Source organism: Martes martes (assembly GCF_963455335.1).
Source record: "Martes martes genome assembly, chromosome: 11".
NCBI classification, from domain to species: Eukaryota; Metazoa; Chordata; class Mammalia; order Carnivora; family Mustelidae; genus Martes; species Martes martes.
The window spans coordinates 10186331-10257735 of NC_137899.1; the positions used below are offsets into that span (position 1 = coordinate 10186331).

Genomic DNA, 71405 nt, shown 5'->3' on the forward strand with positions numbered 1-71405 from the left:
CACTTAGCTCATTTATACACTCTCTCCCCAGACAGTGACAGGAGCGCACTTCCAGGCCCACGTGGATTTTGCCTTGGCCAATCCAGTGTGAGTGGAAGAGTTATGCCTCACCTCTGTGTGCAGTTGTTGCAAGGCAGTGTGCGACTGGACTTTTTTCCTTTCCTTCTGCTGAGCCCACACAGTGTTCCAGATGGCAGGTGCTCCTTCGGCTTGGGTCCCAAAGTCAGGATGGCTGTGACACAAAACAGCGCTCCTAGCTGATTGGCAAGGGGCACGTTAACATGAGTGAGACACAGACTTTCGCTGCATAAAAGCCACTGAGATTTTGCGTCAGTTTGTTGCTGTATCTTAACACAATATCTTAGCAGATACATAAAATTGTAACCAGAGGTAGGGAGCAGTGGTTAAAAGAAAAAAAAAAAAAAAGTGGGATGGGATATTGTCTAAGGCCCAGCCGTAGGGGGTTTGGAAACTTAGTGGAAGCTGGAAGGATGGTGATCCCTGCTCTGCAGTGGTAAGACATCTGGTTACATTTGATCAAAGAGGATAATGGGTAGAGAAGGACCTTCCTGAGGTCCAGAGAGTCATAAAAAGAATGGCCTGGGAGCCCCTGCAGAGAGAGAGCCGTCCTGCTCAAGAAACAGCTCCTCTGTAGAGGATCTTCATGACTGCTGCACAGTTGGATCTCAGAGCTGCTACAGAGATTGCTATGCGCCCCCCATTGGTCCACTTTCCAAATGGGGATGTCCACCATGACAGTCTTCCCCCAGCCCTTCAGAGTATGTTGGTGGGGGTATGAGTGTGAGTGATGGGTGGATGTTCAGATAACTTGTCCTTTTGGCTTGTAAGTCTCTGGATCCAGGAATCATATCAAATGTGAATAGATACAACCATCTTAGAGAACTATTTAATAGGTAAATATAAATATGGTATGAATTACTACAAATAAAATATATTTCTATCCCATAGCCCAGCAATTTTATTTCTAGATAAAAACCCAAGAATGTATATAACCACCAAAAGACGATATGGCATCTTTATTCAAGATAATCCAAAATAAGAAACCGTTGAAAAGTCCATCAATAGTAGAATGAATAAATAAATTGTCATATTTTTACACTGGAATAGAATTGAACAATATACAGGAATGAACACTTCCTACATAACAACATCTCATGGATATGATGTTGCATGAAAAGAGTCAAACATAAAAGAGTATATACTCTATGATTCTATTTATACGAAATTCAAGAACAGGCAAACTATATTGGTAGAAATCAGCATAGTAGCTATCTCTGTGTTGGGAAAAGGGCACCAAGAAACCTTCCAGGGCACTAGAGGTGTTCTGTTAATACCTCAGCAACAACATGTCAAATAAAATAAAATAGAAACAAAATAAGAAAAGCCAGGTCTGGATCCAGTGTAGACACATACACCTGGAGGGGGTCCCACCAATCATCTGAAGAGTCCGGACTTGGAGACTAACGCCAGGAACGTGCTAGCATCCTGCGGTTAGACAAGTGTATTTGTATGCAGGAAAGAATTTGAAGCAAGTATTTACTGCCAAGAAAAGTGGGCTGTGATAGTTACTGTGGCTGTTCACAGGTGGGCTGGCTTTCTCTCTTCCCAAGCATATAATAAAGTTGCACTTCTCAAAAATAGCTATGGCCATACTTTCTACAGCCAGTGAAATGGGAGTGAAACATGGTGAGTCCCTTGGAAAGCGGAGCAGGCCATGCCACATTCCCTTCCCTCTGCAACGCACCGGGTAGAGCTGTTCCCTCTGCTCCGGGCTAGAGGGAGCACAACGGTGGCAGCAAACCCCCAGCCCCCCTGAGAGGGACATGGACTCTGAGATGACAAGTGGACTCGTGTTTCAAACCACTGAGGTCTCGGTGTTGGAGGCAAACAGTACACACACAGGCAGATGCCAGCCTGTCCTGATAGCTAGCGATCCTTAAGTAGAAAAGGCGAGTGGTAAGAAAACTATATTTTTTAATGCATCCTTTTATGAAAGGGGGAGGAGTATGAATAGATATGTATATTTGCTGGAAGAAACAGTGGAGGAAAGAAATAGAGGAAGAACGGGGCTCCTGGGTGGCTCAGTGGATTAAGCCTCTGCCTTCGGCTCGGGTCATGATCCCAGGGTCCTGGGATCGAGCCCCACATCGAGCCCCACATTGGGCTCTCTGCTCAGCGGGGAGCCTGCTTCCCCCTCTCTCTCTGTCTGTTGCTCTGCCTACTTGTGGTCTCTCTCTCTGTCAAATAAATAAATAAAATATTTTAAAAAAAAGATAGTGGAAGAACACCACAAAGACTCATTTTTAAAAAATTACTGATGAGGGACAAGAAGAAAGAGTTAAGAGGACACAGAGAGAAGCCAGACTCCTCTGACTACATCTTAACATATGGTTCTCACTTTTGAATCATGTAATGATCTCCCATAGTCAAAATATGGAAGTAAATCAAAAGAGGGGTCCTTGTGGGGATGGAGCTGTTCAGTATCTTGACGGTGACAAAAGTATTTAGAGCTACACACACACACACACACACACACACACACACACACACACGAGTCTAACTAGGACCCGCAGAATCTGAACAAGATCAGTGGATTGAACAACGTTGATATCCTGGCTGTGATATTATACCACAGTTTTACAGATGTTACTGTTGGGGGAAACTGAGTGAGGGATGTGCATAATCTCTCTGTACTATTTCTTATAACTGGATGCAAATCTATGACTATTTCATTAAATATCAAAGTAAGTCAAGAAGAATAAAAATCATTCCCTAAGTATGAAAGCAAACTGTATAAAATGATTCAATTGTATTTCAAGTTAGTGACATAATCATATGAAGAACAAAATTATTTTTTTTTTTAAGATTTTATTTATTTATTTTTGAGAGAGAGAGAGAGAGAGACCATGAGAGGGGAGAGGTCAGAGGGAGAAGCAGACTACCCGCTGAGCAGGGAGCCTGATGTGGGACTCGATCCTGGGACTCCAGGATCATGACCTGAGACAAAGGCAGTTGCTTAACCAACTGACCCACCCAGGTGCCCCAAGAACAAAATTATTTCAAATAACTTTAGAACAAATATTTTGATTGCACATCCTTAGTGAAATATATTATAGAAGCAATGAAGAAATCTTTTTTTTTTTTTTTGGTAAGATTTTGCTTTTCAGTAATCTCTACACTCAATGTGGGGCTCAAACTTATAACCCTGAGATCAAGAGTTACATGCTCTACTGACTGAGCCAGCCAGTTGCTCTAGCTATGAAGAAATCTTAAACAGTATTCCTTACCATCCATAGGAATAGTGGTATGGTTATATAATACATTTTTCTAAATTGTAAGTTAATGCAAATAAATGCTTATGTTAATACTGTTAGGAACTAAAATTCTCAGCATTCTGCAACAAAGCTGCACATGTAAAATCAAAGAAATGAAAGTCCCACAACACAGCATTTAAAATGAAAATAACAGTATAAAGTTGTTATTTTCCTTTTAAAAACAGTATATTTCTTATTTTTTTTTTCCATTTAAAAATCCGGAAGGCAGTGACAACCTGAGAGCACCCAGCACTCCAAGCAAAAAGATCAGAAGCTCTAAGTATTACCCTGGGGACAGATAGCTTGCAGTAACGGTCACAACCATTCCCCTGGTGTTCATACGCTCAGGTGTTTCCGTTGGAGGCTAGAGCTGGCCATGTGACTGGCTTTGGCCAATAGGACATTAGCAAATGTGACGCAAGCAGAGACTTGAAAGCACTTTCTCCTTGAGATTTATTCTCATGGCTGCTCCTGGCGACTTTGTGACCGTCAACGCATGAAGAACTCCCATAAACTGACTGGATAAAAGAAATATAGCCTATTTGCCCCTGGTATCCTAGCCTACTGCCCACCAAAGTTTTGCCATGTGAGCAAGACCATCTACATAAGTCAGAGAAAGACAATTATCACATGATCTCAGTGATATGCAGAATTTAAGTAACAAGGCAGAGGACCATAGGGGAAGAGTGGAAAAAATTGAAACAAGACAAAACCAGAGAGGGAGTCAGACCATCAGAGACTCTTAATCTCAGGAAACAAACTGAGGGTTGCTGGAGTGGAGGGGGTTGGGAGGATAGGGTGGCTGGGGGATGGACACTGGGGAGGAGGGTATGTGCTATGGTGAGCGCTGTGCATTGTGTAAGACTGATGAATCCCAGACCTGTACCCCTGGAACAAATAATACATAATATGTTATTAAAATTAATAAAAAATACAAATTAAAAAAATTTAAAAAATCTTCATAAATTTCAGGGTTAGTACAAAGTGAAAATGTGGGGCCCTTTGTTTGAAACAGTATGGAGAGCATTTGTTATAATGAACACTGGGTGTTGTATGTAAGTGATGAGTCACCGAATCCTACTCTAGAAACCAATATTGCACCGTATGTTAACTACCTAAAATTTAAATTAAAAAGAAAGAAAGAAAGAAAGAAACAACAACAACAAAACCAGCAACAGCAGAGCCCTACGGCCAAGTATAAGGCCCTTCAGAGCATGGGGCTCTGTGTGCCTGAAATGGTGACAGACCTGCCCTGCATGCAAATAAGACTATCTTGGATCATCTCGGTACCTGCATTGTTTATGACAGATGTGTAAGTGAGCTCACAGAGACAAGGTGAGCAGTCTCCAACAACCCACAGAATCATGAGCTAACCAGTTCGTTGGTTTCAGCCACTAGGTTTTGGGACAGTTGCAGGAGAAGCTACCTGACCTAAAGCACCAATGTCTAAAATATTGTGAACTACTGTCTAAAGAACATAAGAAAAAAATTATAAATAAATATTGAAATCCAGTTAATAATATCCACAATGAAGTATTTAAGGGGAAGTGTACCGATTTCTGCAACTTACTTTGAAATTCACTAGAAAAATAGCCAGGATTAGTGGATCAGTACAGCATGGATAGAGGGATACATGTGAGAAAACAAGTATATTGAAATGTTAATGGCTGAATCTAGTAGACAAGCACTGTGAATTGTGTAAGACTGATGAAACACAGACCTGTACCCCTGAAACAAATAATACATTATATGTTAATTAAAAAAAAAAGAAACCCATCATTTTCCAAGTCCTAATAAACTAATTGATTCTGGCAAAGCTCCACCAATAGATGAAACCCTTAGATGAAAAGTTAATGGGGAACTTGACCGTGGAAGAATCAGACTGTTGACGGCTGAGCCCACTGATCACATCACTCAGAGTGGGTCAAACACACATTATGTGCCTTCTGATGTAATATATCAAGGACACAGAACTAGCTATGTATTAATTGTCTCAAATACAATTTTTTGAGGGGCGCCTGGGTGGCTCAGTTGTTAAGCATCTGCCTTCGGCTCAGGGCGTGGTCCCAGGGTCCTGGAATCGAGCCCTGCACTGGGCTCCCTGCTCAGCGGGGAGCCTGCTTCTCCCTCTCCCACCCTCCCTGCTTGTGTTCTCTCTCTCACTGTGTCTCTCTCTCTCAAATAAATAAATAAGATCTTCTTAAAAAGCACAATTGAGTTTGCATCCAATCAATCATTAAGGCTAACTTCCTGTTTACATGGAAGGGGACAGTAGAAAAAACTAAATAACATAAGGAAGTAAACATAAATTCAAAATGTGAAACATTCCACAGAACAATTAGCCAAGGCATGACAAAGATGGGGTTGGGAACCACACTAGATTAGCAACATGTAAGAGAGCTAATGATCAAATGTAGTGAGTGGGTTTCTTTGCTTCCTAACTCAAACAAACCACCTACAAAATGATGTATTTTTAAATTAATTTATTTATTCTTTTTAAGCTGGGTGCGGAGCCCGATGTGGGGCTTCAACTCATGACCCTGAGATCAAGACCGGAGCTGAAATCAAGAGTTGGACAATTAACTAAGCCACCCAGGTGCCCCTAAAACGATATCCTTAAGCAGAGAAATTTTCATTTGGTTTGGGTATTTGAGGATAACAAGGTATGTTTTGTTAAGTGTGATAACATTGTAACCATTAATAAAAATATCCATATTTGTAAGGGTAAAATGATAAAATGCCTGGGATTTGCTTGAAAGACTTTAAGAAAAAAGTTAATTGAAAAAAGGAAAAATGAAGTAGTATAGCAAAATATTGATACTTGTTGGCATATGGGGGAGTTGTTCTATTCCTTTTGAAAAAAATATTTATGTTTGAAAAACTTTTTCAAAATAAAAATAGTAGTTTCCTGGATATTCACGTAAAAAACAGCATATCATCACAAGAAATTTTTAAATATTCAAAATACAAGGAGAAAACTTCTGAAACTCAATTGTCACAGAAAGATTTAACACATTACTCCTAGCCTGTGACAACAGATTAAAAACATATTTAGATTCGACTCATTTTATTATCCTTGGATGAATGGATGTTTACAAAATAATGAAGGCAAAACTCTAATGAATTGGAGAAAAAAAAGAGGGTTAATTTTATAAATGACTAAATAAGTTGCTCCTTTTAAAGAAAACATAATAAAACAGAAACACATCTATAAAATATACTCAGGGGGCGCCTGGGTGGCTCAGTGGGTTAAAGCCTCTGCTTTTGGCTCAGCTCATGATCTCAGGTCCTGGGATCGAGCCCCGCATAGGGCTCTCTGCTCAGCAGGAAGCCTGCTTCCCTTCCTCTCTCTCTACCTGCCTCTCTGCCTACTTGTGATCTCTGTCAAATAAATAAATAAAATCTTAAAAAAAATAAATATACTCAGGGTTGGTGATGTTAACAATGAGATGGTTTTACATATAAGCCTGGGGAATTGAAAGCTAACAACTCATTTAACCGATATTGTCTCATGTATAAAATAGAGAAATGAGTACAAGATGTTTTGACCTCAACATTTTGACACTAAGAACATTTTGAAGATACTTGATAGTGTTCAGAGTAAACTCCTTTAGGTCCACTTAATTCCTTGATCAATTTGTACCCCGCAGCGCTGACCAATAGAACTTTCTAGGTGATGGAAGTATTCTGTATCTGTACTAAAATGGTAGCCCATAGCCACACATAGCTACTGAAGAATTGGAAGGTGGCTATGGCAACTGAGACCGTGAACTGTTAATCTAATTCTATTTTTAGTTATTATTTATTTATATGTAAATAGACACATGTGGCTCATTGCTACCAGTCAGATAGCAGCTACCAACCACAATCAGACCATTGCCAGTTATTCAAATATTTATTTTTATTTTACTAAAATAATTTTCACAGAGATGAACTATTTTCCATTAGTACTTTAGAAAAAGTGTTTGCTTCATTAGGCTTTATATGTTTGTTTCTAACAAATTTTACACATTATAGCTTCCACCACGGTGTCTGTCGTTTTCATTTTTGCATTCTTTCTCCCAAGCCCACTTTTCTCCAGTAAAAATGTTAAGATCTATATTTTATCAAGAAGAGTTAATTCTTCAACTAATTTTTATTCAAAACAAAGTTTACTTTTATAGTTTTGTCTGTTTTAGTGATAATCTTTAGATAGTCACTATGAATTGAATACCAGATTACCAACTTATAATTATTTCTTAGACACTAAGAAAATTGTGAAAATTTTTGTGATATATAAATGAGATAAATAAAAACACCCAGAATCTGAGAAACAGATGGGCATAGGGTGAGGGGTGACAGAGAAAGACATGATGACACGACAGATACACAGAGGAAAGCATGAGCCGTAGCATTCTAGGCCTCACATCTGCAAATAAGGTAGGAGAGGAAAGAGATCTCCCCTGCAGGATATCCCAAAGAGCTGGCCCTTCTTTCCAGAAGACTTCTGTAAACCTATCCTTACCCCTCACTGGGTGACACGCAGAATCTCTGTAACCGGGAGATTGCCATGATCTGACGGGCATTCCTGAGCCAATTTCACTTGAGGAAAATTTCACCATTGTGAAAATTTTCACAATTTTCCTCAATTTCACTTGAGGAAAACTTCAAGCTCCCAAACTTAGCAGAGCCCAGCCCTGGCATGGATGTGAACAGAACGGCTGCTCCTTCATGGGGTCTGGGTGCCAGGGAGGTTTGGAAGGTAGGGTGATACGTGGAATATAGGGTGATAGTTTGGAAGATAGGGTGATAGGGTTGGCCTGGGACAGTCCCTGTGCAGACCCGTTGTCCCAGTATAATGATTTATATATCCCTCCATCTCACTTTCGAAAGCAACTTGGTTTAGAGGACAAATGACATGGTAATTCTACTATCAGGAGAACTCCACAAGGTCTATTAAACTATTATACTTACTACTCGTTGTATAAATTGGTACTAACTCTGAGAGAAGTATTGTTACTTCCAGAAGTTAAAGTGAGAATGTGTGATTATCTCAATTTTCAGTGAATCTTGGTATTTATAACGTTAAAGAATTAACACTTAAGGGACACCTGGGTGGCTCAGTCAGTTAAGTGTCTGCCTTCAGCTCAGGTCATGATCCCAAGGTCCTGGGATCGAGTCCCACATCGCGCTCCTTGCTCAGTGGGGAGCCTGCTTCTCCCTCTGCCTCTGCCTGCCGCTCCCTGCTGCTTGTGGACTCACTCACTCTCTCTCTCTGACAAATAAATACATAAAATCTTTAAACAAAATAAACATTTAAAAAAAAATCAAGTATAGCTGGATTGTGGTATGAGCAGATAGCCCGAAACCCACCTCTAACATTCACCAGCTTTGTGATCTTGGTTAGGTCTAGGCTTAAATTTCCTGAGCTCCAAAATGAAGCCACTGGACTACATCATTTTCTTTCAAGCTCTAACAACCTATTCTACTATAAATATCCATATGCCGTCTGGGAGGCTGGCCAACATTTGTTCTATAGAATTAAAAAGTACAGCTTTTAGATTAGCACGTGCCGACACCGAGCAGGCAATGAGGCACATGGGAGAGCCCGGGCTGGCTTGAGCGACAGGCTCCCCTCCAGAAGCTCCGGGTTGGGGGTGAGTTTGCGTCCCGTTTGCCGTCCATAAATCCCTAGGCAGTCTACCATAGTGAGAGAGCCCTGAGGATTGAGGATTTAGAATCGGTTTAATCTCAAACCTTAGCCTTTTTGCTGGTCTGACAACAGCAAGGCGTTGCTTGTGTGCCTAAGTCTACCTCACAGCGTGGCTTCATTTCTATGGTGAGGCTCCATTCCACCAGGTGATAGACGCAACCACCAATTCAAGGTGAACAGATCCCACCATATACATACATGCAACCGGGAGAGTCATCCTTGGTTCCTGTCTGCCAGACCCTGTCAGGACCAGACTCCGGTCCTCCTTCCAGGAGCAGAGTTTGACAGGGGACTGGGTGGGATGGGCAGGGCCCAGAAAATGTTCTCAGAGTCCTGACCTCCTCTTCTCTGGCCCAGAGCTATTTCATCTGGTCCCTGGGGCAGGGCAGGCAACCTACTAAATAAATATGTACCTTCCCCAATCATTTTCCCGGATTTAATCCTTTGCTTTCTCCCCTAAAGACCAAGAGTTTGAAAAAGTCTTTTTTCCCCCTCTCTTTCTGCTTATCCTTCCTTGAGAAAGTCAATACAGTATTCTGGTTCCCCGAATCAGATAAAGGCCAAAAGATACAGGAAGCATCACAGAAAAAGCATTAAATTTTTACAGCAATATATGCTCTAAAATTTTAATTAGTAGTCTATATAAAACATTCAGCACCGTGCCTCGCGCACTGTACACGCTCAGCTGTAATTAGCAGTATCTGATCTGCAATGTTAAAGCATATTTATAACATATGCAAAATGCCTGACATGTTCAATAAATATCACTCACATGGAAGAAAAACGATTTTGAGCTTAATATAAAGACTAAAATTGCTTTTGGAGGAGGAAGTTAACTGGAAATAGTAATTCTTTAAAAGCTTTGAGAATTTGTCTTTCCTATTGCTCACTTTATCTCCTATAAGCCACATCCTTATGCTAACTCCAAGTGTACAATTAGATGTCCCTGGCCTTCATGTTCTGGAAAACAGTATCAGCAAAAAGACCCATTAAGCCTCCCAAATGACACCTGACTTATAACACCAGCCATTAAATCATCGATACACTGGACTGAACGGAATTATTTGCTTTACCTAAATCTAATGGCAGGAAAATGGGAAAAGCAAAAGTATAGATTAGGCTGTGGCGAGAACAGATTCGGAGACCTAGGCTTCTAAGCATATTCGAGAAAAGTATGAAAATGCATCAGGCTTCTCAGATTTCTTTCAGCTCCTGGGGCTACTTCAGTAAATAAAACGTGTCTGAGGGAGGTGAAAGCCATCTGGCTAACAAAGAGGACACACTCTCTCTCCACGGCCAATGGTTTGAATCAAGGGCACTGGGGTGGTCCTTGCAGTGAATGTGTGGGACTAGGTGAGGAAAACCAAAGAACCTTCACTAAGGCTAGGAAATAAGGTTGGAATAAATAAAGGAAAATATCACACTGTTGTGTGGAAAGACTATGTCAAATTCATTGTTTTAGGGTTAACATCTCATGCAAAGTCTCAAAGAGTACAGAACTAGAGCTCTGGCTGTCTATCATTTCATCGAGTCTCCCCTTTCACTGGAGAGTGCCCTTGAGCATAAACATGTTTGAGCTCTAGGTTTGCAGCACACACACCTGTGGGCAGACACTCACCCCCATCATGCCCTATCCTCCTCTAGCTTTTACCTCATTTCTCTGCTCCCTTGCAGAGGAAAGCTTTTGGAAAGAACCATCCAGGAACACCGCTATAGGAACACCTCTTTTTCAGTCCACTTCATTCTGGCTTCTGCCAACACTCGATGAAACAGATTTTTCGAGGTCACAAAGGAGATCTGTCGTGATCACGGGGCCTCTCCCATCCTCATTTGGGCCTCATTTGACACAATGGGAGCTCCCTCTTCTTGACATGCTCTCCTCTCTTGGGACCTGTGGCTGGACAATCTCCTGATTTCCTCCCCGGTTTAGGGTTCTCTCCTCTCTCTTGAGTGCACGCCCTGGATAGTCTCATTCACTTCCATGCCTTAAATATATGGGTTTGGTAGAAACAGACGAAATGTCTCCTGCCTTGCAGGACCTGACGGGATGTTGTTTCTCTGGAGAGGAGGCAATGCAGTTCACCTGCTGCCCCCTAGTGAGGCGGCTCGGGATGCCTGGTGAACGGTGGCACTTGCAGGGGAACATTTCTTCGGTATCCAGGCTGAAACTGTCAAGCTGGTTCTGAGCTTCAGTAACAGGGTCCGGGAGACCAGATCGTGTGGCCTCCCAGCTTTCCTCCTGACCCGGCTCCAAAGTGCATCCCTGACACTCACTAGCAACTTCACGATCACGGAGAAGGGGAAGGCGAAGGAGGTCGACGGGACAGGAGAGGAGCAGGGTGACACCGGGCATGGCCACTGCAGGAAGTGTTTCCAGTACCGGATAAATAGCCCCGGGCGCCAGAACGCGCTCTCTGTTGCCCTCTGCTGTAGAGACGGCGAAGACAGCAGCCGGGAGAGACACCACTCGGATCAGAGGCACAGACGGAAAAAGGAATGCGATATAGGCCACAGGATGACCCGGCTCCTTGCGGGCTGCAGGAAAGGCAGAGGAGGTATTTTTGTGGTTTGCCAGGGAACGAAACACTCACCATGGGTAGCAGAGGTCCTGAGCACAGATTCAGAAATTCTGAGGGACTAACCCTGTCCCTGAAACCTAACAGCTGCATACGGAAGGGCGGGGGCTGGGATGGTAAAGTTCTGTAAAAGGAGGGTTCGTGATTCCCCACGCCAGGAATGTCTCAAAGTCCCCTATTTTTGTACTTCATAAAAGAAATCTTGAATTTACAAGTCATACAAATCTTGAATTTACAAATTGTAAAAGAAAAGATTCATATTTTTAATAATTTCACAATTTCTTTAAGTGGGGGTCATCCATAGTCCACCTAAATATTTATTAAAACTCATTTTACCCACAAAAAATACATATATTACATAATGCAAAAGTCTTCACATGTATATCTGCGTGTTTCACTGGAGTTGAGCTTTTGAGTAAGGAAATCTGAGAGGAGAGCGACACTTGCCCTGTTTTTTTTTTTTTTTTTTAAAGATTTTATTTATTTATTTATTTGACAGAGAGAAATCACAAGTAGGCAGAGAGGCAGGTAGAGAGAGAGGGGGAAGCAGGCTCCCTGCTGAGCAGAGAACCCAATGTGGGGCTCGATCCCAGGACCCCGAGATCATGACCTGAGCCGAAGGCAGAGGCTTACCCCACTGAGCCACACAGGCACCCCAAGACTTGCCCCGTTTTAAAACGATTCTGGGTGCTGTGTCGGGGCCAGACTATAGGAGACCAAGGTGGCAGCAAACCCAGCAGTTAGTGGGAGACTTTGCTATTCTAGCCAAGATAATGGGGGCTCTGACTGGGGTGGCAGCAGTGCAGATGGTGGTGAGCGGTCAGATTCTAAGTATATTCTTAAATATAGAACCAGTGGGATTTGCAGATTTGCTCAAATTGAATGTGAGAGAGGAAGAGACAGACTTATCTACGGAGTCAGGGATCACTGGGGTAGGTTTTGGAACTGAGCAACTAGGAGAATGGTGTTGCCATTAGCTGGGATGGAAAGGTCCAGGGAGTAGGAGAAGTAGGACTGGGAGAGACGGGATTCCGAGCTGGAGATGCTGAGTTTAAGATATCTGCTGGGCAGGTGACGGGAGATGCCATGTGGGCAATGGAACATGAGTCTGGAGTTCAGGGGAGAGGCCCAGGCCGGAAACACCAAATTGGGAGGAGTCAAGATACTGTTATTTACGGCCATGACAGGATGAGTTCCCCAAGGATGGAGCCTTGGGCACTCTGAAGGCCAGGGAGAAGAGGAGGAACAGTAAGGGAGTCCGAAGGACACTGAGGTGGGAGAGAGACAGTGAAGCCAAGTGAAGGCACTGAGAGAGGAGTGAAGCCTGCCGAGGTGGGGTGTCAACAGACAGCTCTGGGTGGTTGATTCCAACAATCTGAGCGAGGGACGGGGTGCACACTGCCCTGCGGAGGGCGCAGGCACAAAGACTTGGACACACTATGAAGGCAAGGTGTGAGGGTTTAATGAGGAGCCTGGTTTTGACCCGCGAAGTGATACAATCATAATGTGCTTTAAACTACCTTGGGGCTGTGGGTGCCTGGGTGGCTCAGTGGGTTAAGCCTCTGCCTTCGGTTCAGGTCATGATCTCAGGGTCTTGGGATCGAGTCCCACATCGGGCTCTCTGCTCAGCAGGGAGCCTGCTTCCTCCTCTCTCTCTCTCTCTCTGCCTGTCTCTCTGCCTACTTGTGATCTCTCTCTCTCTGTCAAATGAATAAATAAAATCTTTAAAAAAAAAACTACCTTGGGGCCGTCACATCTAGAGGCCATGTATACCACGTAGTGTGATATCAGGTGTAGTGGCAGAGAAAGGATTCCTAATTTTTGCTTATATACTTTGCATTGTTTCATTAACTACAATCGTGTGTCCCTTTCGTAATTTAAAAGCTATTAAAGAAAATTAATTAGAAATATGAGAAGACTGGAAACTAGTAATTGGAAAGTGCGGAGTAACAACAGCTCAGGAGAGAGATGACGGGGTTAGAATGAGGACACTGGCAGGGAGACGGAATGGTCAGACGCCAGATTTCCAGAATCTGATGATCTGCTAGGACGTGGTTAAAGAGGAGACAGGAAGCTGGAGGGGAGAGCTAGTATGCTCAGAGGGGACAGACACCTCATCATCAGCCTCTCCCAACCGCGACATAACGCGAACCCTCCTGGAGACTCACTCTCTGAAAGTACCTGGTAAAATGTCTCCACGTCTCCAAGCAGGGAGGAGGATCATTTCCAATATTCAGAAAAATTAACCGATCAGTTACATGAGTGATTTAATTCCAGCTCATGATGCTTTTTTTCCCCTGATAGTAAAAACTGGTGGTATGAACTAGTAAAATGTATTTTGAAGAGGACTTTAAGGGGACAACCTCTTAAAAAAATAATAACTAACATTCTTTTAGGATGCAGTTTCCTAACAGAAACTAGATATCTGGTTTTGCCACCTAATTTGGGGATGTATTTTATGTAACACATAGCTGTCCAAACAAGAAGTGACCCTGGCCACATATGCTCCCCGGGTCTCCCTGCATGAAGAGCGCACTGCTGAGTCAAGACACTGTGTCAGCTGGGGCGCACCATATACCTACGCTCAGGAGGCAGTGCAAGACTTGGGGTGTGCGGACTTGGCCTCAGATTTCATGACTCACGGATCCTACCTGAAGTATAAAAAGTTCGACGCACAGCACTTCTAAAGCTCGTTCAGAGTTTAAGAAATCATCATCTGTGGATAATTCGCCTTAGTGCGAACACCCAGATAACCGGTTCCTCCAGAATCTTAATTTCAGCCTTAGATAGAGCCAAACCTTGAAGAATTATTTACCAGGATTCTAAGACTTTGGAAGTTTTAAGGGTTTGTTTTTATGACATTGTTCTTCAGCACAGTACTGGTCTATACTATACCTGATGGAACTGATTCGTTTTACTTCTAGGAATACTAACATGGGTTACTCCATCACAGAATCATCACTATGAAGTCCCACGGGAGAAATGGCCCTCAGGTTTTAGTACCAGGATTGTTGTATATTTCTGGAACATGGGTCTTACCTTGCGAAGATTTATCCGTTATAGGTTCTTTCGAAAGAAAGAAAACTTGAGTTGAAGTCACTGCCTGTTTCCAAAAAAGTATTCAGGCTAATGCGGCATGCATTTTACTTAAATCTATCTCTAGGTTTTATATTATTTTACCTAGTACTGATTTTCCATTTAACTGTAATTCCCTTACTCATTTCAGAGTGTGTGTGGTTTTTTTTTAAAGATTTATTTGTTTTAGAGAGACAGTGGGCATGCACAAGTGGGGGGGAGGGGCACAGGGAGAGAATCTTAAGCAGATGCCCCACTGAGCAGGGAGCCTGATGCGGGGCTCCATCTCAGGACCCTGAGATCCTGACCTGTGCCTAAACCAAGACTCGGACGCTTGACCGACTGTGCCACCCAGGTACCCCTCACAGTGTGTTTTAATAATTTATCTCACTTTTTTTTTTTTTTTGAATGGGGCAGGAAACTCATAAAATAGCAAACTTCGGGTTCAGGATAGATACATGAAGGGGGCAGGGAAAGGGAAATTTGAAAATTGAAATTTGAAAGGGAAAATTGAAATGAAATTTGAAATGAATTTGAAATTTAAAAAGGCCATTGCTACAAAGAGATAAGGTAACAGAATGAAAAATAAACTAAAAGGATACGTACATGTTCCGTATACCAGTGAATTTACTCACATCTCCTTCTAAAAATCTCTCCCCAAACTATAAAATACAAATCTCGTGAGCCATCTAAGGAATTCTCAAAGTCATTTTGATTTAGTGTAAAATGTGATAAGCTATTTCTAAGTAAATTAACATCACACATCCCATATAAAATGAATTTCACCAAAGGCAACTTTAATTTGCTAAAATAAAACAAAACTGAACAGAACAAACCTCCTCTTACTACCATCTTAGAAAAACAATACCCCAAATTCAAATAACCCATTTCCAGGTGTTACTTAAATGAAAGTATCTGTGTATTTTTGTGTAAGAAAAACCACTGGCAAACAAACAAAATCAGAACCAAAACACCTAGTTCTTGCTAGGAATTTCGAATCATTTGTTTTATTTTCCTGTATTGGAAATTTTACATTTACTTAAAATCTTACAGTATAACAGAAACAGACACGTTAGTCCATTGTGCCTCTGTATAAACAAATATTTTCAGAGTTTACTCTTCGTATTGTCTTCAAATTGCCCACACAAAACTAACTGCTTTGAGAGTACGTTTTAAACTAGACTGGTAATTTAAAAACAAGTGCAAACTAACGTGAAAACAAAGAATTTTCCTCTTTCAGGACAAATGTTTTATATGAAGTTCTCCTCTTCCAACACCTTTGGTCTTAATTCTGGGTGAACCAGGACGGTCGCTTCCTGTCTCGTTCAATGATTCTCTTACCACGATCTTGTTCAGATGGTACCTCTCCTGTGTACAGCACCACAGTCTCCACAGAAGGAGCCTTAAAAGGGCCCCCTTCTTGTTTCCCCATCTGTCTTCTGATTTCTGCAGTCTCCTTGCACACCTTCTCATAGCAATAGCCACAAAGGACGTGCTTCAGTTTCAGGTGACCACATTCAGGACAAACATCAATATTGTTCTTTTAAAAAAAAACAAACAACAGAAATGTATTTTAAGAAGAGGCCTAATACTGCACATGTAATCAGACTTATACTTGAACTTAATTGGACTGTTCATGTCGCATAAGGTCATATACCAGTTCAACCCCACTTTAATTTTTTTTTTTTAAGTAGGCTCATTGCACACTGCAGAGCCCAACATGGGGCTTGAACTCATGGCCCCGAGACCAAGACCTGAGATGAGATCAAGAACTGGACATGCAACTGAGCCACCCAGGTGCCCCTTAATGTCACTTTAATAGGGGAACTGAGGACAAACAAGTTTGAATTAATAGAGAAAGTGGGACTAGAACTCAGGTCTACCAACTATGAAGCTGGTACATTTTTACTTAAACACAGCAGCCATATTATGTAAAATGATACTCTATTCCCCCCACCTTCAAATACTGAACATCTAATAAGGAGTCCTTCAGCACAATGGGGGACCCAGACAGGCACCATTGTAATAAGAGACCAAGGGAAAGGGAACTCATTTTTCCCTCCCTGCGGAAAACAAGGTGACAAACATTATAGTTGACTTCCCCTAATGTATCAGTGTAACTTAAATTTCTGTATGAAGCCTCTGGTGTACTACAGTATATGGTGTAACAGTTGGTATATGGTGTAATTTTTCCTTTTATGAGTAACTCTGATTATTCCTTAATGTAAAACTCCCTTCTTATGCTACAATTTGATAATGAGTTTTTACACTCAACTTCAATAAGACAATTATAACCTCCAGAAGAAATGTTTTCAATGTGTTCTAAAGGTAGATTTGCAGTAGAAAAGAAAAATTGTTTAGGAGCATCAAAGGAATTCCAAGCACTTCATAAAATTAACATATAAACCTTTGTGAGGCAATGACAAAGAGTTTTACTTTCTGAAAGGAATAAAGAACCTTGCAAATGACTTGCCTCACCAACTTCTCATTTTCTTTGCTACACTGGATGCTGGATTGCATGTCTAACTGGAGGTATGGGAGCGATACCCAGTTGGAGCTCTCTTCCTGATCAAAGTACCAGCATAATATACGACGAGTAGCCAGAAGCAATTCAGTGAAAAAAGTGAGTCCACAGGGGGCTAGTCTTTTCCCTCAGAATAAATGCAGTGAGGGAATTCATGGAACAGCTTCCTCTCATTCCAAAACTGTAAAATCTCTCAACCAAACTGTATGTATTATTGCTTTAATGACATACTTTTCAGCCCCAGACTTTAAGTCCAGTTCCAAACGTGACTCAGTAATACTTTTTGGCTTAAGTTCTAAGGGCATGGTTTAATAGTGAATGTTGGAAGTTTATGAAAGTCAACTCTGTTCTCGAGTTTCATCTGCACTGTGCTCCGCTGTGGAATGCCATGGAGCAAACAGTAACTCAGACTGTGACTGTTAAAAGCACAAGTTAACAAATCAAAGGTAACAAACAATGTAATTCTTGTTTACTAGATCAATGAAGAGTATATCCACGGGGGCAGGGAGAACGGGGAATGGGTATGGCCACCTGGAATTGTCTGAGGACAGGAACACACCAGAAAGATTCAAGAAAAGAATGTGAGTTCAAAAAAAATCAGACTTTGGGGCACCTGAGTGGCTCAGTGGTTAAGACTCTGCCTTCGGCTCAGGTCATGATCTCAGAGTCCTGGGATTGAGCCCCACATCAGGCTCTCTGCTCATCAAGGAGCCTGCTTTCCCCTCTCTCTCTGCCTGCCTCTCTGCCTACTTGTGATCTCTCTCTCTGTCAAACAAATAAAATCTTTAAAGAAAAAAAAAAGAATCAGACTGCCTAGGCTCACATCCTGGCTCTACCACTGAAGAGTTGTTTGTGACTACAGGCAAATTCTTTTTGCCTCAGTTTCAATCCTAAAAATGAGCAAAGCTATATCTACTTTGTAGGGCTATTGTGAGGATTTGGTAAGATAATTCACATAAAGCACTTAGACACATCAGGGGCACTAAATAGATATCAGCTATTTTTATGACCAACCTAAGGATTATCTTTCACAGTATTTTATTTGTCACAGTCAAGGACAGAATAAATATGTAAGGGTAGTAAAACTTGAGATCCAATATACCCACTGCTTCTGACTTTAATTTTAGACTCTGCTGTGATTAAGATGTTTACCAAAATATGACACCAAATCACCAGCTCCTAACAAAAGTCATAACCCAGTCCCCCGTCCAGACTCCAAACTCTCTTCTTGACTATGGTCCTAACACTTAGGCTACAGGACAGTAGACATATAAACATACACAATGAGAAAGCTGTATTTTATTTAGGTCAGAGGAAAGTACATGTATAAGCTCTAAGAATGATTTACTCATAGGCCATATAAGTACTAAGAGGAGATGCAGTGGTGGATGTGAGAGAAAGCACACCCACAAAAATCAACATATTACCTTAACTTTAATAAGTTTCTGAGGGTTTCTTCTCCTACAGCGGTTAACTTCAATGCTGCGTCTGTTCTTTGGAGCTGCCATCCAAAAGATACTATCTGAAAGTCTGGGAATCTCCTTACTTCCGTTGGTATCATTTGTTGGTTCTGTAAATACAGCTGGACCTTGGATTGCTAATGCCGGCCCTACAAAAACAAAACGTGGAAATAAAGAACAGATACCTAGTTTCTAAATGACTCTCTACATATCATTCTCTTAACAACAGTGATACGGCAATAGACATATATAAAATTTAGAACACTACACTCAAGAGACATTAAACAGAAGCCTAGCTATTGAAATACACTAAAATTCAAACATAATGCAATTTTAAACAACGTGAATAGAATTTTTGCTTAGAGGGACCTGCTGAAATCAATCAGTAGAATTTTACCAAGAATTTCTCACTTTCTGAAATATAGAACTCAGGGGTTTAGTAGTAAACATGAATGAATCACTTCAAACTGTCCAATTCTACTTGGTAAGCAGTTCCTATTTTACAAGTAAATCTAAGCTTGAGGTTCCCCAAATATATTTCTAACTTGCATTCAAATAACTGCATCATGGCCCCTTTTTATTATATTCCAACTGAGTTACTTCCTTTGTCATATAGTTTGGTAGGCCCTTTAAGTCACTTAGTTCTTCATAGTATTTGATTACCGTTTGTTTTCTAAAGAAAATAACTAGCTCACCATTCTGCATGATATTTACTTATATGACTATCAACGTTTCAGTTGTTTTTCTACGTTGCTTATAAAATGAAAGAGATTCCTTTATCCTATCCCTGCTATTCCTCAGACCTGGAAGATGTCTTTTGGTTTTGGTATTCCTTTCTAATATTTTAAAGTATTGCGAACCAGAGCTCAGTGGTTAACAGCACAGGCTCTGCCGGCCCGTGTGACCTTGGGACTTTCAAGAGCCTGCTTCTTCCGCTGAAAAGAGGTGATACGTAACGGGATGGTGTGGAGACTTCCCAGGAAGCACCCGTAGGCTTTGGCTTACGGTGGGCTCTCCGTTCACACTCCCTGGGTAATATGTTCGGGACACCTTAGAAATAAGCGTAGAATGTAAATGAGAAAGTAATGACAATTTTAACATCTCTGATACTTCTAGCTAAAATTCGTTGCCGAGGAAAACACAGGGACCAGCAGGATTCAGCTGCAGAGCTCTAACACCACAAAGGAGGACAAACTGCTTTAGGGGGTTGGAGGACTGAGATGGAAACAGGATCTAGATAGTGGCGACCCTGATCTAAGTGAACAAACTTCGATTACATTCTGTGTATGAATGGGACAATCAGACGATTTTTTCTGTTTTTCGGGGTTGGGGGGAGGCAAAACCAACTTCTTCTACTTTCCAAGTAAGGAATTATCCCGGAAAACGTCTCCTACCCGCGGCGGCGGATCAAAACGCGGGAGGAGAGCGAAATATAAGCTGTGCCCCCAAAGCTGCCTGGGGTCCCCTCAATCCAATCTCTTTTCCACGGCGGCCTCCCTTACGTACCCCACGGAGGACTGGGTAAACCTGGCCCGGTCTGCTGAAGTTTCCGCTGTAGCAGTTCCCAACAGCTCCGGAGGAGTCCCCGGGCGGCCGGCCACGGCGGAAAGACAAGCACCAGCATGGCCGACGCCATCTTCCTCGCCGCCCGAAGACCACTCCCACCTGGCTGCTGCGTTCCGCGCCGCCTCGAGCATGCGTACAGACGCAGAGTCTGGCAAACCTGGCTGCTGGAACTACATCGCCCAGCATGTCCCTGGAGCGGCTCTGACTCTCCTCCAATCAGAGAGAGAGAAAGGAAGGAGCGGGGAGGGGAAATGAAAAGAAACTGGCTCCAGTGCGCATGTGTGCGGATGTGCTTTGGCACTCCAGGTAAAGATGGCGGAGCGCGGTTACAGCTTTTCGCTGACTACATTCAGGTATGGAAGGGGCTCCCAAAGTCCTCCGCGGAGCCGAGGTTGTAGGAGTTCCTTCTGCCCAGATTTTTCCGTCCTAGTCTCTGGCTTGATGCTTCCGGGGGGCCCAGTGGGAAATAGGGATGGAAATGCGACTTTGCAAAGTCATTTTCTTGGCCCGCCCGCGGCCTGGGAGCAGCGGTGCCGGGAAGCCGCGGGAACGCGGGTTTGGGGATCGAGGGCGACCTTGGGGCTGCGGGAGGCTGAGGTCCTCAACCAGGGATTTACTTTCACTTTGAAGACTGGCGAATAAGGCAGTTTTGGATTAGCTGCCTCCGGGTGTCCCGTTCGGAACTCAGGATTTCCTTCCTGACCCAAGTAGGCCTGATTGGGGAGCTTCTGGACCTTGGAATCTTGGTCCAATCTTGGGGGTCCCTTTTTTCTTTTCGGAAAACCTCATCGTTACAGTCCGGTCTGAGTATTAGTCTCCGTTTGGTACTTCGAAATCTCTTCCCGCTTTCGGTTTCTTCCCTGCCCCGGTTAGAAGTTTAAGGACTAAAAATGAAAGCGCGAATCTTTCTGTCCCCTAATGTTCGTGGGCCCCAGGCTAGTAGGCTGCATTTCCGTTTTGGCGATTTTGGGGGTGGGGGGGGGTTATGTTTACTTTACAAAATATTGTAGGCTTTTCTATTTTAGGACAAGGGATTAATAATAGTATATTTTTCAAAAATATAGTTGAGATAAACTATTGTTCCAGATGTAAGAAAACCATCAGCCACGAGTTTAATAAATCGACCCGGGAATGATTTAGTTTGACCATTTTCTTAGGGATCAGTAATCTGCCATTTAGTTGAAATGTTCTATCTGACAGCTAGCTGAAGGCAAGCGGGATCCAACTTGTTGAGTACTTTCTGTGTGGGTGCAATTTAACCTACTCCACTTCTTTCTACTACCCTGTGTGATAAATGTTATTTCAACATCTTACTGATGAACTAACCACAGGTCGAGCAAATTAAAACTTGTCTGAGCTCATAGATGAGTAGCTGAGTTCATGTTAAAACTGGGTTCTTTCCAATGACGAAATTAATACAGTTTCTATTACTGTATGGTGTCTTTTTAAAATACTAAAATACTTTCCATACCCTTGGCAGTTTTCAATAATAAATGATTTTTTTAGCCTTTGTAACCATATACAATGATAGAGAGCAATATTTGCTAAATAACCACTGTTCATATTTGTGAACAAAGCAAACTTGGTTCTTTAAGAAAGTATTATCTTTTCTTTAGAATAAGTGGAGCTGAAACAAAACGTCATCAGGGGCTGGATCCATCTGTAATAATTTATTAAAATAAACTTGTTTTTTAACATAATAGTTCAACTCTGTCTGAGATTTGAAATTTTTGTTTCTAGGCTGTTTTACTCAGAATTAAACTATTAATGGTGGAAGTTATGAGGCTATAATATAGGATGAATAGGTGTTCTTGTGGATGACATTCAGTTGAGAATATTGACAATGAGTAAACAGTGTGTCTACTGATTAGTGTCTGCTAATGCATTCTGAATAAAGTTTTTCTCTTACTCAGAAATTTTTATTAAAAGAGAGTAAAAAAAGAGGGGCTCCTGGGTGGCTCAGTGGGTTAAAGCCTCTGCCTTCGGCTCAGGTCATGATCCCAGGGTCCTGGAATTGAGCCCCACGTCAGGCTTTCTGCTCAGTGGAGAGCCTGCTTCCCTTCCTCTCTCTCTGCCTTCCTCTCTGCCTACTTGTGATCTCTGCCTTCAAATAAATAAATAAAATCTTAAAAAAAAAAAGTAAAAAAAGAAACAACTGAAGATTGGATAGTCAGGAAAAGCCACCGCATGTGGGGGTGAATTGTTAGACCATAGGTGAGAAAAGCCAACTATTTGAAGACGTAGGGGTAGAGAGACCGATGGACAGAGGAAAGAGGATATGTGAAAGTCCTGAAGTTGGGAAAAAAACTTGAACTACAGGAATTGAAACTAAGGCCAGTGTGCTAGAGTCTGGTGAGCAATGAGTTAGCGTGTGTAGGGCCACTCTTGCAGAGCCTTGTAGGCCAGAATAAGAAGTTTGTATTTTAAATGAACCAGGAAGTTGCAGAACTTAAGTGAGAGGTGATGTACAATGGTATCTCTGGCTAGGGAGACTGAAGTAAGGGTAGAAAAGAGGAAAACTAGGTAGAAGTCAGTTATCCCAGGTAGAGATGCTGGTACTTTGGAATGGGCCAGTGGCATGACTGACTAAAAAGATGGTTGATGGCTCAGTGAGCTCATAGACTGGTAAGCTTTCATAGAGGAAGATGCAATGCTAGATGTGTATGCAGGTGATTGTGGGAACAGAGAGAAGGTATATTTAAGTTTACCTGAGCCTTTAAAATGTTCCCCAGGAGTATTGAAAACCGGGTGGACCCAGTGAGTCATGATATGTTTATTGAAATAGTGATAATAAAGTAAAACATGTACAGCCTGTTTTTAAAAACTTAAATACCTATTGATGTTATTTCACTCAAGTTAGCTAATTTTGTCATTTAAGAGTCTTTAAGCTGCCACACCTACGCTTATGCTGTACGTAGGTCTAAGTTGTGTCTCTGCCAGCCAAATGATTGTGACTCCTGGTACTAGGTTATATGTTAGCATACTGACCGAACTGAGTTTCTTCACACTTTGTTGAGAAAGACAAACATTGTAAGAATAATTTAAGCATGATGACTCCTAGCCAGAGGGGAAGTATGGGACATCATAGGCATATGTGTATGCGACTCAACCTAGTCTGAGTGGTCAGGATAGCTTCTCTAAGAACATGGCATTTCTACTGAAGATTGAAGGATGACCAGGAGACAGTTCACCAGAGGAAGGTGAAATGCATTCCAGGCAGAGATGTTAGCTTGTCAAAGGGGTTTTTGAATTCTAAGAGTAGTCTGTGTGTCTGGAAGAAAGTTGAGGATTGAATGACTGAGTATCCATAATTTTATGAAGATGAAATAAAAGGCCTTCTGAAACTCAAGGTTATATATTCATTAGTAGACCAGAGTTATGGACCAAGCTGTGTCATTCTAGACAAATTACTTTTACTCAAGACCTTTCTCTTTTTGTGTAAAATTAGGTTAGTCTGCGAATTTGTGATGTTTTAACTCAACAACTGGATTGAAATGAAGTATGATCTTAAAAGCCAGTTCAGGGCTAGTATTTGGCTATGAAACCCATGGAATCAGATATGTTGTATATCATCAGCTCATAGCTTCGCCAAATAGCCTTATATAGAAAATATTTTGTCATGGGTGATAACTAGATCTTACATCTTAGGCCATGCCTACCTTATAAAATGTGTGACTCTGCCCATACAAAATATATGCTGTTGTATGGCATTTAACAAACACACAGATGTTCTAATTACATTAACTATTTGGTATTTACTTATTGCTAATTTTGTGCCAGGAACAAAAGGCATCACTTCATTTAATCTTCACAACAATCTTTTGAAATAGGTATTGTCCTATTATCCCCACTTTATGGATGTGAAAACTGAGACACAGTGGGGTTAAGTAATTTGAAGTCACAAGGTTGGGAAGTGGTAAAAGGCAACAGTAATGATGGCTGCTGCTTTGAGAGGCAGACAAGAAAGTGGGGTTGCGGGGGGCGGGGAGGAAAAATAAGTGCTTCACTATGAATATGTTCAAGTTGCCTGGTAAACTCAGTTTCTGTACAGCTTTATAATGTGAAAGCTCAGCTGTTCTTTGGTATTTGGTTAATGGATTTGTCCTATATATCTGCCCATTCTCAGAGAGATTTCTATTACACATTTTTGAGGATATGTGAATTTAGCAAATACCTTTGTTTCTTTTTAAGCCCATCTGGTAAACTTGTCCAGATTGAATATGCCTTGGCTGCTGTAGCTGGAGGAGCCCCTTCGGTAGGAATTAAAGGTAATTAAACGTTTCATTCATTTCAGATGCCTGTTAATAGTTATCCTAAAGTTCTTTTGGAATTAATTAGTAATTAATACAAATAAATAACTAGAGCAGCATAATTTTTAACAGTTCTTTCTGTTGATTTACAGTATTTTGAAGTTTAAAAAAACTAATAAGCCAGTAAGTCTAAGAAGATGATTAAAATTTTTTTTCAAAATAAATGTAGCTCCTTTATATCTCAGTTGTAATAACCCACAGATCATCTTTCCCATTGAGAAAACTGAGTATTCTTTTGCTTTTCCACTAATTATATATGGTTTTTATTTTTTCTGATATTTAGAAAAAGTTAATGAGAAAACTTAATCTAAAGATATCCTTTTTTCCCCCCAAAAGCCTGTATCACTGATTAAATTTCAAATTATAAGAACAGTAGCCAAGTAGGCAGAAGTTCGTTATTTTAAAATGTGTGGACCTTTAGGTGTCCTGGAATACTTTAAGAGATGTTGGGTAATGTATTTAGCTTTAGGAGTTCCTTACCATAGTATAGATGACCATTGAGGGAAAAATGGATTTATCATTTCTTAGGTGATTTTAATATAGAAAAGGTTTTACAAATAAAAGGAAATAAAGGAGTTTGGGTGAATTGCATCCATAATTAGAAAACTACTGAAGCAGAGTCTTTAAGTGGTTAAACCTTTGACGCTTTTTTTTTTTTTTTAAAGCTGCAAATGGTGTGGTATTAGCAACTGAGAAGAAACAGAAATCCATTCTGTATGATGAGCGAAGTGTACACAAAGTGGAACCAATTACCAAGCATATAGGCCTGGTGTATAGTGGCATGGGCCCAGATTACAGGTACTTTTATACTGTTGTTTTTTTCACCATTTTACGAACTGTTTGTAATTTGTACCTTGAGGAGAAATATCCAGGGGTGTTTTTCCTTTAACCTCCCAACCCTTTATTTTTGTACTTTGTTTAGCATCGTTGGCAGCTGACTTTAGCTTGCCTGCATGGACTACAGTAAGGGTCGCTTTAAGGATAACCCTGTGCCACTCTGTTGTAAAAGAGGAGAACCAGTACTTCTCTTTACCTCTGTTTAGTGAGCTTTCCCTTCTGATCACAATCCCTCTTCTACTATCCAAGGGCTAAGCTGTTCTCTAATGCCTTTTTAAAATAAGCAATACAAGTTATAATAAGCTGTATCTAAGAAAAGTTATCAGGCAGCAAAAGAAAACATTACCATTCAGAGTTAACCCCATTATATTTGTGTTCTTAGCAAAGGAACAGAATTCTCAAAGGCCACTCAAGTGAAACATCAGGGCCTTTGTTATATGAGGGTACCAGCAAGTTGAAAGAGATTGGCACATTTCTGTGTTTGTCATATAACAGGTAAAGCGGGGTATTATTACTTCATTCCTGATTTTTGGGAAACGACACAGGTAAACCAGTTTCACCTCAGTAAATCAGAAAAAGCAACAGTGTTGCTAGAATGTGGCCGGGCTTCACTACAGTAGATCCTGTTACCATTGTACGGAAGGGATGCTGCAGTGTACTGACGGAGTACACCGAGGCAGGACTGCTGAGGGTAAACCGAGTCTTACACAGAAGGGTAACGTGCATGGTTCAGACCTGCAGTACAGGAGCAGTTAAAGGTCCATCCTATTTGTCCTGCTAATGTATTTGATCATTATACAGAATATTAATAATTTTTAATAACTTTAGTCTCTGAAGGATGCTCTTTGAAGTGCAGTCTGTGGAAAGGATTGAAGCAGAGTGAGAAAAGTATGCCCTAAGTAGTATGTGTGCGTATATGTACGTATGTACGTACGTGTACTACTGTGTGGGCATTTGTGTGTTTTGGCTTGTCTGAGATAAAAAGGATGATTGCCCTCAGGAAAGGGGGCACAATCTTGAAGAAGCCGTGAAGGGAGGTAAAGCTCCCATTGTGTATACTAAATCTGTTACTGCTGAGCTGACTGGTAACCCTGGTCCCTAAATTTCTTCCGTTTGTCTTATCCTTGTTCCGTTTCCTATGGCTCAGCTCCTCTGTGTTGCTCTGGTGTCTTCTCGCAAGTTAACTGGAATCAGATGTCAGAGCAAGACTAACTTGGAGCTGCTTGTTACTGTTACACAGATACATGTAAGACTTGTAAGACTTAAATAGCCGAGTGTTAACTAAATCTTCCTTCTTCCTTGTTTGTTAGAGTGCTGGTGCACAGAGCCCGGAAACTAGCTCAGCAATACTATCTCGTTTACCAAGAACCCATCCCCACAGCTCAGCTGGTGCAGAGAGTCGCTTCAGTGATGCAAGAATACACTCAGTCAGGGTGAGTTGATTTTATACTTTGAAATGTGTCACGAATTAGAAGAAAAGAAACCATTTTAGAAGAGTGCATGTATTTAAGAAGAGGATTTACTATTCTTGTATTTATTTAATAGAGAAAATCACTATGATGGGTATTTTGAATTTTAAAATTGGGTGACCTAGGATATTAAGGAAAAAAATAGAGTGGTGTCTTGCTGTTGATATAATTGCAGAAAGCAGCTTCTAGATAATGTCTTTTGCCAGTGATTAAAATGCTTCTTTATGGGCAGGCAATTATTGCTGCTTCCAAATTTATCTTTGCAGCCACAAATGATTGTAAGCACATGATGAAAGCAATAACTCTTTTAACACATCCATATTCTTTTAATTCTCTGGAATCTGGGTGTGCATGGGGATGAGGTAATAGAAAGATAGCTGCTGATAATGTAAAGCTAGTGGAAAAGCTGCATTTTTTGGAAAGTTCTCATTTTGTTAAGACACAAAATGTTACTCCACACTTACCCCAATATTTGTGTCTCTCTGTTTACCCAAATGATTTGGTTAGTGTTCCTTAGTACCATAAAGAGAATTTGTTTTGAATTGATTTGTTCAGAGGGGTATGAAATACTTCTTAAGGAACTTACAAGTCTAATTCATTTTACCCCATGATATGCTTTATTAACACTTAAGAGTATTAATAATCCTTACTTTAGGTCGACTTTAACACCATGAAGATGCCGAGTAATTTCGTTTTTCTTTTCTTCAGTGGCGTTCGTCCATTTGGAGTTTCCCTACTAATTTGTGGTTGGAATGAGGGGCGACCATATTTATTTCAGTCAGATCCGTCTGTAAGTATCATACATATTAGAGGGATTTGTTAAAGTACTCCTTGAACATCTAATAAAAACAATAACCACAAAAAGTTTAAAATTTGGCAGTATCTCCTTTTTTCTTTCACACTGGGGCTTTAGAACACTTGGAGTGGTGTATATTCATTTGCACATTTAAAATGTTGGCAATGCCGTCGTCTGATGAAGAGGGTCTGCCCTCTGTTTCTCTGCCTTCTCTTATTCATGAACTCCACATACTTGAAAAGATTTATTGAAATAGTTGTTACCAGATCTCTTCAAGTCTGGAGTTTTGTTGCTTTGACAAACGTGATGAAAGGTTCGTGTCTAGAGGCCAGTGCTATACTCCTTGCGATCTGCTTAATCCTGGGGCTGACCTGGATGTGGCTTTTCCTACACAAACACAGATGTAACTCTTGAAGCCGTTGTTTTGTAAAGTGGGTGAGTTTGTCTCCTGGAAAGCAGAAGACTGGTTTCTGAGTTAGGAGGCGTTTGTAGATGCTACTGCTTCTCCACAACCATCTCATTTGCTGTGAGGAAAACCAGAAGAAAAGAAATTCATGATGAGGAACGGATCTTTCCAAGTTTGTGGCTCATTAAATAATTGCAGGTTCACTCCGTGTCAGTCTTACACTCTAACCTTGTAATCTAAAGAAGCAAAAGAAAAATATTTTGGTTGGTTGTTACTTAAATGAGGAAACTGAAGTATTTTGAGAGGTCACAGTGTCTGTTACCCCATCTCTGAGCTGCTGAGGCTAAATGACAAGCTCTCTTCCCTCCATTCCATTGGGGTAGCAGAAGCCACCATCGCTTGGATCCAGGTTTCATTTTTTGCTTTTTTCTTCCCTGTTTTATCTAAAAAGCAGTTGTTTCTTGTAAAGTATGTTTGGTATGTTTCTTTCAGTATTTTTCTTGTGTGTGTGCGTATGTTTTTTTTTCCAACAGATGAGGCCGTATTATACACAATATATTGCTGCTTTCATCTAACACTAGATTATGAAATACCAAAACTATGAAATATTTTTTTAAACTATGAATATTTTTAACGAGATACTGTCTCTTTTTAGTTTATTTGGCAATAATAAAGACTTGCTCACCATTTTTCATACATGTACAATAGATTTTTAGAGGCCTTCAATCCCAGTAAGCTGAATAATACTTTTGCTTATTTGCCTTAAGTTAATCTGTTTCCTTTAACCAACTTCTTTACATAAATTGTATACAGTAAATTACACATATTCAAAGTGTACAATTTGATGAGCTTTGACGGGTGTAAATACCTGAGAAAGCTGTCACCACAACCAAAATACTGACCCTCTCCATAACCTCCAGAAGTGCCTTCATGCCTCTTTGTTACTTACCTTTTGTGAAAATAGCCTATTTTGTGACATATTCCATTGCATTCCGATATTCTGTGAACTTAGAAGTCGGAGACAGATTTTTAGAACTAAAAAAGAGATGGCAGGGTGATATAATAAGATTAATGATTTAAAATACGGTTTATCCTCTTCTCTTCCTCATTAGGGAGCTTACTTTGCCTGGAAAGCCACAGCAATGGGAAAGAACTATGTGAACGGGAAGACTTTCCTCGAGAAAAGGTAGGCTAATTGTAGCTGGATTTAGCAAGCTTACTTCATCGTTCTCCACTCTGTTTAAATCACTAACATTATGATTTTAAACACGTTTGTTTTATTACTTTGTATACAAATACTCATTTGTGTAGCCTACTTACAAATAAACAAAAACTTCTCTTCACCCTGGCTTCCTGGTTTTCACTATATTAACTGGTAATATTATGTATTTCTTATGAACTTTTTTTCCTCCATTCTTATAGTTGTTTCCTAAATGTTGTTTCTATTTTTTATCTTGTTTCTCCTTCTACAATCTAAAAAAAAATGAAAAACTCTTGGAATTGGAGTACGAAATTTGGGAGGAAAGTTTAAATGAGTTAAGTGGTAACGGTTTACTTTATAACAATTACAGAAATTGTGAAGCCAAATACCTGGTAGTAATGGTAGATTAAATATGTGAAATATGTGCTTGATGAAAAGTGGAGTACTATGTAAAAATCTGTCAGCTACCCTAGCACAACAATCTGCTCTTACTTCCAGCCGTATTCTGGACTGAGCATTAGTCCCCCAAAGTGTGTCCTACATTTTGAATTGTAGAAGTTTGTGACTGACTAGAACCAACAGATGGACCTTCTCAGTACATTTTTCACATAATGTTAAGATTACTAAAAATCTTAAACCTGGGATTAATTGGTAAACTTAAATAATTTTAAGATCTTTCTTAAAGCACTTTTCTTTTACATATTAATAGTCTTCAAACATTTCACGTGAAGTTAAAACTTAGGAGAACAAACATAGGAAATTTTAGCAAAGGTCTGACTTCTTTATTTAAAAAATTATAATATTACCACCATATTCTGGGTATATTAAAATATTTATACTCCTGTTAGGTTTTCAAGCTCCATGATATTAGGATTGCATGCAAATAATTCTTATTTGGGGACAGTTATTGCAATGAGTGGACTAAAAGAATCTGTAGCTTAGTATTTTTAGGAGTGTTTTAGATTTTTAAAAATTCTTATGCTGCTGCTGTCAGGTTTAAATCATAATGTAAATTGTGCCATAAATCATTGTTTTTTCGAAAAATTCTTTAGATACAATGAAGACCTGGAACTTGAAGATGCCATTCATACAGCCATATTAACCCTAAAGGTTAGCATAATTTCTAACAATGGGATTTATAATGAGTTTGTAATTAAGTGCTTAGAAAATTGACCTTTTGCCCTCCCTCTTCAATAGGAAAGCTTTGAAGGACAAATGACAGAAGACAACATAGAGGTTGGAATCTGCAATGAAGCCGGATTCAGGAGGCTCACTCCGACTGAAGTTAAGGATTACTTGGCAGCCATAGCATAATAACTGAGTGACTGAAAAATCTGGAATCTCAGATAATCCCTCTACTCAAACATGTTTAAAGTATGTTTTGTTTTGCAGACTTTTTGCATACTTATTTCTACATGGTTTAATGGACTGATGTTTTTAAAATGATACTTATAAATCATAATAAACTGTTAAATCCAACTTCTAGCTTTTTAGGAGTTAGTGAAATTTTAAAATAGTTATTTCCTGCTTTTTATCACAGTTGACTTCTGGAAACTACACTGCAAAGCAGAATGGTGAAATCACTCGTTAGTCTTCATGCAGTTTTGGTTCAGACAAATCTTGTTACACTCCTTGCTGTCAGATGTTGTCTGTGTGTGTCAGTAAAGCAAAATGCTGATTTTGGTAAACATCACTGCATTCAGAGCTGGGAGAATCTGCAGGCTTTCGTGGATTCGTGAGACGATAGGAAGTATAGGTGTTTTGTAGGCACTGTTAGGTGTACATCAGTGAAACCCTAGGACACTGAGGTTGCACTGGGGCTCTGAAGGGTGCTAGGCCAAAGAATGTCCTATAGGAGATCTGTGATGCAAGTAAATAAAAAGTGGTGGACTGGTTCCTGTTGGTTTCTCCATCACAAGTAGGTAAATGTATTTAAAGGAGTCCCTTAGATTCCCCTAGACTTTTTAAACTCAAGGATGAACATAAGTGCTAGAAATAAAATCCTTAATACTTAAACATCAATGCTATGGCTTAAGGCTCTCCCTCATTCATGTAATCTCAACCTTGGCTGTCAATTAAGACTCATAGAAGTAGGCAAATAATGTGACCTCTGTTTTCATTATACAGGAAGACATACTGCTTAATTTTGTTTGTTTTTAAGACATTTTTAGGATAAGAGAAATCATTAGTGTGGCCCACAGAACAGAGTTTATGAATATCATTTCTTTTTCTTTTTTTTTTTTTAAAGATTTTATTTATTTATTTGAGAGAGAAAACATGAGTGGGGTGAAGAGCAGAGGGAGAAGCTGAGCACGGAGCCCGACACTGGGCTCGATCCTGGAACCCCTGGACCATGACCCGAGCTGAAGGCAGACACCCAACTGACAGAGCCACCCAGGCACCGCTAAATATCGTCATTTCTTACTAACAGACACAATAGGCAGTTCCATGATTCAAATGTGGCTCAAAAGGTTTTAAGATTTAGCTGAGTGTAGGAGAACAGAGTCTTACCTTGAAGTGTTTTGGTCAGGATTCCCAGTGCTGCTCCCCACCATCACGATAGCTCTGTATCTTAGTGTAGGTGGCAGCAGCTTTATGATGGGAGGTGGCAGCTTGATCTCTGATGTCAACATGTTTGTCTTGAAGGCTGTATCTAATCTCTTGGTCTGTTGAGGCTCCAGCAGCACCGTAGAAAGAGAACATAGTAGTAGAAAGGAATGGTTTTTGGGTCAGGTCTTAACTCTTCTACTTACTGGCTCAGAGGGTTTTCTGAGGACAGAATTTGATGATGCAAATGAAAGGTCTGCAGGTTTCATGCTCAAGTATTCTGTAAGGGTTAGCTGCCTTTGGATTTGTTCAGGCCCTCTCTAATGTCCAATATTCAAAAACCAGAGGAATACCAAAATTCTACAAGTCAAAGAATGGAAAGTAAGGCAGGCATATTAAGGAGAAAAGTGTTTGTAGATTCCTACTGAAGGCTCACAGAGTAAGTCCACAGAATAAAAGGAGGAAAAATTCACAGAAGCAAATCTGTGTCCATATTCTGTTCTCTGGCTCTTCCCCCATTAAATGCAAAGCGTCATTCAGTTGATGCTGCCTAGAACACTTTTACCTTTGTTTTTAGTTCCTTCTTTTCATTGACCGGAAAAGCCATTCCTTTTGCTCCCAGTTCTTGGGGAATTCAGTTCTTTGGTCTTGCGACCCCATCCCTAAATGTCTCACAACTCTTCAGTCATTCCAGCTTGTGGAATTGAGCTGGTTTAAACCTCCTTAAGCGTCACAGTGCTCCTAATGTTCACAGCCCCTCTCTGATCTTGGTTCATTTTTTATCTTCCCTCTCCTAAAGGCTTTGCCTCTGCTTGTTCTGTCCTTTCTCTTTTCTAGTTCCTCAATGAACCACAAACTTAAGTTTGCAAAATAATTATTAGTTATGAAACATGGAAAATGTTTAAATTCATATATTAATCTTTGTGATTACTGAGTACTGGTTCACTGGGCTCTGACTGGGTGATAAGGAGGGTCAAAGGAGTTTTCATCTGTTCATTGATGTTCATGGATGAAAACTGCCAGCCTAGTCCTTAAACTCCCCATCTTTATCAGATACCAGGTGAGTGATAATCAGCTTCCTAAGCATGAGCGTATTTTAAAAAGTTAGATAATTTTAACACTTCATTTGAGGCGATGCCCCTGAGTTTCATTACTTTTAACTTTTCCAGGTATTCCAGCAAGTACTGTCCTCCATATTTTAAATAGTAGGCTTATGCAGTTCTCCAGATTCCTGGAGGTTAGCCGCTCTGCAGACTTTATATTCTGCAAGGTGAGAATTTAGAACTCTTAAACTATCCTCACTTTCTCTCTGCCTCAGTTTAATTGGATCACAATGTTCAGTGTAAACGCTTTTATTAAAGGCTTTGCAAGTAAACTGTTATTATATTTCCTAAATAAATTTCCTGGAGGTGATAATTGCTTCACTTTTTTGTGTTCTGTGTAGCTATCACCAATTCTGAGATTCCCCCAACAGGAATTTAAAACCTTTTACATACTGTTTCCCTCAGTATATCATGTCAAGTGATCTTCACTGTTCTCTCCCTAATCCTCCGGCACCCTTCTTCCCCTCCAAACACCTCCAGAAGTTTCTCTCTCAGAACCGGCTTTCTGCTCTGCTCCAGGCTAGTTGCAGGTTTGAAACTATATTCTATCTCGGTGGGCTGGGTTTAAAAATTCTAGGTTAGAAATGATCTCCATGTTTTACAGGCATTATTCCTAGATTCCAGCGTTGCTGATCAGAAACCTAATGCTGTTGTGTGTGTGTTCCAGATCCTTTCTTTATAACTTTTTTTCCCCTCTGCAGTTAACGACCTTTTATTTGCAACATTCAGAAATTTCACACTGACGTGTCCCTTTCTGTAGGTTTCTTAACATTGTGCTGAGCGTTCGGTAGGCCCTTTCACTGTAGAAACTAAAATCTTTCAGTTTTGGTCAGTTTCCTAGTGTTTGAGAAATTTAATTTTTTTCCTGTATTTTTTTACTTGTCTTTATTGTACATTCTAGTACAGTTTTATTCACCCTTTCCTACTCTTAAATGATATTTTAGAATTGGGGATATCATTTTTAATTTTGAAAAATTCTTTCTTACACTCTCACCTCCCTTTAAAAAAGTCCTAAAGCCCTCATGTTTCATGAATGAATTATCTGAGGAGGCTAGTTATAGAATACTTTTTTAAAAACCATTTTATTCTACTTTCTGGTTTACTTAAAATTCCAAACAGAAAAATGTTTGGAAGTGCTGTGTTTGTGAGTTCCAAACCTACAAACTGGGGGTTGTTGCTGTAAACCATTTCTCAGTGGTCTTCCATTTGCTCAATTTCTCCAGAGAAAAATAGGGCTTAGGAAGAGGAGTGTCAGCATCCTGGGAGAGGCAGAGGAGGAACTAACAGTATTTCACATTCCATAGAAAATTGTCCTTCTTCCTGTGTCTGGAAGCCCTCTGACTCCCTGCTGTCAGCTTGGTAGTCTTTTGCCAGGAGAAGGATGGCTAGATGCCCAGCTGCACTGGACTTGAGAGAGAACTGGAATGTTTGTTTTTACAGGGTTATAAGCAGTGCCCATTTTCAGTCCTGCGCACTGTTCCCCTCCCTTCTACCTTCTAGGCACCTGCAGTTCCATGGCCTTTCTGGGGTTCTGCTTTGTGAGTCACTTCCTGCAGACACTTTGCTTCACTGTGCAAACTTCTCCATTTACAGAGAGGCTGCCTGGGTTAGATAACCTCTTTGTCGTGGTTTTAGCTTTAAATGTATCTACCTTAGGGGCCCCTGGGTGGCTCAGTGGGTTGAGCCTTTGCCTTCAGCTCTGGTCATGATCCCAGGGTCCTGGGATTGAGCCCCACGTCGGGCTCTGCTCAGCAGGGAGCCTGCTTCCCCCTCTCTCTCTGCCTGCCTCTCTGCCTACTTGTGACCTCTCTCTGTCAAATAAATAAATAAAACCTTTAAAAAAATAAATAAAATATATCTACCTTTTACTTTGTGAAGAGTATTAAATAAGTTAATATGTGAAAAGCACTTAGAATAATGCCTGCCATAAAATAAGCATTGAATAAGTGTTATTATTGTTCTTTGTCTTCCAAAAATGTATAGACATTTCATGTGCAGTCATTTTCTTGTTCTTGTTACTCTTGTGGGTTTATTCCTTTTCCTTTCCTAAGGGTGTCAAATAAGGTTTTGGAGGAGACATACATAGGATTAATGTTAATTTGAAGTCCTTTAAAAATTTTTTTAAAATTAGCTTTACTATATCAAAAGTCCTAAGCCTGTGGTTGACTTTGGACACTCTTACTAGGCTAATACGAGTTTCTTCCTCTCAGAAGTCATTCGATCATATGTCCTCCAGAAAGGTAGCACATCTCTGGTATCACACTTTCTATGGAGAGCTCAGAATCGCGCAGTAGAAAGTGCTTTGGCTTGGAATCAAGAGTCCCAGCTCTAGCACTTAACACTTGCGTGAAACCTTTGAACACGCTGTTTTCTCTTCACTTAAAATGAGCCGAAAATTCTTCCACTGCCTGCCACTCGGTAAGGGGTTTGAGCTTGACGGCAGAAACACAGTCCTTGGGCGCAACCGGGAGATAGTCTCCACCAAAATGCACGACTTCTGCCCCCGGAAAAGTCCACACCGAGCTTAAGGGATTAAGCGCGGGGTCAGCCTGCGAGACCGAGTGGGCGGCGCCCTACTGGGAGTGCTGCCTGGCCCCGAGAGCTCCACCTCTGCTTCCCCGGGGCGAGGTTGCCGCGAACTCGCGGTCTCTTCCTGATGCGAGAGTGGGAGAAGCCGGGTGCCCTCAACAAACATGGCGGCCGCGTTAGCGTCAGCCGCGCTCGGGAGGCCACGCTCCCGCCTGGGACTCGCGGACTCGGCGTCACCCGGCGCGGGACCACGTGACTCAGGCGGCGCTCGCGCGGGCTGAGCAGCCGCAGCTGCTAGGAGTGGGGTGGGGTCTGCCGGGCGAGCTTTCCCGGCGGGTCCCGGCCTCGCGCGCGCACGTGTCTGCCTGCTCGCGCACGCGGTCCTGGCGCTGCCGGTGAGGAGCCGGGGAGGCGGAGGGAGGGAGCGGGGCGGCACTTCCCCGGCCGGGAGGGGCTGGGCCGGCCGGCGAGGCCGGGAGGGGCGGACTCTGGGCCGCCGCGCGCCCCCCGTCCTGCCCTCCACGCCCAGCGCTGGCTCCGGGGGCTGTTTGAGCCCGAGTCAGCGTGGCCCGGCCGAGCTGTGCGAGCGGACCCGGTACGGCTGCAGGGTCCGATGCCCGCCCGGAAGGCCCCGCCGACCTCCGTGTCGCCGCGGGCCGCACTCTCGGGGTCTAGTTTATCTTCGGGCTTTTCCTTCCTGGGAGCCGGAGCCCAGTTGGTGGGCCCCTTCCGTCTTTTAAAATGTACTGGGTTGACGTCAAATGCAGGAACGAGGCAGTCTTGATTCCGTGGCGGGTGGACCGTGTGCCCGTGGGATAGCACGAGGCAGTCGGGTAGAGGGGACCCACTTGCGAGGGAGGAAAAGGTCAGAAAGGCTTAGAGTGGTCATTTTGGGAGACACTTTTGGTTTGGACCACTTGCTAACCAGCTCGTCTGTGTGGATCTTTTTAATTTAATCGCGCTCTCTTCACTTTCCGAGCCTTTTATAAAAACTGTTCTCCAACCAAACAGGAAAGCTGCTGACCAGGGAGCTCCTTGTGTAGCAGCTGGCCGAACTCCTGCCTTTTACCCTGACCCCGGACGTATTGAACATGACCTTCAGACTGAAGAAATAAAGGTCTAAAAAAAACTGTGTCAGAACCCAACATACCAAAAGAAGAGTTTGGAAACACAGGTATCATCCTTTTCTTAGTTGTCACAGGAGGAAGTCACTCCAAAATCAGCCGTGCGGAAGAAGGTTCAGCCGCCATAAGCTTTGTTGCTAGGTTGAAGTTGTATAATCCTCAGTGAAGAATTGATTGCCGTCATTTCTCAGGACTGTTTCGATTTGCCTTGTTTCTTTTCTTTCCATAGGAAAGGAATAATGCTGTCAGCATGTCTGCACACTCCATGCTCTGTGAACGAATCGCCATAGCCAAGGAACTGATCAAGAGAGCAGAATCACTTTCTAGATCAAGAAAAGGTGGCATAGAAGGTGGTGCAAAGCTGTGCAGCAAATTGAAGGCAGAGTTAAAATTCTTACAGAAAGTAGAAGCCGGGAAAGTAGCGATTAAGGAATCCCATCTACAGAGCACTAACCTAACACACCTAAGAGCCATCGTGGAATCAGCAGAAAACTTGGAAGAAGTTGTTAGTGTTCTTCATGTCTTTGCTTACACAGATGCCGTGGGAGAAAAGCAGACCCTTGTGGTGGATGTGGTTGCAAATGGTGGTCACACGTGGGTGAAAGCCATTGGCCGAAAGGCTGAAGCTCTCCATAACATCTGGCTGGGCAGGGGCCAGTATGGTGACAAAAGCATCATTGAGCAGGCTGAAGACTTCCTCCAGGCCAGTCACCAGCAACCAGTGCAGTACAGCAACCCTCACATCATCTTTGCATTTTACAACAGCGTGTCCAGCCCCATGGCAGAGAAGCTCAAAGAAATGGGCATTTCTGTGAGAGGAGACATAGTAGCCGTTAACTCTCTCTTAGATCACTCAGAAGAGCTCCAGCCCAGTGAGAGTGAGTCAGACGACGAGGGCCCTGAACTTTTGCGGGTGACCCAAGTGGACCGAGAAAATATTCTAGCAAGTGTTGCCTTTCCGACGGAAATTAAGGTCGACGTGTGCAAAAGAGTGAATCTGGACATTACGACTTTAATCACATACGTATCTGCCCTCAGCTACGGAGGCTGCCACTTTGTCTTCAAAGAGAAAGTCCTTACGGAACAAGCAGAGCAAGAGAGGAAGGAGCAGGTTTTGCCACAGCTGGAGGCGTTTATGAAGGACAAGGAGTTGTTTGCCTGTCATTCTGCTGTCAAAGACTTTCAGTCTATTCTGGATACCTTAGGAGGACCTGGGGAGAGAGAGAGGGCCACTATGCTGATTAAGCAAATTAATGTGGTGCCTGACCAGCCTTCTGAGCGTGCCTTGAGACTAGTGGCCAGTTCAAAAATCAATAGCCGCTCGCTAACAATTTTTGGGACAGGAGACACTCTAAAAGCCATCACGATGACTGCCAATAGTGGTTTTGTCAGAGCTGCCAACAACCAGGGTGTTAAATTTAGTGTGTTTATCCATCAGCCTAGAGCCCTTACTGAGAGCAAAGAGGCTCTCGCCACCCCTTTACCGAAAGACTACACAACTGCAATGAACACTGATGATACCCTTTAAATATTGTCATGGCAATAAGTTATTGATACCAAAGGCTGGGTCTTCCCATCTTAAATGGGAAGGAAGAAAAGGTCTATAGTAAAAATAATACTTAGCACTCTTAACCTGTAGAGTTGTGTGTGTCATCTATAAAATACATAACCCAAAGTAGAAAAAGCACAAGAGACAAGCGTATTTACCAAACTGCCTACATTTTAGCAACCAAGAACAGAAATACATCTATATGAAGCTTTTAGCTGTGTGACAGTACTTTTATTTGATTGAGTAGGGCAACAGCCCCCTAGTGGCAATCGGCATTTCATGGGATGTGGCTACACTGCATCTTGCATAAAATACCTGGAGAAAACTGAAGCTTGTTTATCGTTATATTGGTTCATCATTCATGTGGGTTGAGGCTGGGAAGTTTATAATTCGTTTTTGATTGTAAAGTTATGGCCATTATGAATGAAAAGAAACTTCCTCGATTGCTCAAGTCAGGCATACTCTGGTGCGTGCATTTACAAAGAGTACATTAATATAGAAGAAAATAAAGTGAATACTGGGCATGTGAAACCCATGAACCGATGTATACACCTTTGTGAAAAGAAAGATAGTCCCACTACTATACACCTGGGGCATTTAATGCAAAATATTAATTAGAGGAAATTGTAAAAGAATTACCAAAACCGTTTTAAAAGAACTCAAATTTTACTTTTAAGTACAAAGACTTCCCATATTGCAAGTATTTGACTTATAAATACTGCCTTTACTCTCTCTTTTGCAAGTGGCAAGTGACAACTGCATTACTTCACTCTTGTGAAATGGTGGTAGGTGATCCCATGCCTGTTGCATGACACAAGTTGTAATTAAAAATAAATTTTTATGTCCACATGGCCCTAGGTCCTTTATTTGCAACAAAGCAAAGTAGCTTAGCAAAGGAGATACATATTGACTGTATTTTAAAAATTGGGACATTAAGTCTTAGAGCTTAAGTATTAAGGCAAGCTAAGTGTGGGAGCCTGTATTAGAACGCATTGCCACAGCCTGACCTCATTCTTTTGTGCCAACTTTGCTGTTTTGTGAGACGGGAACTAAGTTTCCAGGCCCAGTGTTTGTTGTTGGGGGCGGGGGTTGAATTTGTTTATAGGATGTCCATGAACACTGCAGTGAAATGCGAAAGTAAACTTGGGAATGTTTCTCTTGGGAGCGATTCCATTACTTTCCCGGAACACATTTCCTAGGGGAAAAGTTTGTGATTGGGATTCCAATTTAGAATAGAGAGGTGGATTTAACTTGCATTGCAACTGAAATTGTATAGTGTTAAAAATTGGGCTTAGGCCTTTTTGAGCACCTATTAAGGTATTAAGGTGCTTGGTACTGAGCATTTAAAAATTTGGTCTAAAAAAAAAATGAGGAATTGGTCTTTGCTCCAAGGAATTCTTAGTCCGAAATGGAGTTGAGTAACTGAAGTGTAGTTACTTTATTGAGTGTTGTCATGTGCCAGCCACAGCACGAAGGGCTGAGCTTTCAGGGAGTAGCAGGAAGAGGGTAGATTTCTATCCATTTCTTTCCACCATGCATTAATACCGAAGAACTTGAATCTTTGCCAACCAGAACGTATACAGCCACAGCACTCTTGGAAGAAGCTGATTTCTGAAGTGGCCATGGCTGTGGTTCTCCCATGAGCATTTTCATTTTCTGGACATTCAGTGATTACAGTTCCTGATGACATAATCAATAATGCAAGCAGCAGATACGGACACGTGGTGGGGCACTGGATCCTGGAATATAAAGAAAGTAGTGCCTTCTCTAGGAACACACACACATGACGACATTCGTGTACCCTAGACCTGCCACAGCTGTCCAAAATGATATCTGCAAAGGTGAAAAATAAATAATAAAAGAATGAACAAAGTTGTGGTTGCTTTGGCAGCACATGTATTAAAATTGGAATGACACAGAGAAGGTTAGCAGGGCCCCTGGGCAAGGATGACATGCAAATTCGTGAAGTGTTCCATATTAAAAGAAAAAAGAAGAATGAGCAAAATTGAAAGATGTTGTTAAATACCAGTTAAAAACTGTCAAGTCCGAAGAATCATATGGTTATAAAGCAAAGCGCATGTCCAAGGTTTTTTTTTTTTGAAGATTTTATTTGACAGAGATCACAAGTAGGCAGAGAGGCAGGCAGAGAGGGAGAAGCAGGCTCCCTGCTGAGCAGAGAGCCCGATGTGGGACTCGATCCCAGGACCCTGAGATCATGACCTGAGCTGAAGGCAGAGGCTTAACCCACTGAGCCACCCAGGTGCCCCTGTCCAAAAGATTATGAACGTGAAGATGTATAATGTAAAATCTATGGTGAAGCGGTGGGTGAAAGAAAAAGCATGTTAAAAAATCCTCATCTCATTTAGAAGGGACTCAATAGCAGCTCTGATTGTTGCCATTAAAAAATAACACAGGGGTCGCCTGGGTGGCTCAGTCGGTTAAGCCTCTGCTTTTGGCTTAAGTCCTGGGATCAAGGCCTTCGTCGAGCTCCCTGCTTGGCGGGAGGCCTCCTTCTCCCTCTCCCACTCCCCTTGCTTGTGTTCCCTCTTTCACTCTCTGTCAAATAGATAAATAAGTAGCACAGTATAATTTGAGGTGTCCAACAGGAAATGTGACTGATGGTACAAGTTAAACCAAGCTGACTCGCTTTCCAATGAAGGGTGAGTTTGGAGAATAAATGCAGATCATATACGGAAAGACAAGTCAAAGGCATTCCTAAGGAAGCATAAAAACCAGAAAGCAGAAAATAAGAGACATATAAGGCCAAAAAGGAGACGCTGGGGAGGAAGATGAATTATTGCCGGGAAATACACTGTATCCGTATACTGTTTGGATAAATTTGGAAAACTCAATGAAATAGGAATTAGAAATGAAGAAGTAGAAAACCTAAATAACCAATAGCCACTTAAAAAAATTGTTAAAGTTACTAAGTAATGACTTCCAAAAAATGTCCAGGTTCGGTTAGCTTCATTAGATAAGTGTTTGCTTACTTTTAAATATCAGATAATGCTCTTGCTCTTAAAAGTAGTGTGGAGCACACCACCATAAGTGGGGTGGACAGTATTCAACACGGTAGCCGTGGTGTCCTTACCACCCGGCCCCTTTCCTAAGAGGAGGACTCCGGCTTGCTCCTGCTTGACCATGGAGCCTTGGTGAGGACCCCAGCCCATTTGTGCCATCTCCACCTGTCATCTCAGATCATCACCGTATCGGGAATGTTTTCATATTCATTTTGTGTAATATAAGCATAATTCTGATATTAAAACATGACATAGTGTCCTAAAAAAGCTGCAGCGAAATTTTGGTTTAGGTCAAATAAATAAAATCTTAAAAAAAAAAAAAAGAATATATGCACAAACATGGGACGTCTGCGTGGCTCAGTTGGTTAAACGATTGCCTTCGGCTCAGGTCATCATCCTGGAGTCCTGGGATGGAGTCGTGCCTCGGGCTTCCTGCTCAGCAGGGAGTCTGCTTCTCCCTCTGACCCTACCCTTCTCGTGCTGTCTTTCTCTCTCTCTCATTCTCTCTCTTTCAAATAAAATCTCTCTCTCTCTCTATATATATATATAGATATAGATATAGATATGTTGATCGATTGCAGGGCCCAATGCCCATCTGGAAGGCCCCGCCGACTTCCTGGTCGCCCCAGGCTGCATTCTCAGGGTCTGGTTTATCTTTGGGATTTTCCTTCCCACGAGGGGGTGCTTAGTTGGTGGGCCCCTTTCCTCTTTTTTAAAATGTGCCGGGCCCCTTTCCACCTTTCCTTTCAAGGTTTCCTTAAAAACCTTTCCTTTCCTACAGCTCAGCAGAGCTCCCTGCTGTTGCCAGATGGGATGCTTCACAATCATGAGTCATTGAATAAAGCCAATTCGATCCTTAAATTCACTCAGGTGGATTTTTGTTTTTTAACAATGGTGAGCAGCATCTACCTGCTTACCTCCATTGTTTGGTGATTTGAGCAAGAAATAAATACTGATAATCCACTGATGAATATACACTTTGCCCGAATTAATGGTACTTCTTTTGTCTTGGAGATGTTTTGCATTTCATACAATCAAATTACTAGTCTCTCTTCCCTCCTTGTTTCTGCATCAGACTCGAAAAGGCCTTCTGGAAGTCCTATTGTCAGATCGCTATTTCCATCTCCATAAATAATAGATGGCAGTGCTTAACTCCCTATAGCCTTACCAGAATTAGGCTTCTTTAATTTTTTCAGTTGTCAAAAAAAAAAAAAAAAAAATCCCAGTGAATCTGGGATTCTTAAATATGTTTAATGGTCCTTGTATTTCTGCCATAAGTTGCTTGTTAATATCTTCTCTCTCTCAATTGATTGATTTTATCAATCTTTTCATTGATTTATAAAATCTTTACATAAATTAAGGATTAGACCAGTTATCTATTGTTCTATAACAAAGTATTCCACAATTTAGTGGCTTAACATAATCAACATAGTATTGTATCTCATGATTTTATGGGTTAGGAATTCAAGCAGGGCTTGCCTCTGTGATTCTTCTATTCCAAGTGGCATTGCCTGGGGTCACTCAGGTGTTTAGCTAGTGGACGCTCTGCTCACAAGGCTGTCACCTTGGCGGGGATGACAGGAAGGCCCTGCTCAGCAGGTCCCGCTCCTCCTCGCGTTGACTTTTCATGAGGGTTGTTGGACTTTTTATGTTGCAACTTAGGGATGGGAGCGGAAGTGTTCCACGAGACAAGAAGTGAAAGCCTATGGTCCTTTAAGGCCCAGTGAGGCCCAGAAACCCTATCCTATCAGTTAAAACAGAACCAGCAGCTCACTTCAGTGGGAGGGGAAATAGGGCTCAGCACTTGAGGGAAAGCCTGTTATAAAATTTGTGGGCATTTAAAGTCCATCATGAGGATTCAAACCTTTTCCCGTTAAATACATTGCAGATATCTTTTCCTGATTTTTTTTTTTTTTTTTGGTCTTTCAATGTTGTGGGTTTTTTTTTTTTTTTTTTGTTACACAGATATGTTAAATTTTTATGTGATAAAATATGTTGGTTTTTATTTTTCATTATGGCTTCTGGATTTTGTGTCATGTTGAGGAAGGCTTTCTCCATCCAAAATTATTTTTTAAAAATTCACCTGTACATCTTTCTGTTATTCGGTTTTATTTCAGTGTGCATATGTTCGATATATATGTAACTTACATATGAAGTCAGAACCTATAAAATATTTTCCAAAATAAGAAAATGAGTATCAACCTTTTAGCTCTTTTTATTCAATTATATTATTGCTCTGTGAACAATTCGATTTTGTGCTTCCATCTTGTTCTAATAGTTTTTTTTTTTTTAAGATTTTATTTATTTATTTGACAGACAGAGATTACAAGTAGGCGGAGAGGCAGGCAGAGAGAGGGGAAGGGAAGCAGGCTCCCTGCTGAGCAGAGAGCCCCACTCGGGGCTCGATCCCAGGACCCTGAGATCATGACCTGAGCTGAAGGCAGAGGCTTTAACCCACTGAGCCACGCAGGTGCCCCAATAAAATAGTATTTATATGCTCCTTAGCATAATTTTGAGGACCAGCCCAATATAAATGAGCTCTACTCATAGATGTTTTAAAATTTATATTCTGCTTAACTGTTGAAAACTATTTTTTAAAAAGATTTTATTTATTTGAGATAGAACGAAAGTGAAAAAAAAGAGAAAGCACGAGTGGGGGGGGTGGGGAGGGGCAGAAGGAGAGGGAGCAGCAGACTCTCCACGGATTGGGGAGCCCAATATGGGGCTTGATCCCAGGATGGGATCCAAAGGCAGTTATTTCACTGACTGAGCCACCCAGGTGCCCCTAAACGATTGAAAACTATTTTAAGAGCATTTCCACGGGGCCTAACTGAATTGTGCTTCCATTTTTTTCTCCATTACTGAACTCCAAGCAGTTTTTAGGGATATTATCTTCACACTTGATTGTATGTTGAAAGATTCTTTGGATGTGATCTGTTCTTTTCTCTCTTTCCAGAGTTTTGGCTGATTGTTTGGGTCATCCTAAGAAGAAAGCAATTGCAGATATCACTCTGAAAGATTTCCCAGTTTGGATGTTAGGATTAGCCCAGGAGACGAACCCTTTTACCACAAAACATTTCATTTTAGGAAAGAAGTTTTTTTGTACCTCCAACTATAAAGGTATGTAAACAGAAGAGCCATACAAAATGATAGATCTAAATTAAATATAGATCCAAACTAAAAGTAATTTCAAATTGAACATTTCTGTCCTTTTTTTTTCCTTTGGTGGACAACTACATAGACCAGTGAACCATAGAGCAAACACAACACACACCCACAATACAGACACAGGCAGTTATGTCCATACACACACGTGTGGGTATATATTTTGCATAGTTTTCTCTCGTTACATAAAAAAAATGAAATTTTTTTCCTACAAAAGTTTCTTTAAAAAATCTCTGCAAAAGAAAATAATTGTCCATAATTTATGAATTAAGGGTGGAATTGTTTTGGAGTGGTGTGTGAGTGTGTGTGTGTGTGTGCGCGTGCGCGCGCACAGAGGGAGCGGTCAAGGGGGATGGAGGGTTGTGGTTCCTAAATCTTTGGCTTAGAAGACAAAGCACAGAGCTTTTGAGGCTTTATCCTGGGATATTTTGCAGTGGATGAAGAAAGAATTCTCAGCCAGCAGGACTCCCTTAGAAGATGAAGATAGGGCTAATAGCTACAATATTACTAACAACAGCAATATCAGTGACAACAAAAATGTCCTCTCTGGGCCTAACCCAGTCACAGAGTGAACTAAATAAATTATTTTTAATTTCAATTCTAACTCCATTGTTTTCAGTTTTTCTTTTTCAAAAAAAAAAAGAAAGAAAAGAAGAGTGAGCACAGAGGTGGTTTAAGGCTTAATGATCTCACATTAATCTCTGAGGATACACGAGTCATTCAGGAGCCCCTCTGGTGTGAAAGACACTGTACTTCATGCCAGGAATGCAAAGGTGAATGAGATCGTCTTGGTTCTGGCCCTCAGGGAGCTTTATGTATATCCCAATAATTATATTCTCAGGACTAATAATAATCAGGACTGATTAGCCTTAATATGGAATTTATAAATCCAAGAGGAATGAATTGTCATTAACTTGGTCAGAAAGTCAGGATGCTTAAGAATCCATTTGCGGGGCGCCTGGGTGGCTCAGTGGGTTAAGCCTCTGCCTTCAGCTCAGGTCATGATCCCAGAGTCCTAGGATCGAGCCCCGCATCGGGCTCTCTGCTCAGCGGGGAGCCTGCTTCCCTTCCTCTCTCTGCCTGCTTGTGATCTCTGTCAAATAAATAAATAAAACCTTAAAAAAAAAAAAGGAATCCATTTGCTACGTGAACATGTTTTCCTATCTCTGGTGCAAGTAAGAATGTTGGAAATAAAAAGGGCTTTGGGGATCATGTTCGCCCAGCCCATCTCTGAGGTGAAAACGGAGTTCTGGGGAAAGGAAGAGGAAGAAGCGAGCCAGAATTCTCGTTTGCCAATTACCAGCTCCTCCCACTGGGGGGCAGCACCACGCAATGGTCAGACCTCAGGAGTCACACAGGCCTGGAGCTCGTTCCTCAGTTTGCAGCTTTCCTTTACCTGCGCAAAGGACTTCACCTCACCAAGCTTTAGTTTCCTTATCTGCAAAATAAGAGGAGTATTTATTTCATAGGATTGTTATGAGGATTTAAATGAAATAAGATACTGTAGGTACAGCATTTTAAACAGAATCTGGGGCCTAGTAACCATCAGTTCTTAGGATCATGCTTCCTATACCTTTTATATATAATTGCCGTTAATTTTTGTGCTATTTACAGGTGGTCGGTGCCCCTAGGCCCCCGCGATGTTGAAGGGTCAACTGTACTCCCCTTTCTTTCTTTCTTTTTTTTTTTTTTTAAAGATTTATTTATTTATTTATTTGACAGACAGAGATCACAAGTAGGCAGAGAGGCAGGCGGAGAGAGAGAGGGAAGCAGGCTCCCTGCTGAGCAGAGAGCCCGATGACGTGAGGCTCAATCCCAGAACCCTGAGATCATGACCTGAGCCGCAGGCAGAGGCTTAACCCATTGAGCCACCCAGGCGCCCCTGTACTCCCCTTTAACTCCTGGAAGTGATTCTAGTGATAATTCAGACGTGGCCAGGAGATGAGCTTGTGAGGGTTGAGACTGGCACTCCATAACCCTGCAGCAAACAGGGTCCTAATAAGTCTTTTTTTTTTTTTTTTGAGATTTTATTTATTTATTTGACAGAGAGAGACACAGTGAGAGAGGGAACACAGGGGTAGCGAGAGAGGGAGAAGCAGGCTTCCTGCTGAGCAGGGAGCCAGATGCGGGGCTCGATCCCAGGACTCTAGGATCATGACCTGAGCCGAAGGCAGACACTTAACGACTGAGCCACCCAGGCGCCCCCAAACAAGTTTTCATGAGGGCTAGTATCCTTTTCTGTGAGGAGGAGCACATTGGCTGGGATCTTTTCTGTACATCTTGTGTCTTCGGGGCTTACAGGGGTATGGAGTGGAGGGGAGGATGGGGCCTTTCCGGGCAGGTAAACGGTACGTGGGGGGCAGTTTCAAGGGTGGTGGCAAACAATTCAAAGACTCCGAGTTCAACAAGTCGATAGTGTTCCCCAGATTCAAGACCACTCATTTCCACGTGTGCTGCTTGCTAGCTGTTCGACCAGTTCTGGGTTTACCTCTACGTACCACCTTACAGGAGCCCTCGCGCAGGCCTGGTGGGAAAGAGGACGCTGCCCCTTCTCAGCCGTGCGCACTGACGCCACCTGGCGGAAGCACGGAGAGCTACCGCGGCGTCCAGTTAACAGGAGCTCCCGTTCTGTTTCTAGGTTAAGTTCTTGTCTTTGGTTATCATTCGTCCTTCTCAACTTGTAAACCGCCTAAAATCCCTTTTTTGAATCAAAGTGGTGACACGAGGAAAATAAGCTCCTACTAAATATTCTGTGATTTTAAGACGCGTCAATTTATTATTCAAAGACACGTATGACGAAAAGAGTGATCACAGTATGGTCCGCAGAGCATTTTTAGACGTGACGTGTGATTCCATGTTCCGTATTTTACCACGAACAGTACGAACGAAATGAAAATATTTGGCAAGGAGGCTAATTTTGGATGGAGGGAGCCGCCTCACCGTATTCATATTCTTGGTGTCATTTTCTGACTTTGTCATCATTCTCTTTGCTCCATTATTAATATCAACATCTGGTGAGATTCGAGCCCTCTTGGCCTTTCTTCTGTGGAAGATGCTTGTGATCTTCGTCTATAAAAGCGAAACAAATGGGTAACGTGTGAGCGGGGACCAGAAAGTAAGTTTAGTTCTGCCTCCTTAAGAGGGTGCATTTTCTGCTGTGCCTCTCTCTCAATTTTGTGCAATGCATATTGAACTAAGGGAACTTACTCTTCCTGCATGATGAACATTGGTTCAAAAGAAAAAAAAAATGTGACAGTAGGACAAGATTACAATCCTGAAGAAAATCCTGCTGGAAGAAAATCAAATGGGAGATGCTAATAGATCCTATTCATTTTTTAATTTCTAAGAACTGAGACAGGCTATAGCTTGACTCCCACAGCAGGGTTGCTCTTATTGCCATGTTTATCAAGGGTGATAGGATGGGAGCCAAGCAGAGTGGTGGAGGGTAAAAGGTCCTCCAGGGAAAAGGGAAAATAACAAAAATAGGCTAATCGAAAGGAAAGAAGATTCGAAGTGGAAAGTCAACCAGGTGTCTCTGAGTCAAGTGAGGGAGCGGAATGTTCTTACAGGAAATGGAATTCCTACGCAGGTCTGTGGTCGGTGTTCCCTCAGTGGATGCTGACAGCTGTCACCACCCTCCTCAGTGACGCACCTGGCGCCTGGATTGGTGTTTGGTCTCCTCAGGAGAGGTGACAAAGAGTCCCTCTGTGGCTGCTTTGTTTTCCAGTGGCTCTGTAACCACAACCTAGTCATCCATCGAGCCTTGGCTGGCGGAGTGGTCATTTCTTCTGTAAGCAGTGGACTTATGGTCTCCGGTGGCCAAGATTAACATAACCGAAAAATAACAACGACAACAACCATAAGGCCAATGAATGAAATGTGGCTCTATATTTGATTATTTTCTCCATTCTGCTGAGTTTATCCTATTTTTAAATCAAGGCTATTAGATAATAGAAAGGGGACAATGACAAAGTATTTTAGGAAAAATTTGCTTTCACTTCAAAATCATGCCTGCATCACAATTGGTCCAGTTAATGTAAGCTCTTCTCCACTTGCTTTCATAAGGATTGTTCTTGGCTTCTAACTGTTGGTACAAGTGATCAGATCACCAGGTCTGGAAAATAATGAATTTACCAGATTTGTACCTCGTAAGGCATTTTCTATGATAAATCAAGGAAGGCATTGTCTGTCCATAAAATCAACACTTGTATTGGAATGTGTCCTAGGAAGGGAAATACTCTTTTCTATATCTAGAAATCAATAGAAACACACAATAACTAACCCAACATAGTTAATGCCCAAAATAATTTTCCCCACCACTCTTGCATTTCCTGGTTCCAATCTATTCAGGCTGTGGTTTAGGTGACTGGAATGTTCTATGCTTAGCCATCAGTGGGGCTGTGGCAAGCCAGGAACGTGGAGAAGAGACTTTTCATTCAGGAAGAAACAAAGTTCTATCGAGCATGTTTTCTTTTAAATTTTTAAAAAGATTTTATTTATTTATTTGACAGAGAGAGATCACAAGTAGGCAGAGAGACAGGCAGAGAGAGAGAGAGAGGAGGAAGCAGGCTCCCCGCTGAGCAGAAAAGCCCGATGCGGGACCTGATTCCAGGACCCTGAGATCATGACCTGAGCCCAAGGCAGAGGCTTAACCCACTGAGCCACCCAGGTGCCCCCCGAGCATATTTTCTTATTAAGGAACTCCTAAACCGAAAACTAGAGAACAACAGGAAGTTTTCAACCTCAGAATTGACATAACAAAATACAAGCCAGAGAAGAGAAATAAAGGTTACATCCACCTTGTGTCTTTTACTGATCCCACTCGTATCAGAATTGTTGAACACAAAAAGCTCAAAGATGCTTCAACATTTGGGTCAGTTTTTGAAAGTGCGAGTAGTAGGAGAAACCTGAGGCCCACGGCCGCAGGTTCAGTCAAATTGGTCACCTTGAGCGAGACTCCTGTCCTTTGATATTTTGAAGTCTTGCTGCACACGTGACTACACTTTGTAAGTAAAAGTGCACATTCCTCCAGTCCCATCACCACTGAAAAATCTAGAAGTTTCAGTGCGTTTGCATAGGGAAGGAGGGCCCAAGGTGGGAAAGCGTCTAAGAAAGGAGCGCAGGCATGACCTGCAGTTACAGAAGAGGCCAGCAGGTGGGGCTGGCGGGCGGGCAGGGCATCCCCGCGGGGCCTGCGGTCTGGAGGCTGCGCACCCTTCCCACCCTGGATGAGGGAGGCCGAGCTTCTGGAAAGTCCGCACCGCCTGCTGAGAAACGGGCCAGTCTGCGCATTTCAGCCAGGTGGCCTCTTCCTGGTTGAGCGTTAATACAGACCCGAACAATTTAAAACTACCTGTAATTCTAAAATGCGCACGCGCCTTTTATCGCACTGCCCATGGGGGTGGGGGATAGGTTTGCAGAGCAAACTCGAACGTGAAAGGGGGGAAAGCGAACAGGACGTGCTGGGCATCGTGCCAGACACTCCTCTGTCTCATTTGCTCCAGACAAAAGCTCCGTGAATTGTTACCCTTGTCCATTTTTCACAGATGACTAAGCTGAGGCTCAGAGAGGCAACTTACTTGCCCAGTGGAGCCTGAAGCCCAGGCTCTCTAAGTACAAGCCCCAAATCTAACATTTTAAGAATTAAGGTCAGTCACCTGTTTTGAGTCACTCTAACAGCGGTCTCTACCTGATCACGCAGGAGGTGCTCGTCACAATGTTTTAAAAAATGGTGCAAAGAGGGGCCCCTTGGTGGCTCAGAGGGTTAAAACCTCTGCCTTCCGCTCAGGTCATGATCCCAGGCTCCTGGGATCGAGCCCCAGCATCGGGCTCTCTGCTCAGCGGGGAGCCTGCTTCCCCCCCCTTCTCTGCTCAGCGGGGAGCCTGCTTCCCCCCCTTCTCTGCCGGCCTCTCTGCCTACTTGTGATCTCTGCCTGTCAAATAAATAAAAATAAAATCTTTAAAAAAAAAATGGTGCAAAGAAAGCGAAGATGTCTGGCTGCCCGAAGTCAACTAGAGGGGAGAAGCACTACGTTTTGTAAAGAACTCCAGCATAAATTCATTTGTTCTGAAAATCGGAGCCTCGCGAAAGGGTTCACTAAAGGAAATTGAAAATTCAAGTTTAAATTTGGGAGGGACCAGACTCAGGTGCCGGGCTAGAGGCATTCAAGCTCCCAAATGTGGGTGACAGGGATGACCTTGCCCAGCAGCGGATAATTAGCATCGAGTTTGGATCACAACGTCTGTGACTTCTGTCAGCCCCGGCATTGATCAGCTGCTCACCTTTGTCTACATGGTTCCTCGGTGGGGGATGGGGGAAGCCCCTCCAGATGCATCCTGGGAGGATGTGTCCGGAAGGCGGAGGTATGAGGGAGATAGAGGAGGTGTTACCGCCCGAGCTCACCCTCCATTCCCACTGCTTCTCCACATTGGATATTTCTTTTCCGATCTAGTTAATAATTCCTCCTGCCTTAGTACCATTCCTGAGGCCACCGGGGTCCGGGCCCTGTCCAGGGCTTAGAGTGTTTTCAGATCTGCCCCAGCGAGGCGGCCTCCCAGGACCTTGCCCTCTTCTCCTATGTACCACGCCCCTGTGCCCTTCCTGAGTCCTTGCGGGACTTGTCACTTCTGTAACCTGAGTGGCCCACTGGGCCAGGCTCAGAGGCACGCCACGCTTTAGGAACAGGGGGCAGAAGGGGTTCAGGGTTTCAATGCCAGAATATCTCCTTGGACCCTTGGAATATCTCCTTAGGACCCTTCCTGTTTTACCTCAACCCCCCAAGGACAGACTCTTTCATTTTCCAGCACCACCTTCATCCTCCTCTTCCACCATTTCTCCGCACCCACCCCCCATTCTTTCCTGGTCCCACCCTATTTCTCTGTGTGATCGTCCTCTTCCAGCTGCCTTCCCCGGAAACTGGTCTTGTGGGGCAGACCCTTCCTGCTTGGCTGAGGGGCATCTGGTCAGAGTGTGGAGAAGGACATAGAACGGGGACCGGAGGCTGACAAGCACATGACTCTCTGAGGCAGGCAAGAGGCGAGCAGACTGTGAACGCCCCTCACCCCCCACCACTGGGCTAATGAATTCATTAACAAAGGCCTGTTGGCAAAGCAGTTTTGCTCCTTTCCTAGCTAGACACTGCCCTCACCCCGTGGATGTCCTGCTGTCCTGCTGAGTGAACCGTAGTCAGGGCAGGGCCGGGAAGCAGAGGTATGGAGCCCGCCATCTTGCCCCGTCTGTACCTCCACACAGGGCCAAGCCTTTTGTAGCATAAATGGTTATTGGGCAGCTTCTCTCTGCTAGTTTTGCTTGTGTGGGCAAATACATACTTTGAAATGAGATAATCCAAATGACCTACTTCCAATACGCATCGCGTAGAGCACCTCAAAGTAAATCCAATTTTTTACTCTGATCACAAAAGCTTAAAAATGGCAGCTTCACAGAAATAGGTAACATAAGACTTTGAAAGGTCTTTGTCAACCATTTGGTTACATACCTACCCCGAAATGCTACATCATTGTTATGAATGAGGGGGATACTACAGATATCTCTGAGGAATTTGAACCCTTCCCAACCCCCAATGAATATGCATGTATCTTGGGCATTAATATGTCAGTTCCAAAAACCTGTCTTTAACCATCCCAGGGCAAAGGGCCAATTTTTTCACAAGCGCAAAAATGTTCTGCTTTGTTTTGTTTCCGTGGAAATGTACCTTTTCTCTTTCTAGATTAGGTTTTTGCATTATCTAAATAGAATAGTTTTTGGAGGAATTCACCCTTGTGTGTTGCTAACTAAAGACCCTGTGTCTCTCTCTTTGATCTCTAAGATAAAGAGGCCGGAACAAGGATAAAGCAAGAGCCTTTCTAGAGACGGAGCCTACCACTTCCCCTAGACCAGTCCTGCACATTTCTGCAAGTTTTATTCCTTTTTGTTCCTTGAAATTTCAGGATGCCATTAAGGATTTAGAAACATTGTAGGCCAGTCTTAACATAGCAATACATTTCCACGAAACCTACAATATTAATAAATAGACATCCGACAAGAAGCTAAAATCCCAGACTGTCTGGTTTGTCACATACATGCCAAGAAATTCATGAGACTTCTAAATTGAGAAATCATTGTCCTACCAAAATAATTTTTGGTCTCTTTGCTGAAACTTCTGTTATCTGTTGCGCTCAGTGTTTCTGTCACAGCCCGTGAGATGGTTCCTGACCGTGTAGTTTCTGTCAGAGACATCTCTTCCTTATGCAGATTATTCAAGACGTTTTTAAATAAACGAAAGGAAAGTCAGAAGGACCTGAAGACAGGAGATGGAGAAGGGAGATGGCTCACTGATTAGCTATCTCGGTTAGATGTTCAGGAAATGTGAGTGCGGACATTTGGTTTATGGGCGCTTTATTTTTCCTTTGAAAGATTATTGTTGACTTTTGCTGGCCCTAATGTGTCCCTGATCCCTCTACACGGTCTCAACCACCAGAGGGTTTGTCCCGCTTCATAGACATAATAGTAACCTCTTAACCCTCTGATTGGAGATGTCCCTGCTCTGCCCAGCCCGGTGGGTTTCATATTTCTCTTTCTTCTAGGCCCAACCAGCACCTGGGAAAATACACACAACCTACCTCCCGGAGCGCCCTACCAACAGCTTTCTTGTCACAATGTTTTCGGGAGGTGTCCGAGGAACCAGACGTAGCAGCCCCGCATGCTCCCCTACCGGTGAACCGGAGACGCTCACCGTGTCCCCTGGCCCCTCAGGCTCCCTCCTGTTGGAGTCATGAACCAGAGCTGGGCCAGACGGCTGAGTGGCTTCTGCGAGCACTTCACCAGGGAGCCTGCTGGCCACTGTCTGTCCTTGTTGTCCCCAAGGACAGACAGCGGGTCACAGGTCTTTATGGGGACTGCTTTGGGAAATGCTGTCACTCTATTCCTTCAGCTGCCCATGCTTTGGGGAAGGAGACGAACAAATGTTCCTCCGGTTCCTTTTTTCTTTCTCCGTTCTGTCGTCTGCCTCTGTCAGGTCTCTTGTGCCGCAGGACATTGTTACCCCCCGGTGCTCCTCTTTTTTGGGGCTCTGAAGTGTCTTCCCAAAGCTCCTGGAGAGTACTGTCTGCTCCCCAGGGGCTGTGCACCCGTTTCCCTGGACTTGGTTCACTTCTGAGTGAGAGGGACAGAGAAGGACAGCCACACCAGATGTTGGGGACAGTGGTCTGAGCAGGCATGGCCCCACATGGCCAGGCGCCGAGGTGCTCAGTGCTGTGCAACCCAGTCTTGGTGAGGAAGCGGCAGCTCTGGGCCGTTGAGTGACAAACCCAAAGTGATGGGGTCCTTATGACACTGCTGGGACGGAGCGGGGTGGCAGCTCTCCTAATCCCTGCCCACTTCTGCTCCCGCCGGCTGCGAAGACAGTTCTGCTGGAAACAGACACAACAGGCAGGATGGAAATATGAGTGTTACAGAGAATTCTGAGTTAAAAACATATTTATGCTTCAGAAACGATGAAAATATTAGATCAAGAAATCCTCCAAGAAAGTAACAGTTCACCAACGGAGGTGACTTTCTATGACTTGAGATACGTATCTGCACAAGGGTTTGTTTTCCTAAGAATAAGCTAGAGTTTGTTTCTACCACAGATAATCCCTGGGAAGATAACTTTTCTAGAGTCTCTTAATTATAGGCGTCTACAGCTCTAACAATTTCTAAATTCCTGTCATATTTTAAAGCATTGTAATAGTCCTATTTTTGAAAATCCCAATTTGGAGCATTGGCTCTAAAACTGCCCTTGTTTTGCCTGTTTTAGCCAGCTTTTGTAGATAACAGGCATTAATGTATTAAAATATAGAATTACACTTATTTTTATTTTTCCAGTTATAAAAGTAGTATGTGTTATAAGAAGAAATCCGGGAGCCATAGAAAGTAGGAAAGTAGGAATTTTAGACTATCCCATAATTCCAGTCCCCTAGTTAACATTTAAATATTTTCTTCCAGTCTTTTTGTCTTTTTTGGTGATGTATAATATCATACACGTGTAAAATTTATATTGTATGTAATAAATTATATGTAATTTCTTATATGTAAATTTCATACGTATGAGGATCACTGTGTATATAAATATATATGGTAATTTGTACATTTGTAATAGCAACACTAATAAAGATTATTCAAATGTTATAAAAATACAAAATATAAATATAATATAAATATAAATATAAAATTTTATAAAAATAAAAATAAAAATATAGATAGTAGGGGCGCCTGGGTGGCTCAGTAGGTGACCTCTGCCTTCTGCTCAGGTCATGATCCCAAGGTCCTGGGATCGAGCCCCACATCCGGCTCTCTGCTCAGCAGGGAGCCTGCTTCCCTCTCTCTCTCTGCCTGCTTCTCTGCCCACTTGTGATCTCTATCTGATAAATAAATAAAATCTTTGAAAAAAAAAGAAAAAAATATAGATAGTAAAGACAGTTGGTTTTTAAAATAACGAATAGGGTTAAAATGACGGAACTTGCCTTCAGATATAAATAATTACACTAAAAGTCAGAAACAGCTATATTTAATAGATTGTCAGAAAATGGTTTTGCTTAGTATAAAATATAAATACATGCATCCTTGAACGTAAGGTGGAATTTAAGTAGTATCTGTTTATAAAGCACTGTGTTCCGAAAGGTCATTTGTAGATTGTGCTGGGAGCTGGGAATTGGGAAGCAGAAAATCCCTCCCCTGTAAGTCCCTCCATGTCCACTCTCTGGCTGAGGGTCCCGGGCTCGGCTGGGCAGGCTCTCAGGTGGAGGCGAGGACAGGCAGAGGGAGGGGAAGAATCGAATGGGGTCCCAGGGCCGGTTTTCTCTGTGGCTGCTTCTCTCTTTCCTTTTGCCTTCCTGCCCCTCCCCCATTTCCTCCAGGCCACTACCCAGGGCAGCCCTGGAGTGAAAGGGGGTCAGGAAAGGGAGATCGTGGGGGTTTCCCTTCCCTTTCTTTCACTGTCTTCTGGCTTTCTTCTTCTTCCCTTTTTCCACCCAATCTACCTCCAGGAGACTAGAAGGGCTGGGCCTTAAGACCCGGGACAGTGGACACAGAGGGGTGAGTAAGGCGAGGGAGGCTTGAGTCTGTACCAGGAGAGCAGGGTGGGGCACACAAGGGAGACGCTCAGCTTCTGAAAGAGAAAAGCTACATGCAGGTCGGCAAACAGCCACTGTTGTGGAAGGGGCTCATGTGATTTGTGGATCCAACAAATCACTTTGATTAAAATCACTTCGACAAAAAACTGAATCGCTTTGATGAAATCCAACTGAATCAGTTTGATTAAAATTCTGGTCACATCAGTCAGTAGCTATATACCCAGCTCTAGGTGGTCAAAAGAAAAAAACTAAATTCTACGAAGTACAGGGAATTGAGATATTCTTTGTTTTGTTAAATTGAAAAGTTAGCATACAGTATTAGATTAGCTTCGTGTACAATATAATGATTCAACAATTCTACACCTGACTCGAGGCTCAATACGGTCAGCGTACTCTTTTTTTTTTTTTTTTAAGTTTTATTTATTTGACAGACAGAGATCACAAGTAGGCAGAGAGGCAGGCCGAGAGAGAAGGGGAAGCAGGCTCCCTGCTGAGCAGAGAACCCGATGCAGGTCTCGATCCCAGGACCCTCGGAGCATGACTTGAGCCAAAGGCAGAGCCTTAACCCACTGAGCCACCCAAGTGCCCCACAGTCAGAGTACTCTTAATCTCCTTCACTTTTTTCACCCATCCCCCAGCCACCTCCCTTCTGGTAACCACCGTCTTGTTCTCTGTATTTAAGACTCTGTTTTTGTGTTTGTTTCTTTTTTCTTTGCTCATTTGTTTAGTTTCTTAACTTCCACATATGACTGAAATCATATGGTATTTGTCATATTATGACTGACTTATTTCACTGAGCATTATACCCTTTAGATCCATCCATGTTGTTACAAAAGGGCGAACCTCATTCTTTTTTATGACCGAGTAATATTCCATTGTGTATATGTACCATAGCCTCTTCATCCATTCATCTATTGTTGAGCACTGAGTTGCTTCCTTATCTTGTCTATTGTAAATAATGCTTCAGTAAACATAAGGGGGCATATATCTTTCCAAATTAATGTTTTCATTTTCTTTGGGTAAATACCCAGTAGCGGAATTACTGGGTCATAGGGTAGCTCTATTTTTAACTTCTTGAGGAAACTCCATACTGTTTCCCAGAGTGGCTGCCCCTGTTTGCATTCCGACCAACGGAGCAAGAGGGCTCCCTTTTCTCCACATCTTCGCCAACACCTGTTATTTTTTGTCTTTTTTAGTCTAGCCATTCTGAGAGGTGTAAGGTGATACCTCCTTGTGGTTTTGATTTGTATTTCCCTGATGATGAGTCATGTTGAGAATCTTTTCATGGGTCTGTTGGTCATCTCTATGTCTTCTTTGGAGAAATGGCTATTTAGGTCCTCTGCCCATTTTAATAGGATTATTTGTTTTTTCGATGCTGAGTTTTAAAGTTTTTAAAAATATATTTTAGATACTAACTCCTTATTCGTATGTCATTTGCAATTATCTTCTCCCATTCAGTAGGTTGCATTTTGGTTTCATTGATGATTTCCTCCACGGTGCAAAAGCATTTTATTTTGGTGTAGTTGCAATAGTTCATTTTTATTTTGGTTTCCCTTACCTAATGAGACATATCTAGAAAAACATAATAGCTGATGTCAAGGAGATGTTTGTTTTCTTCTAGGAGTTTAATGGTTTGAGGTCTCACATTTAGGTCTTTAATCCACTTTTTAGTTTATTTTTGTGTGTGGTGTAAGAAAGTGGTCTAGTTCCATTCTTGTGTTTTTTTTGTTTGTTTGTTTGTTTTAAGATTTATTCTTTATTTATTTATTTGACAGAGAGAATGTGAGTGGGGGGGGAGGGGCAGAGGGAGAGGGAAAGAGAGAATCTCAAGCAGACTCCCCAGTGACTGGGGAGCCCAACATGGGGCTCAATTTCATGACTGTGGGATCATGACCTGAGCTGGAACCAACAATTGGATGCTTAATTGACTGAGCCACCCGGGTGCCCCTAGTTCCGTTCTTTGGCATGTAGCCGTCCAGTTTCACCAGCACAATTTGCTAAGGAGACTATTTTTCCCCCATTGTATATTCTTGCATCCTTTGTCATAGATTAGTTGGCCGTTATAGATATGGGTTGATTTCTGGTCTCTCTGTTCTATTCTATTGGTCTATGTGTCTTTTTTTTTTTTTTTTTGGTGCCAGTACCATACGGTTTTCATTATTATAGTTTTATAGTAATATGTTGAAATCTGGGATTGTGATACTTCCAGCTCTGTTCTTCTTTTTTTTTTTTTTTTCAAGATTGCATTGGCTATTGGGGGTCTGTTGGGGTTCCATACAAACTTTAGTGTTATTTTATTTCTGTGAAAAATGCTGTTGGGGGAATTGAGAAATTCAAACAGTCAAGAACAAATTGGAATGTTCACCAATTTAGAAGAAAGTGTCTCAGACCGTACACATTGACTTGGGAAATTTTAACATTGCTTCTTCTTCATTGGTTCATAGGCTCTCAAGTTGAATGCCATTTTCTTTTAAGAGATTCTGGTATGTGTCACTTCCCTATTCACAGATGCTTCTTGTCATGTCTTGGCTAGGTGACACCAAGTAACTAAATGTATCCAGACTCATTCTCCAACACCATTGAGGGCTTAGGTGGTTAGCCCTTCAGCTGTGATACCAAGCATCAGAAAACAAATTATAGTGGTATAATTGGGGGAAGAAAAGTTATACAAAACATGATGTTATTTCTTGATTATCCTGAGCGTGGAAGGATGGCAGGGAACAAGAGATGATGTGGCTGAGCAGTGAACATTCCAGAGCTTTTGGGGAAGAGGTTCACTTGCAAAGTTGAATTGGGACAGACCCAGAAAATGTGAAAATAATCAACATCAGGCATCAACAGCCAATAACTCTTTATTAAGTGCCTACAGGATGTTTAATATTGTTCCAAAGATATGATAGAAAGGGTGAAGAAACTTTCCTAACTGAATCTTTCTAAATGATTCGGTTGGTTTCACAGTGTTGGGAAGAAAAAGGGCCTGGCGTCTGTGCTGATTCTCCATTCTGCGGCAAGCCGATTTTGTCCTTGGCCAGAAAACGGGAGTGAGTAAGTCAAGTCTAAAACAGAACTTGAGAAAGCCCTGGCAAGTGCCCAAAAAGAAGGGCTGTCCCCGATGCGAGCGGAGCGGGCAGCCTGGCCCTAGGGAGCGGTTGCCACAGCAAACCACTGGGTCTGGGCTTCAACTTCTTACGTCTGTGAATTGGGTCTCATCCGTGTCAGGGGCCAGAGCGAAGGCAGAATGGCCAAAACAAAACCCACAGGGACACGATGACAGCCAGACGTGCTCATGTGTTAGTCTTTATGGAAGACTGACTGTCCAGCCGACCACAATGCCCTTGCACCTGGCTCATCACATGGTGTCAGGGAGGTGGCGGCACCCACGAGGCCCACCATGTTCCCCCACAAGTGACCCAGGAGCCGGGACACCCTGGTTAACCCAAGGGTTGCAGGAGGCAATGCTGGTGCCTTGACACGCTTTTCTGCCTCTCATCCCTTTAGTCCGTACCATACTGCCTTTCTTCATGTTAACAAGAGTCTGTTTGCTCTTCTGTTCCATCATCTCTTTCATCTCTTAGCCTGGCTTCTCCCAGATCCTGCTCGGGAGCTGTGGGACTTTTCAAAAGTTTAGATGACACTCTTGAACAGGTCAGCATCATTTTACTAGCGAGCTCTCAGATCAGGGTCGGGCATGCCGAGTCACGAACGACAGGGAGCACAGCTGCGGAGAATGTGTCCTCTGCAAGGACAGGGAGGCGGACTGAGCAGACTCAGCTCTGCTGCCTCAGAGCCTGGCCCCCTTTTGCCCCCCACGATGCAGTTGCTTGATTGGTCTGAGAAGGCCAGAGTGGAGGCCAGTGGGCTGCTTTTCATTGGGTGTGGAGAAAGAGCTTTCTGCTGAGGAAAGTCGAGGGAAGCTCTGGGAAAATGGAGGGTAAGCTCTAGAACGCTAGTCTCTTGCTGGAGACTCAGCCGGAAGAAGCGAACAAGCAGGAATCACTGACACGCGTGCAAACCACGTTCGGGGAACCCACCTACCACGAGGTAGCTGGGCGGCAGGGGCTCCTCAAGGCATAGCCGCAGGTGGATGTTTCCATAGATGGGGGCCCCGGAGACGAGGAGAGCCATAAAGAAGAAGAGTTGCTGGTTGATGAGAAATCGTACAGTAATACACTCTATTATCCTGCTAGAATATTCCACACAATCCCAGACTTCAAATCTTTGCAGTCAGATGTATTTTGGATTTCAGAATATTTTGGGTGTTAGGAAAAGGCGTTATAGCATGTATTATGTACCCCCTAGTAGCATCGGGGACAGCACTCGGTTAAAAAACCACATTAATATTTCAGCAATGAAATATACATATACATTAATAGTCACATTAAATGGGATACGTAAAGAATATAAATCTTTATGTGCTTTAAGGGCTTTGTGGGTCTCAGGATTTCAGATGAGGGCCTGTGGACCATTTATGGTTTACGTACCATTTGGACATATTTCTTATCAATAATGAGCTACAAAATTAATATTTTCAAACATTTGCCTGAAAAATCCCAAAGTGTTTAATTCCAGGGTGTTTCTCTTTTTCTCATCCTATAACATTGGTTCCCGAAGTATACAGCCCATGAAAGTCATCTCGGGAGTTGGCTGACCATGTTTATTCCTTGGCTCCATATACCCAGGAATCGGCCGTTAAAAATACATTCGGATGGCGCTGCTGCAGGTTTGCACTGGGCCTGGAAAGAGGCATCTCTGCTATTCATTGCTCCGAGGGGCAGTCTGGAAGCCTGGAGCAAAGGGCCATGCTGCAAGGTCACGCCATTTCAGCGACAGTGGACGTCATCCCTACGTATCGAAGCCCACCCACTCCCAGGCGTAGACCGGAACTGCAGGAGCTCATCCCGAGTCTCCCTGGGTAGGTGAGGCAGGCAGGAGCCAGGAGCCAGGAGCATGAGGTGGGGACCTGGTCTCAGAAGAGGTGACAAAGGAACCAACCCTAGACCCCTACCATGGGCCAGATGCTTTTCAGCGACTGAGTCCCTGAACACCCCCAACAGTGATGTCCAGGGCCATGTCTCCACTCTCGCTGAACAGACAAGATCACAGAGCTTGAGTGAAATGCCATCTCACAGAGGTGAGATTCAAGCTTGTTGGTGTCTAACCCCCCTACCCTTGCTTCCCTCCACTCTCTCTTCCCTTCCTTCCAACTGCACATACGGAGTCTTGTGTTAAACATATTCCTTAATTCATGCCCGTCCTTGGTCCATGTGGGGCCCTTTTCTGCTTTTATTTCAGTTAATTAGTTAATATCTTCTTTTTCCCCGTCATCCTTCATTTCCCCCATCAACTCTCTGGGTGATCTTGATGTACTGGATAGTTTGAGAAGCAGTGTTACAGGTTGTGAAGGAGAGAAACAGACTGGAATCATAAGATTTGGGTTGTTTTATGTAAATGTTTGAAAATATTAATGTTGGAGCTCTTTATGGATAACAAATATATCCTTCCTGTGTAACTACTTTAATGGTCTCATGTGTCCTTCCGAACTTTATTGTGCTCTGGCGTGGATATGAATTTCTAGGAAATATGAACCTAACTGTGCTATAATGCTCTCGTTTATAAAGCTCTCCATTATTTCCACTCAGTACTCTTTTGATCAACCATTCATGTTGCTTTATTCTCATTTAGGTTATGACTTCTAATTGCATCTGTCATCTGTCATCTGTCATATTTATTTATCAGTTCTCCTACAACGGACCTTTCTGCTGCCTCCAACGTCCCATGACTACAGAGAACTCTGGGAGGAGAATATTGGTGTGCAGGAGAGTTCCTTGGGGTACATCCCAGGGAGTGGGATTTCTGGGTCCTGGGAAAAGAGCATAATTAATCTCCAGAGTGACTGTTCCCTTCTACACTCCCTAGTTACACCTACCTATGTTCTCCACAAACGCATTTTCTCTACACCGTATCCTGCGATTTTCTGGAATAATGTAGACACCCCCTTTCTAGATTGGCGCTCAAGTTGTCTTTTGGCTGGCAGTGTGGAAATACCAGTTTAATCCTTTCAGATCAGGGTCAGAGTCTGTAGGTGAGGCCTCAGCTCAAGGAAGCCATGTGCTTGGAACAGTTTTCTAAGTGCTGTCCAGGGACCACTGTATCACCCCGGGCTGTCTTAGAGCCACTGAAAGACACTCGACACCCACCCACCTCCCCCACCACCTGCTCAGGGCTTGGGAACTGCTAAGCTGGGTCAAGGTTTGAAAGAACAGCAATAGTTAACCTAATGGGTGGGACATTAAGCCACTAACTTTCATTCATTCATTCATTCATCGTCATCATCATCATCATGGTCACTGTCACCATCAACACCATGATAATAGGACAAGAACAAAAATGTTACTGAGCTGTCTGTACTATGGATCTGTTTAATTCCTATGAGAGGCCTATACCTGAGGATCCCTCCCACCCTGGAGATGCAGACCCCTCCCTGCCCAAGGAGCTAAAGGTCTCAAACATACAACTAATAGACCGGGCTCCTGGGACCCCCCAGAAGCTGACTCTTCTTCCCTTGGGGTTGTCTTTAATGAGCTCCTTCTGAGATGGAGGTTTGTGTGTCTGAGGAGGTCTACGGGGGTATATCCTTGACCCTAGGTCATGACTCCCCCACTGTGAGGAGTAAAGGAGTTAAGACTGGGCAAAGGGATCAGTTAAAACTTGATAAGCCACAAAGGAGGCTCAGGGAGCCAGGAGCAGGGGCAGCCCCCTCTACGGGACAGCAGGTCCTGGTCGCCGTACCCCTCCTTGAATCACTGGGTGTGAATTGCTCCCAAGGAGGGCATCCCTCTCGGCAAGGAGACTCCCCTGGCCCAGAGTAATTTGAGGAAGGGGCTCATATCAAAGAAAAGCCAGAGCTGGACAGTAAAGTAGTAAAAACAAATTTTATTCAGGACTATAGCAATAGAAGAAAAGAAACCTCAGTTTAAAACTATGTCTGATTCTGAATATTGCATGGGTGGGGTGAGTGGATGGAAAATTACTAAGAGGAAACATCAGAGGTCGGGGGGAGGGCTTCTGGCTAAACGACCCTAGCAGGGTCTTTGCTGAAGGTAGGCTGGGATGAGCCATCTCTGGGGAATGGTGAAGGGCGAGGACCTGATCCCATGTTAAGAGTGGGGGGGTTTTTGCTAAAGTGCATAGATGGGCCTACGAGAAAGCTCAGAAGTCTGATTAAAGTTTGGTCTAGCAAAGAGCCTGGGACTCTACAAACATCAGAGACGTGATAAGGGCTTTTCTTTGGAACAGAATGATCGTCAAGCCCAGTGCCCTCATTGTGCAGGAAAGGAAAGGCAACCATGACCTCCCTGAGGCCTCACGGAAAAAGGGAACTCCTGGGGGGATTGTGCTGTGGGAAGAGCCAGCCTGGGGTGAGGAAGGCCTGGTCTTGCGGGTCCGCTCTGCTGTGTGTTCCTGGGCGGGTCAGGCCCTCTGCATCACCACGTCAGAATCATGGTCTCTTTGGAGCCGCCCTGAGGCCAGAGAACAGAGCCGTCACTCCCTCTTTCCTGTTCTAATTCCCAGGGAATTATAGGAAGTCAGCGCTCTCAGAGAAAGTCAGATTTTTGACATTGCTCGCTTTTTAGAGTTGTTCTTTCTCCACTTGGACGCATTAATAATTTTTTACGCAGCAGAACAAAGTGTCTCCAGCCTTTTACGTGCCAGAGGTCGGGGAAATCACCTAGACCATTTGCACAAAAAGACTGTTATTATTGAAGAGGTTTTGATTGTTGTGCGCTGAAGAAGGAAATTTATTTCTTTGAAAAATTTGTTTTTTTACTGTTGGGGTGGGAGGGCTGGATTAACATTCAGGAGTGTATCAGGCCTGGAAAGCGAGCGCTCTTCTGACACCTCGGGTTTGTTTTAACCCGAATCGGCCACACGGGGGAGCTCTCGGCCTTTTCTGCTTAGCACTGCCGTCCTGATGATAACCGGGTGGGCACCAGAGCCACAGCCACGTTTAGACCAAATGGGTAATTCCTCTTCTGGCAGGACCACCAAATCTAGTCATCCGAGGTGGCCTTGTCACTAAAATTAGTGTCAATTTAAAGTTATGTAGGAACACAGTGCAGGCATTGTGTTCCCTTGTGGGAATGGCTTGTGTGTAACACGTCATCTTTGTAGCCAAAGACAGATTTAAATTTATATAATTAGTAATTATATAAATTTATATATATTATTTAAATTTACATAGCTTAGGTTCCAATGACATAAAAAAGACAAGACACGTGGCTGAGGCTTTCTTTCTATTTGCCAGTTTCTCAACAGTGTGTTGATTCCCTAGCATCTACTAACGGTGATCAATAAGGATTTTGTTATTGTGTCATCATGAATTCACGGGTTTGAACACATTTGATGTGTTCAACCCATTGCAGTTATTCTGCAGTCTTCCCAGTGGGGGCTGATTCGTGTTGACTTCGGAGCCCCTTTGTGACGATCCTAGTCCCTGGTTCCTTTGGTGAGATGGTGTTTATAGACCACAAGCTGGGTGGGCCCCACATTTTTTGGAAGAGAAGCTATTTTTCATCTCCTCGCAGTCATAATGAGAAGGGGACTGGCATCATCAACCACGCGTAGACTTCCTGGTAAGGTCAAGCGACCGTGTGCCCTTTGCTGTCCTTCCGTTTCTTTCTTTGTGTATCTAGCCAATGCCACGGACATGGTGCAGTCAACGAGGGGCGGAGGAGGGCTGCTGCTCAGCTCTGCCCAAGACATTGCGTACAGTTGTCTCTTCCTGGAAGCTAAGCCAAGTCAGCTGTAGATAGTAGCTGGACATGGTGGGAAGAGCGGGAGCCACTGGGCTCACTAACAAGTAAATCCAGATCGTGGCCAGCCACTTACTAGCTCTGCGTTGTGGCCATGTTGTGTAATCTCTCTGGGCCTCAGTCTCTTAGTCTATAAAATGGAATTAACAGCATCTCTCTAATACATTTTTTATGGGGATTAAAATAGACGATCCTTTCTAGCTTAGTGAATTTAACCTGGCAGGAAACTGGACACACATTGATAAAGGCTTTTATCTCACATCCCAAATAGTAACTTGGGAATGATTAATTTAACCCTAAATAGGAATCAGGTACCCTACTCCAAACAAAATCAAGCATAGTGTGGTTGTGAAAGCAAATAAATCATGAAGTCTGGACAAGGAAGCAGGCAAGCCGTGGGCTGGTCTGGTGTTAACCATTAGAATAAGGTCTCAAATATTTTCTGTCTTTAGAGAAATTTGTTGAGGGCAAGTACCTTCCCGTTTCTCATTTCCCCCAAATTAGGGGCGAATGTATTCTATACCTTCAGTTTATGAAATCAGGCAGGGGTCCATTGCATAAATATGAAGCTAAAAAGGCATGTCTGAAGGGAAGGGCACCGGAGACCCCCCGGGTCTCCTAGACTCTCTGACTTGTCACCATCTCTGTTCCGGTTCGGTGATCTGGGAAGCCACCTTCTTCCACTCCTGCTTTACCTCTGCCCAGGGACAGCAATTCCTTACTTTCCAAAGTCTTATTCTTCGACCCTATTTCTCATATTCAGAAAAATCCCAAGAAGTTGGGCTGAGGCCATTGCCCAAGTCAATATCTCTATGTGAAATCAAGCCAGTGACCAGCTCTCTTATGCCTTTTGGGTAAAAAAAAAAATCATTAGACATGAATGCAGGTAGAAGTATTCTTGTGTGTTGATGATTCAACGTGCAGAAAATCTCTTCCGAGACTCATTATTATATATTACAATATACTTACAATTGTCAGAAGCACTCCCCTCAGTGGCGAGTCCCCCCATATGTCCCTACACCCCGCACACATCTCTCCCCTCACCGTATCCTTTGTTCAGTTGACTGAGGGTAAAGACAATTTTTCTTTTAACGTTAAGTGCTGAGGACAGTAGCTGTTACATGCAAGTTTAGAGATATTTATTTATTGGTGACCACTGAAGTCTTTAGATTCCTTCAAAAAGACTTGGTTTCATTTTAAAATACCATCCAAACTACTCAAAATTTAGAAATAGGACAAGAAAAGATAAATGATCATCTCATCACCTATGTAACTATTGTGTGCTTTTTGCCATCTTTCTCTACATAATGACATTTTAGAAAGTATAGTTTGCCCATTTTTTAGAAGGGGGGAGGGGCCGTAGGGGAGGGAGAGAGAGAATCCCAAGCAGGGTCCATGCCCAGGGCAGAGCCTGATACGGGGCTCGATCTCATGACCCTGAGATCATGACCTGAACCGAAATCAAGAGTCGCATGCCCAGCCAACTGAGCCACCCAGGTGCCCTTAGTTTGCACATTTTCTATATTATATTTTTCTTAACCTAACATGATGTCATAAGCATTATGTTATTATATAATATTATAATCATTTAATTCAACTATTTTGAACATTTAGATTGTTTTCACTTTTCTGATATAATAAATAGCACTATAATAAATATGTTGGTACATAGAATTATTAAATGAATTTCAAATCACTTCTCTATGAGAAAGTTAAAGATATGGCACATCTGTATTAAAGGATATTAATATTTTTATGGATTGTGACACCTATTTTCCACTTACTCCAAAAAAACATGGTATCATCTTATAAACCCATCACACATATGCATGACTATCTTTTTCATCACCCCTTAATGAGATGTGGGTATTTAAAAAATATTTTAAAAAATATTTTATTTTATAAAGAAAATAAAAAATTATTTAAAAAATTCTTTTTATTGGGGTATCTGGGTGGCTCAGTTGGTTAAGTATCTGCCTTCAGGTCAGGTCATGATCCCGGAGTCCCGGGCTCAAGCCCCACATTGGATTCTCTTTTTCAACAGGGAGTCTGCTTCTCCCTCTGCCCCACACCTTGCTCATGTTCTCTCTCACTCTCTCTCTCTCAAATAAATAAAGTATTCAAAAAATGCTTTTTATAATAATATCACGAGAAAAATGTAATTGTGTTTGATTGTTGTTGAGGGCAAGCATTTTTCCAAATTTCATTACTACTTTCATTTCTGTAGGTGATGTGTAGCATGATGGATCTTGACTAGATCTTAGCAATCTGATCCAGTGTTCTTCAATTTTTTTTTCATTTTTCAAGTGAAATTTTACACACTCTAGTTTCTAGAACAGATACAAATACAAGTGATCTGGTTTGAGTGGGAATGGGGCATCCCTTGAGCCCTACAACTCAACTTTCCCTCAGTCCATGAGACGGCTCAACAGAACCCTAGTCCTCTGTGAAATGGTCTGCAAACCACCCATTTGCCTCTGGTGTGGTCTCACCCCCTTGGCAGATATCCCTGCTGAATCCCTGCAGAAGTAGTCATAGTGATGCGTAGAGCCACGTCTGTACGTGATCTGGAAGGCACCAAAGTGCTATGTGGACAGCCAAGGGCCATCCACAAAATCCTTGTGGATGTGTGTGCAGGGATGTGTGCTGGGAATATTTCTGCTGAGAAGGTATGACTTTCTCTAATAGGATAGCCTTCTACATGACCGAGCAGTATACCTAACAGCAGTAGCGAAACATCTCTCTCACAAGTGACACAAATAAAGGGTGTAATGACTCACATTATAAAAGGACCATAGGGTCTCTTTATGTGGGATCTTCTCAGGAGCTTATTTGCAGATCGTTAAATTCTTAATAGAGGGAGAAAGAAATAATTGATGTGTTCTGGGCTGCTGGTGTTTAAGTAGCGATCAGATATGAAAACAAAGCAGATCTGAAGTTACACTGATGTATGCGTCTGATTTGGGAATTTTGCTTTTTACTGGCCAGGGAGCTAAGGGACGAAACCAGGCAACTCAATATGTAAGAGTTACCAATTAAAAGTTGTCTCTCCAATCCACACATGTGTGCTGGTTTTGCCTCTGCAGTGCACACCAGTCTCCTGGGGATCTTGTTAGAATGCATATTCTGATTCAAAGGCTCTGGGATGGGAGTAGGACATTTTCACTTCTAACGAACTCCCAGTGCTGTCATTGGCGTTGGTTTTCAGACCACACTTCAAGCAGTGAGGGTCTAGGGAACATTTCAACAAATGAGTAAGAGAGTCAAAATTTCCTCCAACTTTCCTCTTTTAGAACAAATGAGGACTATTTTTTTTTCCCCATACAGAGAATAGCATTCAGAAATTAGAATCGCTCACTCAAGTTAAAGGGAGAGATACGGCTGACCAACTAATCAAGACACCAGCCAAAAATCGACATCCCGGGAAGTCTTTGTGCGCCTTGGAATGCTCTCCTGCTCTTCTCCCAATCCCTTCCTACTTGTTATCTCTTCACCTCGAGGTTGAATAAAAGCAGCTCACAGTCAGCAGATATGAGCACGTTATGTGCGTCTGGGGTTTCTCGACCTTGACACCACTGGCATTTTGGACCGGATAAATAAATCTTAGCTGTGGAAGGACATCATGTAGGATGTTGAAGAGCCTCTCTGGTCTCTACTCACCAGGTGGCAGTCATAGTCCACCGGTACCTCTGCTTCCCCAGCGACACGCTGGCTCCTGTACTAACAACTGTCCCCTGCGGGCTGGGGAATCACCCCTGATTGAGAACCGCTGTTCTAGGCTGTGCATGGCTTGGGAAACAAACAGAAGAAACTTTGGACTAGAGCAAGGAAGAAAGCAACGTTTTTTGATTGCTGATTCTCAACAACAAAGTCAGGGACTGGGCACCGGGGGCCCTGCTTCAGCCTCGGCGGGGAAAGGGCTACCGCACTCCGGCTCTTCGCTGGCAGGTTCCAAACTTCGCATGCGTGCGTCCAGTTGGTGGAACCCAAATCACTGCTGAACCCTCGATACAAGGGCGTTCAGGTAATGTGGGGCTTAGATTTTCCCTCTGCAGTGAAGGAAGTCTCTCTAGGCACATCTGGCTTGGACGTTGGGTGTGCTGGTCCACCGGTCCACCCCTCTCCTGAGCCTCAGACTTCTCCATAGTGACCAAGCTTGGAGAAACTGAGCTTTGGCTAAGAGAAAGCCTCATTAAAGCTTTTTATAAATAGGAGGTCTGGGGCTCCTGGTTGGCTCATTTGGCTAAGCGTCTGCCCTCGGCTCAGGTCATGATCCCGGGGTCCTGGGATAAAGCCCCGCATCGTGCTCCTTGCTGGAGAGGGAGGCTGTTTCTCCTTCTCCTCCCCACGCGTGCTCTCTATCGCTATCTCTCTCACTCTCTCTCAAATAAATAAATAAAATCTTTTCGCAAAAATAAATAAAATAAACAGCAGGGCAAGTCTCCTGAAAAGCTTTAACATGATTATTTTCTTCTCTACAAAAATAATTATAGCTCGGTAAGATTAGAATTAGTAGAGAACTATAGAAGGCATCCCTCACCAGGTCCATCTTATGGCTGATTCTCTATGATTACCAGATGGGCAGACTTCCCATCAATAAAATAATCTTCCTCATGAAAGATTAATGGTCATTGTTAATGCTTGCAGAATTCTTCTTATGTGCCAGGAGCTTTTAAGAGCTTTTTCCAGATTAACTTAGATAAACCCCATAACAATCTCCAAATTATAACTTTTACAGATAAGAAAGTGAGGCTCTCCCTGAGAACTGAAGTGTCCTACCCAAGGTCACCCAACCGTGCAGTGGTAGGGCTGGAACTCCAAATCATGGAAATCTGGTTGCAAAGTCTGTTTTTAGTAACTAGGATTCAGTTGGACATCAACACATTTAAAAAAAAAAAAGATTTTATTTATTTATTTGACAGAGAGAGAGAGAGAGATCACAAAGAGGCAGAGAAAAAGGGGGAGGCAGACTCCCTGCTGAGCAGAGAGCCTGATGCGGGGCTTGATCCCAGGATCCCGAGATCATGACCTGAGCCGCAGGCAGAGGGCCAACCCACTGAGCCACCCAGGTGCCCAGATATCATCTCATTTTTTATAAAGGTTATGTGGTCCTAACATGGAGAATATGAAAAAAAAAGTAGATGTGTCAAGTTCAAGGTCTTTACATTTGTGAAGAGACATTTAAATAGTTGTATGAAGGAAATCAATGGGAAATCCAGCTAAGTGATACAGCAACATGAATGAAGGTAGCAGATTTTCATACAGAATTCTGTTGGATGTAACTTGAACTTGAGAGATGTGGGCTCTCTGTGATACCAACGCATTCACCATGTTTTGGAGCTCCCGTGGCAATCTGTATGATGGTGGAAGGGAGACTGTTGGTATCCTTAACTAGACTTTAATCAGCTTCTTGCCTGATAACTCTAGCTTCAAGAACTGCTAGTTATCCCCTAAATTTTGAAGAGTGATGTAATTACATTTTAGTTGGTTAGCATGTTTTAACCTCAAAAAGACTGAGATTAAACTAAAAAATATTAACAGAATCAAGATGATTGAGTTAATATTTTTATATTAAGAGATCTGAATACGTTTATAAGAGTTGGTCTGTTAGAATAGTAGCCAGCCTTGTTAATAAATTTAAAATGTGTGATCGACTAACTAATTTAGGCCCTTAATTTCTAGGTTGAAATTGTTCTAAGGTTGTAAATGATATTAAATCAGTTAAGATTTAAGTTTAGGATTAAAGATTTAAAATCATTTAAGATTTAAGGTTTAAGTTTAAGATTTAAGTTCCCATTTCTAAGTTTAATTTATTAAATACATACCCCAATATTTATACAGTAAGGAAAAGGTTGGAGGCATAGATATTTACAATGGTTAGATCTTCTTGTTGGATGGACCACTTAAGTATGATAGTGTCCCTCTACATTTCTTCCTACAGTCTTTCATTTAGAATCTGATTTGTCTGATATGAGAATTGCTACCCCGGCTTTCTTTTGAGGTCTGATGACACAGTGAATGTTTCTCCATCCCCTCACTTTCAATTCAGAGGTGTCTTTAGGTTCAAAATGAGTCTTTTGTGGACAGCATATGGATGGGTCCTGCTTGTTTATCCGGTCTGAAACCCTGTGTCTCTTGATGGGAGCATTCAGCCCTTTCACATTGAGAGTAACTATTGAAAGATACGAATTTAGTGCCATCATATTGCCTGTAAAGTCCCTGTTTCTATAGATTGTCTCTTAATTTCTGGTCGATGTTGCTCTCCAGGAACCAAACTGAGGGTTACAGAAGGGAGGAGAGTGGGAGGATTGGGTAACTGGGTGATGGGTATTAAAGAGGGCACATGATGTAATGAGCACTGGTTGTTGAACACAACCAATGAATCATTGAACACTACATCAGAAACTAAGGATGTTGGCTAATTAAACATAATAAAAATATAAAAAAAGGAAGTGTTGTTTGTTCAATGAGACAATTGATTTAAAAGGGACTCACTTGTCTGAAATTCATAAATGCAGATACACATATTTGAAATTTAAAAATTAAGTTTGTAAGTGAAAGCAAATATGAACCAAATACCCCTTAAAAGTGATTGTTGAAGTGTTGGTGAGGATGTGGAGAAAAGGGAACTCTCACATGCTGTTTGTGGGAATGTGAAGTGGTACAAACACTATGGAAAACAGTGTGGAGGCTCCTCAAAAAATTAAAAATATAAATAACATATGACCCAGTAACTCCACTACTGGGTACTTACCCAGAGAAAATGAGAACACTAATTCAAAAAGATATATATACCTTTATGTTTATTGCAGCATTATTTATAATCATCAAGAGAAGGAGGCAACCTAACTGTCCATCAGGGGACAAATGGGCAAAGATGTGATAACACACACACACACAATGGAATATTACTCAGCCATAAAAAATAATGAGATCTTGGCATCTTGTAAAACGTGGATGGACCTAGAGGGTATTATGCTAAGTGAAATAAGTGAGACTGAGAAAGACAAATGCCGTATGGTTGTATTTATTATATGTGCAATCTAAAAAACAAAACAAATGAACAAGCAAACAAAAAATCAGACTCTTCAATACAGAGAGCAAACTGGTAGTTGCCAGAGGGCAGGTGTATGGGTGGGGATGGGTGAAACAGATAAAGGGTATGAAGATTACAAACTTCTTATAAAATAAATAAGTCA

General features: G+C 42.4%; 3 protein-coding genes across 4 annotated transcripts; 2 read left to right on the plus strand and 1 right to left on the minus strand.

Moving 5' to 3' along the window:
* Positions 1–15289: 15289 nt before the first annotated feature.
* Positions 15290–20323, minus strand: MRPL32 (mitochondrial ribosomal protein L32). The gene is made up of 3 exons (XM_080818849.1): positions 20169–20323; positions 18630–18811; positions 15290–16218 (listed from the first exon to the last, which is right to left on the minus strand). The coding sequence occupies exons 1-3, from the start codon at positions 20296–20298 to the stop codon at positions 15964–15966; spliced, it is 567 nt and encodes a 188-aa protein (XP_080674975.1). The 5' UTR covers positions 20299–20323; the 3' UTR covers positions 15290–15963.
* A 181-nt stretch (positions 20324–20504) lies between these two features.
* On the plus strand, positions 20505–33207 carry PSMA2 (proteasome 20S subunit alpha 2). Of its 2 annotated transcripts, XR_013967634.1 has the most exons (9): positions 20515–20581; positions 24420–24496; positions 25204–25336; positions 26686–26808; positions 27553–27634; positions 29159–29232; positions 30300–30357; positions 30445–30621; positions 32964–33207. XR_013967634.1 is itself a non-coding variant. In XM_080818186.1 (8 exons), exons 1-8 carry the CDS (start codon positions 20541–20543, stop codon positions 30559–30561), a joined length of 705 nt encoding a protein of 234 aa, XP_080674312.1. In that variant the 5' UTR covers positions 20505–20540; the 3' UTR covers positions 30562–30726. The 2 variants fall into 2 exon arrangements, 1 of the variants encoding a protein (XP_080674312.1); XM_080818186.1 differs by lacking the exon at positions 32964–33207 and having other exon boundaries at positions 20505–20581; positions 30445–30726.
* A 2473-nt stretch (positions 33208–35680) lies between these two features.
* On the plus strand, positions 35681–39937 carry LOC308352692 (UPF0415 protein C7orf25). The gene is given in 4 exon segments (XM_080819012.1): positions 35681–35821; positions 36438–36600; positions 36780–38049; positions 38052–39937. Coding segments are annotated over 2 exon segments (1263 nt in total). The 5' UTR covers positions 35681–35821; positions 36438–36600; positions 36780–36800; the 3' UTR covers positions 38066–39937.
* Positions 39938–71405: the final 31468 nt, after the last annotated feature.

Bases quoted from the DNA above. Each gene is read 5' to 3' on its own strand.
- MRPL32 (XM_080818849.1), bottom strand. From the start codon at position 20,298: ATGGCGTCGGCCATGCTGGTGCTTGTCTTTCCGCCGTGGCCGGCCGCC. The intron at 18,812-20,168 runs GTACGTAAGGGA...TTGTTTTTGTAG, and splicing joins TTTACCCAGTCCTCCGTGGG to GGCCGGCATTAGCAATCCAA. The intron at 16,219-18,629 runs GTAATATGTTGA...TTTTTTTAAAAG, and splicing joins AGAAACTTATTAAAGTTAAG to AACAATATTGATGTTTGTCC.
- PSMA2 (XM_080818186.1), top strand. From the start codon at position 20,541: ATGGCGGAGCGCGGTTACAGCTTTTCGCTGACTACATTCAG. The intron at 24,497-25,203 runs GTAATTAAACGT...TTTTTTTTAAAG, and splicing joins CCCTTCGGTAGGAATTAAAG to CTGCAAATGGTGTGGTATTA. The intron at 25,337-26,685 runs GTACTTTTATAC...CTTGTTTGTTAG, and splicing joins GGCATGGGCCCAGATTACAG to AGTGCTGGTGCACAGAGCCC.